General features: G+C 44.4%; 1 protein-coding gene across 1 annotated transcript; it reads right to left on the bottom strand.

Moving 5' to 3' along the window:
* Positions 1-43697: 43697 nt before the first annotated feature.
* LOC129696568 (tumor necrosis factor receptor superfamily member 6B-like) lies at positions 43698-57714 on the bottom strand. The gene is made up of 4 exons (XM_055634602.1): positions 56669-57714; positions 52158-52527; positions 48402-48584; positions 43698-46325 (listed from the first exon to the last, which is right to left on the bottom strand). The coding sequence occupies exons 1-4, from the start codon at positions 56681-56683 to the stop codon at positions 46009-46011; spliced, it is 885 nt and encodes a 294-aa protein (XP_055490577.1). The 5' UTR covers positions 56684-57714; the 3' UTR covers positions 43698-46008.
* Between the last annotated feature and the right edge of the window lie 14375 nt (positions 57715-72089).

A 72089-nucleotide genomic window follows, 5' to 3' on the forward strand; every position in this document is an offset into this window, starting at 1 on the left:
CGTAGGAGGGTCCAGTCGCCCGTTTTTCGGCGACCTGCTACAACTATGACAGTCGCCGGCAGTCACCGAAAAAATCGCCGAAGTGGGACAGGGGCATTCGGGTGAAGGGCCTGTTTCCATGGTATATGATTCTGAAAAACTATAACACAGTTATCTCACCCTTGCTTCCTGAATTCGTTGGATTGCAATTTGTTTCTTACTGGATGGTTTGAATGAACAAAGTGATTGGTAAAATCTTGGAGAATGTTTTAGTAAAAAATTTGGAAAAATTGAGCAAGTCTCAGGAACCAGGATTTAGATTTATTCTCCTTTTTGGTCATGTTTAAAATGACCATCTGATATTTGATCAAACTTCCATCATTCATGTGAGCACCTAAGGTGTGAACTTACTCCAGCACAACCTGGTGCCAAATGTGGCCATACGGTATGGGTCAAACGCAGGCAAATGGGACTAGCTTAGAAGAGCTAACTAGGTTGGCATGGACAAGTGTATTGAAGGGTCTGTTCCCATGCTATATGACTATGTGCATGACTATGAGCAAACAGGGAAATAAGATGCTGCAGTTGATTCTAAAGACTTATATCAGCTTACATGGCAGGAGTTCTAATTTATCTTATTGATAGTGAAGAATGTCTATTGGCAAAATGTATAGTTGACAGGTTTACAAACCATTAATGATTTGAGATCCAACAATAAACGTAGGAAGGAACTGCAGATGCTGGTTTAAAATGCGGATAGACACAAAATGCTGGAGTAACTCAGCGGGGCAGGCAGCATCTCTGGAGAGAAGGAATCGATGAATTTTTTGGTCGAGACCCTTCTTCAGACTAGTCTGGCGAAAGGGAAATGCAAGATATAGACGATGATGTGGAGAGATATAGAGCAAATGAATGAAAAATATCCAAAAGAGTAATGATGATTAAGGAAGCAGGCCATTGTTAGCTGTTTGCTAGGTGAGAATGGAAAACTGGTGAGACTAGGGTGGGGGAGGGATGGAGATAGAGGGAGTGCAGGGGTTTGTTGAAGTTAGAGAAATCAATGTTCATACCACTGTGTTGTAAGCTGACCAAGCGAAAGATGCAATGCTATTCCTCCCACTTGCGATTATCCTCATTGACAGTGGAGGAGACCGAGAACATAAAGGCCGGTGTGGGAATGGGAAGGGGAATTAAAGTGTTTGGCAACTGGGAGATCAGGTAAGTCCAGGCAGACTGAACGAACTTGGTGCGATATGAAGTCAAGAAATATTGGATGACCACTCTTTGACATAAAGAAAAACTGAAAACGTCACTTATCTTGGTAACCTTCCACAGATGGACCAATTCCTTTGTGACCTAAGCAGCCAGCTGGTAGCACACCTTTATATCCTTTTCACTCTTTTCCATTGGAGTCAACCTGGGTCTGACTGGGATTCTCTGTTCCAAACGAGACCCTTGTTTGCGTGAGGATTTTCAAAACTACTCCTTGTATCTACACCCTGTTTGCCATCTTTACGTGAACCTCTCATCGTACCAGTGGAAGGATATCTTTGTAACTAAGCCGATAAGGAATCATTATAGTTTTCTTTTCGAACATTCCTAAGAATCAAATCTGGAACTCTATGCATCTTAAAACAAAAGATCTGTCACAATTACTTCAGTCACACAGGCAATTTTGGTACTTTCCAAGGGAACTTCAGGTGATAGTAAAACAAAATATTGATAGTCTTTCAAATTTGGCTGGGGAATTCTGAAAATAGACATAATAATACATTGTTGCTTGAGATTTTTTTCCAATTGCCTCATACATAACAAATTTAATTTAAGTTTTGTTTTTAACCATAAATTTGTAACTCAATAACTTGGTAATCTTCCACTACCCGCTGCAACTTTCCAAATTCAGGCTGGCTTACTGGAAATGTTGGTGCCAAATTTCCTGTTGGCATTGAAAATGTTGGGAACTTAAACCCCATAGAAGCTTACACAACAGTCAACCATTGTTGTGATTTTACTGTGAAATTCCAATGATATAAAACTGCCAATCAATTATTCTGTAACCTTTAAATGATGATCAATGTTAATAATTTGCTGACATTAATAAATATTGTCTTTCACCTCCTGTAACATTACTGAAGGGAATGTACGTGCTGTGCCCTCAGTACCGTGGGCTGGTCTATTGAATCTAAAGAACAGTCAGTTTATTTTATGAGTCACTGAGCCAAGCATGTGAGGAAATTCCAAGCCTGTCCCACTTGGCCGTCATTGATGCGACAGGCTGTCGCGCGCGTCTTCATGCGTCAGCACAGCCGTCTGGAGCGCGTGACGTCATTTGAATACCCAGTGGAAAGTTGTTTAGTGCATAATACAGTATTTTCTTTCAAATTATGATGTAATTCAGAAAATTGGTCGCTTTTTGGGTTATGCTTTCATCCTCCCCCCTCTCTTTTCTCCCCATCCCCCCCCCCCCCCCCCCCCCCACCCCCCCACGGAATAAACATTTTGTCTGTGCTCAGTACAAATGGTACTGGCTCCAATTGCTGTATTGCGGTTGTATGGTACCCCGCACTGAGGAAATGGCGAAACACCTATTAATTAAGTTACTTTTGCGCGTTCCCTTGGGGGTGTGAGATGGGGGTTCGAAATGACGAGAACCTGGCACGTTGTGAGTGAAGCTGGAACAAAAAATAAATAAACAGGTAAAATAATCAGAGCCGACTCAGCGTATAAGCAAAATACCGAACATTGTTCTTTGACTCCCTGACCTGGCATTAACATTGAACCTTCCGCCGCAAACTCAGTTATCGGTGCAGCTGCCCGTTGAACAAAATGTTTTAAACTCTATAAAAGAGTGTCAAGTGTCTGAATATTCACAATTTTTAATGAATCATCATGAGCATTAAATGTCACAGATCTGCCTACCGCAATGTGTCACCTACATGTATACAGGCAAATAACTCAATAGAGATGATTTATTCTCTGGGGACTTTCTGATTTCAAACTCCATCGCAAAATGCACCTACATTCCACCATCCAAAGCATGTACAATCAAGATATTCGTGATAGTTGATTCGTATAATACAGTACTGCACGTACGAGGTCAGGATCCTACAAAATCCTGGAGCGCCGCGCGATACCGCGTGCAACTCCATTCCGCTCCACGCTTCTCCTTGCTACCGTCCCGCGCGGCCGTCGCAACGCGACGACGAGGTCGCGTAAATGCCGCGCAAATGACGGCCAAGTGGGACAGGCCCTTTACTTCTTGATCTGCACTATTCTGCCTTTGGGTGGGTAAAGAATGGCATGTTGTTTTAATAAACCTGCAGTGGATGCGAATCAATTACAGTAAACCCTCATTATAATGGACCATAGGGAGGAGGGGGGTGTCTGTTACTGCTGAATGTCCACTATAACCGAGTAATCGTTCTAAATAGTTGAAACTGAGCACTGTAGATGATCGTTGATGCACAACAGGACTCAAAGTGCTTGAGTAACTGAGCAGGTCAGGCAGCATCTCTGGAGAACATGGATAGGTGGCACCCAGCACTTTGTGTTGTTGCATTTTAAAACTAGGCGCTGATGCCGCTGGTCTGCACCAACGAGCTCGTCCCCGTCAGCTACCCTATCGTCCAGCCCAAGCAACCGCCACCTCCTGGCGTCAACTCCCTCCTCCATCCATGGCCAATAACAAGCACTGTTCAAGCAGGGAACGAGGCAGATCACAGTGGGAACAATAGGCCTGACTTCAATGGTTGGTAAGATTTGAGAGTCCATTATAAAGGATGAGGTTTCTGAGTACTGAGGTTCACGATAAAATTGGCTGCAGTGTGCCGCACGTGAGGCTGCTAAGGAAGATGAGAGCCCTTGGTGTCAAAGGGCAGATACTAGCATGAATAGCAAATTTTCTCCCTGCAACCACCACCCCCCCCCCCCCCCCCCCCCCCCCCCCCCCCCCCACCTTCCCCGCCCCCTTCTCCAAGGTGGAGGAAGGAACTGCAGATGCTGGTTTACACTGATGATAGACACAAATTGCTGGAGTAACTCAGTGAGACAGGCAGCATCTCTGGAGAGAAGGGACGGGTCAAGACCCTTTGAAGGGAGTATGCGGTGTCTCAGAGGGAGAAGTAGAAGGAGTAGTTGGGAAGGAGAGGCTGAGTGGACAGGGTGACAGGAGAAGGAGGAGGAGGCTACAGTGGAGCGGGGATTAGACAATACGACGGCCAAAAGGAGGAAGCAGCAGCCGGTAAGAGAGGGAACATGTCCTGACCGGGCATGCCCTGAGGAATGTGTTATGTCCAGGAGCGACAATGTGAGCCACAACAACAGTGGAGCTAACAGGATCATGCAATGTGTGAAGGGATCGCTGGTGCTCCTTGCCAGACAGGGGCAAGGTTGGAAGCCAGAGCTGGGGAGGCCATGGTGTGGGGCAGCTCTGCCCACTGTAACCAAAAGCCATTACAAAGTGGTCTGTTAAAATGAAAATTTACTGTATTTCCTCCTAGGGCTATGGTATGCTTGTCTTCATTGCTAGGGGCATTGAGTATAAGAGTCAGGATGTCATGATGCAGTTCTGTAGCTTTGTTTAGACTGCTTTTAGAGTATTGCCTGCAATTCTGGGCTTTCCTTTACAGGAAAGGTGTGGAAGCTTTGGAGAGGGTGCAGAAGGGGTCGACTAGAACGATACCTGGATTGCAGCAACAGGGAAAGATTGAGCAAACTTGGATTGTTTTCTCCAGAACGTCAGAGGTTGAGGGGAGACTTGATAGAATTATGTAAAATTGTGGGGACGTGAATCTGAGGAGACAGTCAGAACCTTTTCCCTGGATGGAAATTCCCAACACTAGTGCCCAGAGCTAGAAGATGAGTGGGGGAAAGTTTATTGGAGATGTGCAGGGCAATTTTTTTTTTACACAGGGTGGGTGGGGTCAGGGGTGGTGGTGGAGGCAGATATGATAATGGTCATAAGAGGTTTTTGGATAGGGATATGGAAGTGCAGGGAATAGAGAGATATGGACCATGGGCAGGAAGATGAGATCCGTTTAACTGGGCATCATGTTCAGCACAAACATTGCGGTTCGAGGGTCCGTCCCTGTCCTGTATTATTCCATCTGACCACAGATTTTGATTTGTGGCATTGGGGTTGAGGGCAGCATCAGCAGTGACCACGCTGACACCTGCAGTGGGGTGAACTCATGTAATAGATTTTATTTATAGTGGTAAGAAAGTCCAACACCACATGGGGGCGCTGTCCCTCACATCAGGGCACATGTGCCCGTGGCTCTGCTGATCTCAGGCTTGCCCTGGCAGCTCAGTCCTGCTCTTCGAAGGAGCAGACGTGGTGATCTCAGGCTTCTACCAGCAGTTCACCCTTGCCTCCAGAGTAGGCACTGGCAGTCTCAGGTTTATCCGGGCAGTTCAGTTATGGATTACCCTGGCAGCTCAGTCTTTGCCTCTGTGTGTGGGTGCAGTCCCTTATTCAGAGGCACTGACATCTCAGGCTTGCCCCAGCCACACAGTAGAGGCACTGGCTGCCTGGAGCTTCCTATTAGTCTTCCAGCATAGACTTGAACACAATGGTACTGATGTTCTTGGGTTTGTCTCAGTCTACCAGACAAACTTAAAGCACACGGCATTGGGGGTTCAGTATTGATGTGGATAGAGAACTGGCTGGCAAACAGGAAGCAAAGAGTAGGAGTAAACGGGTCCTTTTCACAATGGCAGGCAGTGACTAGTGGGGTACTGCAAGGCTCAGTACTGGGACCCCAGCTATTTACAATATATATTAATGATCTGGATGAGGGAATTGAAGGCAATATCTCCAAGTTTGCGGATGACACTAAGCTGGGGGGCAGTGTTGGCTGTGAGGAGGATGCTAGGAGACTGCAAGGTGACTTGGATAGGCTGGGTGAGTGGGCAAATGTTTGGCAGATGCAGTATAATGTGGATAAATGTGAGGTTATCCATTTTGGTGGCAAAAACGGGAAAGCAGACTATTATCTAAATGGTGGCCGATTGGGAAAGGGGGAGATGCAGCGAGACCTGGGTGTCATGGTACACCAGTCATTGAAGGTAGGCATGCAGGTGCAGCAGGCAGTAAAGAAAGCGAATGGTATGTTGGCTTTCATAGCAAGAGGATTTGAGTATAGCAGGGAGGTTCTACTGCAGTTGTACAGGGTCTTGGTGAGACCACACCTGGAGTATTGCGTGCAGTTTTGGTCTCCAAATCTGAGGAAGGACATTATTGCCATAGAGGGAGTGCAGAGAAGGTTCACCAGACTGATTCCTGGGATGTCAGGACTGTCTTATGAAGAAAGACTGGATAGACTTGGTTTATACTCTCTAGAATTTAGGAGATTGAGAGGGGATCTTATAGAAACTTACAAAATTCTTAAGGGGTTGGACAGGCTAGATGCAGGAAGATTGTTCCCGATGTTGGGGAAGTCCCAGACCAGGGGGCACACCTTAAGGATAAGGGGGAAATCCTTTAAAACCGAGATGAGGAGAACTTTTTTCACACAGAGTGGTGAATCTCTGGAACTCTCTGCCACAGAGGGTAGTTGAGGCCAGTTCATTGGCTATATTTAAGAGGGAGTTAGATGTGGCCCTTATGGCTAAGGGGATCAGGGGGTATGGAGAGAAGGCAGGTACGGGATACTGAGTTGGATGATCAGCCATGATCATATTGAATGGCGGTGCAGGCTCGAAGGGCCGAATGGCCTACTCCTACACCTAATTTCTATGTCTCTATGTTTCTACCTCAAACCTACAAAAGGAAAACACAGCTAATAGGGAAGCTCCCACTAACACCTAGAATGCCTGGGTTTTATAGTGAGCAGGCTGACAAGGTTCAGGTGACCAATATCGGTTAATGTGACCTAGCTGTTATCAATGGTCTCTCCTGGCCAGTCCGCCAGTGATAGGGATTAGAGCCTCATCCAAGGGAGGGGGCGCTGTCACAGATTCCACACCTCAACCCTGAACTAAATTCACGAAGTAGATTGTGAATACCTAGAGGGCCTGCATTGATTCCAGCACCATTTCATTAGGCAGACATGCCAACCTGAGAAAGACCATTTCACTCGCATCATGAATGAATGAATGAATGAATCTCTTTATTGTCATTGCACATGGTACAACAAAATTTAAAAGTCAATCCCACGGTGCGATTCAAAAGTGCAATTTTAAATATATAAGAAAAGGTAAAAATATATACATATTAAAAAAAAATTACAGATAAATAACAATAGCAGCTGAGGTAGAACCATTCAGTTGAATGCGAGTGTTATTTCTTATTTTGCATTGTTAAGTTCACGTATGGCTATGGGGTAGAAGCTGTCTCTGAGTCTGTTTGTGCGAGTTTTGAAAGACCTGTACCGTCTGCCAGAGGGCAGCAGGCGGAACAGGTTGTGTCCAGGGTGGGAAGGGTCCTTCAGGATGTTGGCTGCCCTGCCAAGGCAGCGAGAGCTGAAGATGTCCTTCAGGGAAGGCAGTGGGCAGCCAGTGATTTTTTGTGCGGTGTTGATGACCCTTTGAAGGGCTCTCCTGTCCGCTGCAGAGCAGCTGGCATACCATGTGGTTATACAGTACGCCAGCACACTCTCGATGGAGCAGCGGTAGAAGGACACCAGCAGCTTCTCCTCCAGGTTGTTTTTCCTGAGGATCCTCAGAAAGTAGAGTCGCTGCTGGGCCTTCTTGACTGCTGTGGTGATGTTTGTACTCCAGGAGAGATCCTCCGTAATTTGTGTGCCCAGGAATCTGAAGTCTGAGACTCTTTCCACACAGTCCCCATTGATGAATAGGGGCTTGGGGGCTGCACTGTTCTTACGGAAGTCTATGATAATTTCCTTTGTTTTTGTGGTGTTTAGGATGAGGTTGTTGTCTGAACACCATGCTGCCAGTCTTTGGACTTCCTCCCTGTAGGCTGTCTCACCTCCTCCTGAGATAGTCCAACTAGAGTCGTGTCAGTGTCGTCCGCAAACTTGACGATGGTGTTGGTGGAGTGGGCAGGGGCACAATCGTGGGTGTAGAGGGCGTAGAGGAGGGGGCTCAACACACAGCCCTGTGGGGAGCCGGTGCTGAGTGTGATGGGGGTGGAGAGGTGATGGCCCAGTCTGACGGTCTGGGGGCAGTTAGACAAAAAGTCCTTGATCCAGAGGCAGATGGGTTGGGAGAGTCCTAAATCCATGCGTTTGGTGACCAGTCTGCTGGGGATGATGGTATTGAAGGCGGAGCTAAAGTCAATGAAAAGTATCCTCACATAGCTCCCCTGGTGTTCGAGGTGGGTCAGTGCAGTGTGAAGAGCAGTGGCGATGGCATCCTCAGTGGACCTATTTGCTCTGTAGGCAAACTGGTGTGGATCGAAGGTGGGCGGGAGGCTGGCTTTGATGTGCTGCTGGACCAGCCTCTCGAAACTGAGTTCCGGTGGGCGGCGCGACTCACGTCGCAGTGGCCTCTGCAGTCCGTCTGTCTTTTTGTTATTTTTTGTCCTGTTTTAATGTAGTTTTTATTTTTTTGATGGGGTATGTGTGTGTGTGTGTGTGGGGGGGGGGGGGGGGGGGGGGGGGGGGGAAACTTTTTAAAAATTTTCCCCTGCACGGAGAACCCGACCTTTCCCTGTCGAGTCTCCGTTGTCGTTGGGGCTGCACCGTGGAGCGGCCTCCAGCAGGAACGTCCTGGGGGCTCCAGTCACGGAGCTGCGGAGCTACTCACCATCACGGAGCTGGCCGAGTCCGGAGCGGGAGGAGCGGTGGTGGCGCGCTGCTGCGACCCGACCCTCGGAGATTCGGAGGCTCCAACCGCAGGTCTGGTGGACAGTGACACCGGGAGCCCGCGGGTCCCTGCTGGGAGCTTTTTGGGGCTTCTGCAACGGCGACTTCTCCCGCCCGAGTTGCGGGGTTGAAGAGTGCCTGGAGCGGGGACTTACATCATCGCCCGGCGTGGCTTCAACGGCTGCGGGACTTTGCCAGCGCCCGCCCGGGGGCTCCAACAACAAGACCCGGAGCGCGGCCTTGCATCACCCGGCGCGGCGTTAATGGCCGCGGGACAATTGTTATCGCCCGCCGGGGGCTCTGACTCTGACTCTGACATCGGGAGGAGAGGGAAGTGCAGGCGAGAGATATGTTTTTTTTGCCTTCCATCACAGCGAGGCGGAGATGCGCTGTGATGGATGTCTGTGTAAATTGTGTTGTGTCTTGGGTCTTTTTTTCTTGTATGTATGACTGCAGAAACAACATTTCACTTGAGCCTCTATGAGGCTCAAGTGACAAATAAATTGTATTGTATTGTATTGAAACACTTCATGATGACTGGTGTGAGAGCGACCGGGCGGTAGTCGTTACGGCCGCTGATAACAGGCTTTTTTGGTAGTGGGATGATTGTGGCAGACTTCAGGCACGGTGGGATGATGGATTTGGACAGGGACAGGTTGAAGATTTTCGTGAAGACCTCGGAGAGCTGGTCTGCACATTCCTTCAGAACCCTTCCTGTCACGCCATCCGGGCCGGCAGCCTTCCTCGGGTTCACCGCCCTGAGCACCCGCCTCACTTCATGCTCCTGCACAGTGAGGGTGTAGTTGTTGTTGTTAGGGGCTGGTGGGAGAATGGTGACGAGCTCTTCTGGTTCTGCCTCGAAGCGAGCAAAGAAGCAGTTCAGCTCCTCTGCCAGTGAGGCGTCGCCGTCGGCCGTCGTGCTGTTGCTGGGCTTGTAGTTGGTGATGTGCTGGATGCCCTGCCACACCCGCCGTGGATCGTTGTTGTTAAAGTGGTCCTCTATCTTCCTCTTGTGGGCCGCTTTGGCATCCCTGATGCCTTTCTTCAGGTTGGCTCTAGCAGCGCTGTACAGGGCTCTGTCGCCAGACCTGAAGGCGGTGTTGCGGTCCTTGAGGAGAGTTTGGACCTCTTTTGTCATCCACGGCTTCTGGTTGGGGTACACCCGGATGAGTTTGTCGACGGTGACGTTGTCAACACAGTTCTGGATGTAAAAGAGTACCATGGATGTGTACTCCTCCAAGTCCTGATTTCCAAAAATGTCCCAGTTTGTCCTTTCAAAGCAGTCCTGTAGCTGTGAGGAAGCTCCTTCAGGCCAAGTTTTAACAGTCCTGGTGGTGGGTTGAGCTTTTCTCCTGAGGGGGGTGTATGCTGGTGCTAAGTGAATGGATAGGTGATCCGACTGGCCTAAGTGTGGTAGTGGTGTGGCTCTAAACGCCTTCTTGATGTTTGAGTAGGCCTTGTCTAATGTATTTTCTCCCCTGGTTGTACATTTGATGTGTTGTTCAAACTTGGGGAGAACTGATTTTAAGTCTGTGTGATTGAAATCACCAGCTATGATATGGGCTGCTTTGGGGTAGGTGTTCTCTTGTTTGCTGATAGCGCTATGGAGGTAGCCTAGGACTATGCTAGCATTAGCATCCGGTGGGATATAGACAGCTATAACTATGACCACTGTAAACTCACGTGGAAGGTAGAAAGACCTGCATCTAACTATCAGGTATTCCAAATCAGCAGAACAGTGTCTGTCTATGATTGTGGTATTTGTGCACCAGTTGTTGTGAACGTAGATGCATATACCCCCTCCTTTGCTCTTACCGGAGTCTTTGTTTCTATCCCAACGAAATGCTGTGCGGCCTGCTAGCTCAATGGCTCCGTCCGGTACAAGTGCGTGTAGCCACGTCTCTGTTATTATCAGAATGCAACAGTCCGCGATGAATTTGTTTGCGGCGACCTGTAGTCTTAGTTCGTCCATTTTGTTGGCGATAGATCTGGCGTTGGTGAGAATGCTGCTGGGTAGCGGTGGTTTATGTGGTTGTTGCCTTAGCCTAGCGAGTAGTCCGGACCGGCGACCACGCTTTTGCTTCCTGTGCCTCCTCCGTCTCCGGCGTTTGCTGGGGCCGACAACAATCCACGGAGAGCCCGGTGTCCTGGCTATCTCCTCCGGTATGTTGCGTGAATGCAGAAAAACGCTCTTAACTGCCTGTTTACACTGTAATCCGATAATCAGAAGATCCTGTCGGCTGAAGGTGAGATTCGCACGACAAAATGCAACATTGTCAAACAGACACACAAACAAAAACACACAAAAAAAGCACCGAAAGGGAGAGCTTCGAGCCGCTGCGACTGTGCGCGCCACCATCTTGGAAATGGCCATTTGCTTTTAAGTTAATAGTTGCTTCACAATCCATGTGTCTAGTATCCCATTTCAATGTATTCTAACTTTGTTGATCAAACTATGGAAAATCTTAACAAAATTCACCACATAACTAATTCACTCCAGATGTCACATCTTTAAAACTTACTTGAATATATTTTTCCCTTCATGAATCCATGTTGGCTCCTAAAATTCTTTATAATTTGTTTTATTATTTCATCTTTAATTGCAGATTGCAGTATCTTCCTTATTACTGACATTAGGCTAATAGGTCAATAGTTACCTGTTTTCTCTGGCTCTATTTACTTACATAGTGGACCACACACTCCAACCCACAAGGATAATTACCAAATCTTTAAAATTTGGCAAGATAATAGCCAGAACATCCACTACCTCTTAAGCCAACTCCTTTAAAACTGTAGAATGTGGATCCTTGAGTTTAGTTTAGTTTAGAGAACAGGCCTTTCAGCCCATCAAGTCCATGCTGACCAGTGATCCCTGTACATCAACACTGTCCTACACACACTAGGGACAATTTACACTTATACCAAGTCAATTAACCTACAAACTGGTATGTCTTTGGAGTGTGGGAGGAAACCGAAGATCTTGGAGAAAACTCATGCAGTCACAGAAGAATCTGCAAACTCCATCCAGACAGCACCCGAGGTCAGCATCGTATCCGGGTCTCTGGCGCTGCAAGCGATGTAAGACAGCAAATCTACCGCTGCGCCACAGTGCCGCCCCAAATCAGTTCACAGATTTGGTTCAGCATCAAATGGTACCATAGTTACACTTTACTCACCATTGCCACAACTGTCAATGGGGAATATGAAGTTTTAGATTTTTTATTAAGTTTTAGAGTCCGCACCGACCCCAGCGATCCCAGTCCACCAACATTCTTGAGAATTCTTGAGAATTATTTGCTTTCAAGCTCACCAACTACTTTAGCGCTTGTTATTTTACCAATACCTATTTCTGTCAGCTCCTCTTTAACCATATAACCATATAACAATTACAGCATGGAAACAGGCCATCTCGGCCCTACAAGTCCGTGCCGAACAACTTTTTTTCCCTTAGTCCCACCTGCCTGCACTCATACCATAACCCTCCATTCCCTTCTCATCCATATGCCTATCCAATTTATTTTTAAATGATACCAACGAACCTGCCTCCACCACTTCCACTCTCACTGGAAGCTCATAGTCCACAGGACCCCACAAATTTAAGTCCTCATTTTCCTCTCACATTCTTACCTATCAATCCCAGACTTCTTCAGCTGCTCATTTGCTATTAGGTCTATAAAGCCTTGGATTTAGTTTGTAAAAACCCTCTCACATTCCCGGCACCTAAATCACTTTTTCAGTATGTTTTTGTAATCACTATCAAATCTTCTTTTAATCACAGCCAATTCACCTTCTTTCTTTGTTTAGATTCTCCCATCATTTTGCTCATGCCTGCTATTATTTCTGGCAACTCTATAAAGCCTTGGATTTAATGGCAATTTGTAAAAACTTGGATATCCTTGGATTAAATCTGTAATCACTCCCGGCAGCCACCGATAAATCACTTTTTCAGTATGTTTTTGTAATCACCAAGAATATTTTGTCAGTGAATTATGTGTTTCTTAATTAATCACAGCCAATTCACCCTTTGTTTTCTTTGTTTAGATTCATAATCCTAGTTTGGATTGAATAACATCATTTTGAGATGTGTTGTAAAATTGAATTATAATATGGTTGCCCTTCACAATATAATATGATTAATGATTAATCATTTCTCATTGCATAAAACAACGTTTATAAAATGCAAAAACATCCAAAGGTCAATAACATCCAAAGAATGGGCATTCCTTAAGGAATTCACATAATATAATTCAAATGTCTATCATACATGCATACACATCTATGAGTTGATGAACTGGTTTTCCCACTCCCTCCACTTTTTGTAAATGTTCGTTCATATCAGTCATATTTATAGTACTTTTGCTGCAATTAATTGCAATGCTGGAGGTATTGTTACCATATCACAAGATTTTTGTGCATTTTTTAAACTTTTTTTAACTTAGAGATGGGGACTCCACCAGAGCCCAGCCTGTGAATGCGGAGCAGAACGACAGACAGCCAACCATGTCATCTCTGGGTGCCCACTCTACCACCCACCAAATGGAGCTCAGGGCCTGACAGACTTGAATGCAGAGACAACAACCTGGCTGCTCAACACGCGGCTTGAGATCTAACTATTCCTTTGGTTTATGTTTCATTCGCAAGAAGAAGACTTAGGGACAAAATCGACACATGGATGTCTGTGGAACTTGTTTGTTTTCTGGGACGGCCTATGGTCTTGTAGGCTGTAGGCTGATTCCTCAACATATTGATTCAGAAAACCATCTCCTCTGCATTTTCTTAATTCATCCTTCACCTTATTCCTGCTAGATTAAAGAGAGTCATAGACCTGTACAACACAGAAACAGGTCCTTGCACCCAATTCATCCTTGCCAACGAGGATGCAGACCCATGCTAATACCATTTGTTTGCATTTAGGCGTATATCTCTTCATGCCTTTCCTATCCAAGCACCTGTCCATGTATATGCTTTATTGTATATGCCTCTACTATCTCCTCCGGCAACTTGATTCATATAAACACCACCCTCTGTGTGGAAAAAAATTACGCCTTAGATCTCTTTTACATTTCTCCCCTCTCACCTTAAACTTTTGTCTTCTAGTTTTCGACTCACAAGCTCAATTCTAAATTTAACTTCGGAGTCACGTGTGTGTGTGACTACGTGAAGAACTCGCTCAGTGCGCAGGCGCGGCATTATGCCAGCAGTGCAACAGCAGCGGTAGCTGGAGTCAGGCTCTCCAGCTGCACTTTAAAAACGGACCGTTAGGTAAGTATACTGAGAGTGGAAAATCTAATGGAGAGGAGAGTCGAAGTTGTGTTTGGTTTTCACAATGAGTACACAGTGAAAAAGACTCTCGAAGAGAACTGACCCCGCTCAAACTCCACCAGAGGAGCGTTCCATTCCAGCGGGGCAGCAACCGGCGGCAGGATTGCTCATAGAGCGCTCCGCTATCCCCGAGACCGAGCCAAGCCCAGTCCCGCTAATGCCTGAACGGCGGACAGGGAGAAAATCCACCAGGAAGTCAAACCGGCCGGTCATTTCCGATTCGTCGGAGGGGGACATGTCTCCACCCAAACGGAGGAGAGACTGCCGCCTGAGCTGCATTCAACAGCTCTTGGAGCAGATGCTCCAGTGGGGTACGCAGCAAGAGCGTTCCCGGGGAGGAAGGTCAGGCACCTCCTCCACAGTGTCTTGTGCACTACCCTCTGCTCCCTCATTATTGGAGGCTAGCATTGGTGACCAGGGCTGGGCTGGTCTGCAACAGGGGCAGGTGGACGAGTTTGGGAGTATGCAAGGGGTGCAGGAGCAGGAAGAGCTGCTGGGTGTGGTGGACCGCTATGTAGCAACCCCACGGGCTGGAAGACCGCTGGAACCAAGATTGGCGGCCAGCATCAACTATCTTTCAAACAAACCCTTACAGGAAAAGGTGCTCTCTGAGGCACTAGAACTATACACAGCACCAGAAAACTCTGAGGCCCTCGGAGTGAAAAGTGTAAACAGCCAAATCTGGGGGCACGTGGGGTCACACATTCGTACCCATGAATTAAAGCTACAGCGGATCCTCAGGCTCCTGACGTCGGCCATCCCAGCCTTTGCTCGTTCTGTGGAGACCACGGAGATGGATACCTGCCAGCAGGATGTAACCATATAACCATATAACAATTACAGCACGGAAACAGGCCATCTCGACCCTTCTAGTCCGTGCCGAACACGTATTCTCCCCTAGTCCCATACACATGCGTTCAGACCATAACCCTCCATTCCTTTCCCGTCCATATAACTATCCAATTTATTTTTTAAATGATAAAAACGAAACCTGCCTCCACCACCTTCACTGGAAGCTCATTCCACACATCTACCACTCTCTGAGTAAAGAAGTTCCCCCCTCATGTTACCCCTAAACTTCAGTCCCTTAATTCTCAAGTCATGTCCCCTTGTTTGAATCTTCCCTACTCTCAGTGGGAAAAGCTATTCCACGTCAACTCTGTCTATCCCTCTCATCATTTTAAAAACCTCTATCAAGTCCCCCCTTAACCTTCTGCGCTCCAAAGAATAAAGCCCTAACTTGTTCAACCTTTCTCTGTAACTTAGTTGCTGAAACCCAGGCAACATTCTAGTAAATCTCCTCTGTACTCTCTCTATTTTGTTGACATCCTTCCTATAATTACGCGACCAAAATTGTACACCATACTCCAGAATTGGCCTCACCAATGCCTTGTACAATTTTAACATTACATCCCAACTTCTATACTCATTTATGAGCTGGCATTGCTGGATGTGCTGGCATTAATGTGCAACACGCAGTTTGAGATCAATAAACTCCGGCGGGAAATCATAAGACCTGCCCTCAATCCCAAATTTGCTGGGTTGTGTAGAGCCCCACCTGCAGAGACGGACGCTCTGCTATTTGGGAAAGACCTCAATAAGAAACTGAGGGACATGTAGGAAGCATGGAAAATGCTTCTCCCCTCAACATCGCCAGCACGTCAGAACAAATTCCTCAAGCAAATGAGAAAACGGCAATAACCAATAACCATGGAGGTAGGTGGGTCTGGTTCCTGCCAGCATATAGAGAATAAGGGTGCTTTACTAACAGGGGGGAGATTACACTTGTTTAAAGAAGCATGGGGTACGGTCACGAGTGACAAGTATATACTCAACAGCATTAGTGGATATAAAATACAGTTCATGTCAGAAAAAACGCCGCCAGTTCAACATTGGCCCCAAAGGGTATTTTCTCCCTCCGTCAAAGAGAAACGTGAGGGACAAGCTGAACTGGTGAGACTTATCACTAAGGGGGTCATAGAAAAGACCAAACATGAACCTTTGGAATTTGTATCAAATATATTCACTAAAACCAAAAAAGATGGTGGATGTCGCATCATCATTGACTTAACATCACTCAATAAGTTTGTTAAGTATATACATTTCAAAATGGAAACATTTGTTACTGCCAGACCACTGATTTCCAAAGGATACTTCATGGCAAGCATTGATCTTAAAGATGCTTACTATCTAATACCCATACACAAGGATCATTGCAGACACCTAAAATCTATCTGGTTGGGGCAGCTGTGGCAGTACAAAGCATTGCCCAATGGGCTAACTTCAGCCCCAAGATTATTCACCAAAATATTGAAGCCAGCCATGGCAATACTAAGAAAACAAAAACATATTGTCATGACATATTTATATGATATTCTGATAGTAGGAAAAACTATGGAATTGGCTGTGGCAGCAATATCAGCTACAAAACAGCTCCTCGAAACTCTGGGGTTTGTCCTACATCCAGATAAATCTAAGTTAAAGCCATCCACTATCATGGACTACCTGGGTTTCACAATTAACTCAGTCCATATGACTGTTACCTTGCCGAAGGAAAAAATGGTTGGATTAGCACAATCATGCAATAATTTAATGGTCAACAAACGACCAACTATTCGACAAGTAGCAAGAGTGATTGGCAAAATGGTAGCAGCATTTCCGGCTACACAATTCGGACCTTTGTACTATCAAAATTTACAAAGAGCAAAGGTACAGGCACTAAAACGACATAGAGGTCACTATGGTCGTGTCATGAAATTACCCACTGAAGCAATATCAGAGCTACAGTGGTGGGCAAACAATGTTTGGCATAGTTTCAGCCCTATTATCATCACTAATCCTACTTTAGTTCTTCAAACAGATGCCAGTGCTCAAGGCTGGGGAGCAACTAACTCCATATCCAGCACAGGTGGTAGATGGACTAACCCAGAGTCATCATTACTATTTACACTGGGCATTAACTATTTAGAGATGTTGGGCGCCTTTTATGGTTTAAAAGCATATGTATCCAATATGTAGCACTTGCATGTTCGGTTACAAATTGATAATACTACGTTGGTGGCTTATATTAACCATATGGGCGGCATAAAATCATTATCATGCGACAAATTGGTCAATATGATTTGGCAATGGTGTGTCGAAAGACATATTTGGCTTTCAGCTCCCTATCTACCAGGTAAGCTAAACACAGTGGCAGACACCAGGTCATGCAAATTCAATGATAACATCGAATGGATGTTAAACCCTAAAGTGTTTGCTAAAGTTATTAATCAATATGGAATGCCAGATATCGATTTATTTGCATCAAGACTAAATCACCAGTTACCTATGTACGTCGCATGGGAACCAGACCCAGAGGCAGCAACGGTAGATGCCTTCAAGCTGGATTGGGGAAAGTTCTTCTTCTATGCTTTCCCCCCCTTCTGCCTCATCAGTCGGGTACTTCGCAAAATACAGATGGACTCTGCTTCTGGTATTTTGATGGTGCCCGACTGGCCTACACAGCCATGGTTCTCAGTTCTACATGACATGGTGGTAGAATTACCAATGGTATTTCCCAGTGATCCAGGATTATTAAATCACCCAGTATCAGGCATAGGCCACCCATGCCATGAAGACATTAAACTCCTGGGTTGCAGGTTTTGAACAGACCTTACCTGGAACTGGGATTGTCCGAACAAACCATCACCACCATGTCGGCATCCCTTCGAACATCCATCAAGAGGCAGTACTTAACCAGCATCAAAAAATGGGAAAAGTACTGCCAGGAAACAGGGACAACATATGCAACAGCCACAGTCACCAACGTACTGGAGTTCCTGGCCTATCTACACCATCATGAAGGGATCAGCTACAGTGCCATTAACACAGCACAGAGTGCTCTTTCTGCTTACCTCAAACCAGCAGGACAATAGGCAATGGGATCCCATCCACTGGTGGTAAAACTGATGAGGGGCATTTATAATATCAAGCCCCCTAAGCCCAGGTATACCCATATTTGGGACATCAGTGTGGTCCTGACATACCTCAGGGAATGGCCACCAGCCAGATCCCTCGGCCTCGAGCAATCTACACTAAAGACGCTCATGTTGATGGCACTCGTATCCGCTCAGAGGGTCCAGTCACTACACAAGTTGAGGCTGGACAACATGGTGACCACCCCAGATCAGATCACATTCATCTTACAGGGTCTGGTGAAACAAAGCAAGCCAGGAACATCTAATCCACTAGTGGTATTCCGGGCCTACCCACCAGAGCCACGGTTGTGTGTCGTGACCCATCTACAACAGTACATAGACACAACCCACAACATCAGAGGGAGTGAACAAGCCTTATGGGTCAGCCACAAGAAACCTCATGGCTGGGTAACGAGCCAAACCATCTCAAGATGGCTCAAACAGGTACTGAAAGCTGCCGGGATAGATACTAATACCTTTAAATCTCATTCCACTAGGGCAGCATCTACATCAACGGCAGAGAGAATGGACGTACCAATTGACCTCATACTGAATACAGCAGGATGGTGGAGGGAAACGACATTCAGAACATTTTATAATAAGCCGTTGATGAAACCTGATTTATTTGCAGCAAAGATATTGGAAGCTGCAAATATTTAATTTAAGCCCGGGGGAGCAATTTATTTTTGTTATTGTTAATAAATACCTTTTTGTTTCTTGAAAAACAGATTCATTGGTTGATTACGATAACACTTCCTCCCTCAAGAACTTCGGCAGTGAGTGAAATAAAACTGTTACACGGTTTGAAATCACAGAGCTTTGAAGTCTTCACGTGGTCACTCACGTGACTCCGAAGTAAAATAGTAAGATTAAACGAGAACTTACCAGTTTGAAGTTTGATCTGTATTTTATGAGGAGGGATTACGTGCCCTCCGCTCCCACCCTCATCATATGGATCAAACTAATAAATTAATGTCTCCTTTTCTTTACAATGTTTACTTCAAATAACTGTGTCTATCTGTGATTCCACACCGCTGCTTGGAAGTATGATGCGCCTGCGCACTGAGCGGGTTCTTCACGCAATCCCTCATCGTAACTCCTCATAAAATACAGATCAAACTTCAAACTGGTAAGTTCTCATTTAATCTTACTATTCTACATCATAACCTGCTGAGCCAAAATAGTTATGTTCTTCTGCCAGTTGGATGGGCAATGCATCAGCAGGACTGCCATCAAGATCCACGCAATGGAACTTGCTGACATTATGAGAGAAAGTTTGTTTCAAGATGGGTAAGGATTTAAAAGATATAATTAATGTTATTGTTACAAAAGCTTCCAAATTCCTGGAAGCTTGAGTGCATAAATGGTGGTGTCCTTGCCAATTGCTGTCTATTGCTGCCGTAGGTTGTCACCACAATGACGCAACAGATACACACAGTTACCCCATATGCCCCACACCAGATTTGCACAACACACACGCCATTCCGTGCTCGGTCGTGGGAAGAAATTAACAGGTGAAGTGAGGTGAAGATCTGAAGATGTGGGGGAGGGAAGGGTGGGGATGGTTAACCAAAACCAAAGGTGGCAAAGACAAAAGGGCCGAGATGGCCTGTACTTGTAGGGCCGAGATGGCCTGTACTTGTAGGGCCGAGATGGCCTGTTTCCGTGCTGTTATATGGTTATATGGTTAAAAGGGGTCAAATGGTAAAATCTGATAATGAAGGAAGGTGAGTAGTGATGATAGAAGGTTTTACATTTCACAACCTATCTTCCCTTCAGATCAGATTCCACCCTTTGTACATTCTTGGCTTCTCCACCTCCAGCCTCAGTTACCATCTCCACCCTTCTCTCCCCCACCTCATTAATTCATCAATCAACACCTCCTCACCTGGACCCACCTATCACTAGCCGTCGCCCCATCCTTCACTTACAAAGATTCAAAGAAATGTGAATTGGCAAATATGATAGCTGTGGTACAATGACTGCACAATCTTTGTGTAGTTTTGTTTATCACCCTGTAATTATATCTATTGAGTCAAGAGATTGGGTGAAACTACCTATTTAAAAATGTAAAAGATGGATCAAAGAGTCGTTATACAGTGATGACATTTTAAGAGGGCGTCAAAGCAGGTCAGAGATCTTTGTGTCCATGGTGATGGAATGTAATCAAAGAATGTATTCAATGGAAGAAAGATGCTGGAGTAACTCAGCGGGACAGGCAGCATCTCTGGAGAGAAGGAATGGGTGATGTTTTGGGTCGAGACCCTTCTTAAGGCAGTCTGAAACGTCACCCATTCCTTCTCTGCAGAGATGCTGCCTGCCCCACTGAGTTAAGGGCCTGTCCCACTTAGGCTATTTTTTAGGCGACTGCCGGCACATGGTCGCCGGGGTGTTGCCTGTGTGTGGTCGTGAGTAGTCTCCTCAGTCGCCCAAAGGGTCATAGAGTTTTCTGGTGGCCGCTGGATTTTGAAATGTTCAAAACATTTTGGTGACAGTCGGCAACCGTGGGCTTGTCGTAGCTTGTCTTCTCCTGATGTAGTGCTGTCGTAGGTTGTCGCCAGGTGACGTAGGTTGTCGCCGGTGCTGACTTTGGTGAATTCCATTGGCGACTACAGGGCCTGTCCCACTTGGGCGTTATTTGCGCTTCATTTACGCGTCACGTGCGCGTCGTGCACGCACGTGACATGCACGTGACATGTGTCGTGCATTACTCACGTATGGCGTACGGTGAGACGTGGTGACGTAGGCAGTGACACACGGTCGCGTGCGGCACCCCAGGATTTTGGGATTCACAAAATATTTGCGCGCCACCTGCATGACAGGCCCTTAACTACGTTAACTGGCGACTGGTACCGGCGACCGAATTGTCTTCAATTGCCGACGACAGGATCGTAGCTTGTCATAGCTTGTCACGGGTGGACTTAGGTTGACCGGTTGTCGAAGGTTGTCGCCTGTGTGGTCGTAGGTTGTCGTAGATGGTCGTAGGTGGACGTCCCAATGGGCCGCCGGATATCAGTAGCATGCCATAGCTTGACATCGACTAGGTGGTAGGTTGTTGGAGCTTGTCATAGACATTGTTGTAGGGGGGTCCACTCGCCTGTTTTTTGGCAACCTGCTACGACTATGACAGTCGCTGGCAGTCGCATAAAAAATTGCCTACTGGTCCTCAGGGCCTGTGCTGCGCAGCTGACAGACGTCTGGACTGACATCTTCAACCTGTCACTTGCCCAAGCAGTTGTCCCCACGTGCCTTAAATTCAGATTCAGATTCAGATTCAGATTCAATTTTAATTGTCATTGTCAGTGTACAGTACAGAGACAACGAAATGCATTTAGCATCTCCCTTGAAGAGCGACATAGCAAACGATTTGAATAAAAAAAAATAATAATAAGTGTCCGGGGGGGGGGGGGGTGATTGGCAGTCACCGAGGTACGTTGTTTAGTAGAGTGACAGCGGCCGGAAAGAAGCTGTTCCTCGACCTGCTGGTTCGGCAACGGAGAGACCTGTAGCGCCTCCCGGATGGTAGGAGGGTAAACAGTCCATGGTTGGGGTGAGAGCAGTCCTTGGCGATGCTGAGCGCCCTCCGCAGACAGCGCTTGCTTTGGACAGGCTCAATGGAGGGGAGCGAGGAACCGGTGATGCGTTGGGCAATTTTCACCACCCTCTGCAATGCCTTCCGGTCGGAGACAGGGCAGTTCCCATACCATACTGTGATGCAGTTGGTAAGGATGCTCTCGATGGTGCAGCGGTAGAAGTTCACCAGGATCTGAGGAGACAGATGGACCTTCTTCAGTCTCCGCAGGAAGAAGAGACGCTGATGAGCCTTCTTGATCAGAGTTGAGGTATTGTGGGTCCAAGAGACGTCATCGGAGATGTTGACTCCCAGGAACCTGAAGCTAGAAACACGTTCCACCTCCGTCCCATTAATGTGGATGGGGGTGTGCGTGCCGCCTCTGGACTTCCTGAAGTCTACAATGAGCTCCTTGGTCTTCTTGGAGTTAAGGGCCAGGTTGTTGTCAGCGCACCATGCTGCTAAGTGCTGGACCTCCTCCCTGTAGGCCAGCTCATCGTTGTTGCTGATGAGGCCAATCACCGTTGTATCATCTGCATACTTGATGATGGTGTTAGTACCATGTACAGGTGTGCAGTCATAGGTGAAGAGGGAGTAGAGGAGGGGGCTCAGCACACAGCCCTGAGGAACGCCGGTGTTCAGGGTGAGGGTTGAAGAGGTGTGCTTGTCTAACCTCACAGACTGGGGTCTGTTGGTTAGAAAGTCCAGTATCCAGTTGCAGAGGGAGGGGTCGATGCCCAGGTTACCGAGTTTGGTGATCAGTTTTGATGGTATAATGGTGTTGAATGCTGAGCTGTAATCGATGAACAGCATTCTTACATAAGTGTCTCTGTTGTCAAGGTGGGAGAGGGCGGAGTGAAGTGCCGTTGAGATGGCATCCTCCGTACTCCTGTTCTTGCGGTAGGCAAACTGATAGGGATCCAGTGTGGGGGGTAGGCAGCTTTTGAGGTGTGCCAGGACCAGCCTCTCGAAGCACTTGGTGATGATGGGGGTAAGTGCAACTGGGCGGAAGTCGTTGAGGCTTGCCGCAGTGGAGTGTTTACCCTCGTACCATCTGGGAGGTGCTACAGGTCTCTCCGTTGCCGGACCAGCAAGTCCAGGAAAAGCTTCTTCCCTGCGGCTGTTACATTACTTAACTCTTTACCTTGGTGATTGCCAGTCACCCCCCCCCCGGACACTCCTTCCCCCAGAAAAATTGCACTACTACGAAAATTGTATGTACGTATATATATATTTATTGCTCATATTCTGTGTTTGCACTTCTGGGGAGATGCTAACTGCATTTCGTTGTCTCTGTACTGTACACTGCACAATGTCAATAAAGTTTGAATCTGAATCTGAATCACAACTCTATACGTTTCAAGATTGTTTTGAAAAGGGACCGGTCTGCATGTTGGGGGAAGGTGCTTAATTGGGGGTAAGGCAGATTACAATGTCATTAGGCAAGAGTTATGGAGGGTAGGTTGTGAGCAGTTGTTATTGGGAAGTACACAGATGACGTGTGAGTCTTTTGAAGGCAGCTGATCAAAGTGCAGGGCCAGCAAGTTCCAATAAGGAGGAGGGATAAGGACGGCAAGGTAAGGGAACCGTGGACAACCAAGGAAGTTGTAAACTTGGTCAGGATGAAAAAGGAAGCGTATGTCAGGTTCAAATATAAAGCGAGTAGAACAAACTCAAGCAGGCGATGATAAGGTCCAGAAGGGGCCAGGAAATGTCAATGGCAGTCACATAAGTGAAAACCCCTAGGCTTTTAATATGTCTGTTAAAAATAAGAAGGTGACCAGGTAGGTAGGATCGTTCAAAGAAATGCATACCTGGAGTTGGAGGATGTAGGTGAGGCACTAAACGAGTACCTTGCATCTGTATTCACTGAGGGGAAGGGTTTGGAGGACAGCGAGATCAGTGTCAATGCAAAGGCAGTTTGAGATCAAGGAGGTGGTGCCGACTCATGAAGAGCATTAAGGTGGATAAGTCACCAAGGCTTGTTGGAATCTGTTTATTACCAGGTTATTAAGAGAGGCAAGAGAGGAGGTTGCAGAGGCCTTGATAATGATCTTTGTTTCTTCCCTAGGAACAGGAACAGAATATAAATCAGCTGCAGAAATGGGTGGAGAATTGGCAGATGAAATTTAACCCGAGCGCAGGCGAGTTGTTGCACTTGGGGCGGTTGAATGTAAGGAGAGAGTATATAGTTAATGGCAAGACCTTTAACAGCATTGACGTGCAGAGGGATCATAACTCATCAAAAGTGGCAACAGAAGTGATTAAGAAGGCATATGATATGCTTGTGTTTATTGCTAGGGGCTTTGAATATAGGAACTATGAAGTCACGAAGCAGCCCAAAAGGACTTTAGTGAGGCTGCATTTAGAGTATCATGTGCAGGACAGATATGGAAGCTTTGGAGAGGCTGCAGAGGTTTACTGGAATTATACCTTCATTAGAGGGTACCTTCATTTCGGCTGCAGGGTGTGGTTGAATAGACTTGGATTGTGTTCTCTATAACGTCAGAGGTTGAGGGGAAACGTGATAAATTTATTAATTTATGAGGCATAGATAGGATAGACTGTCATAACCTTTTTATAAGGGTGGAAGTGTCTGACGGTAAAGGGCATAGCTATAATGTGAGAGGGTGAAAGTTTAATGGAGATGTGTGGGGCAGGTTTGTTTTACACAGAAGACTGTAGGAGCCTGGAACACACAGCCAGGTGTGGTGGTGGAGGCAAATATGATAGTGACCTTAAAACCCCTGTCCCACTTTCACAACCTCTGCCGAGTTTGCCCTCGACTCATACTCGCAGTATGTTCGCCACGAGGTTGTAGGAAGTCATGGGTGGTCTTCGTAAACTCTTCCTCATGCTCGTGATTGGTCTCCGGTTGCGCCGTTTTTTCAACCTGCTAAAAAATGTCCACGAGTTAAAAAAAGGTCCGCATAGGTCATCCAAGTGGGACAGGGGCTTTTTGGCAGCGGCAAGCAGGCCCTCTCAGAGATGAACTGAGGCCCAGGCCAAGAACAAGCAGATGTCCCTCGATTTTAGAGGCCCTCAAATCAAGATCCCATTGAAGCAGATAGGCATAAGGCCCATGCCAAATGATACTTGTTGCCCCCCCCTTTGATTGGACCTGAGGACATGTGCAGGGCATAGAGGGATCATGTCAGATGAGATCAGTTTAACTAGGTATCATGGTTAGCACAAACATTGTGGGCCATAGGGCCCATTCCTACGCTGTACTTGTAACGGGTATAGTTTGGACCCAATAGCAGCACAGAATCAGGCAGGTATAATTGGTAATGAACCTTATTGTGATACTGTAACACAGAGTAGTAACACAGGAATGGGTACACCGTACTCGCACAGAGGCTCAGGATTGAGCGAGGGTTCCGTAGAGGGGCAGGCAGGAGACATAGTCGGGGTAGCGGAAGGTCCGGTAACCAGGAGATCCAACACACGATGCAAACAAACCAGCGAGGGACAGACGAAAGGAGAGTCGAAGCCAGGCAGGTAGTCGAGGAGCCGTTGCAGGGATACACCAAACAGCCCAGGAGAGAGGCAGACAGAAACCAGGAGGTCGGGGACAGAAGGCTGAGATGCTATCCGGGAAGACGGCAGGACGGAATGGTCAGGGGAAAGCAGGTTCGAATCCGTGTAGGCAGTCGGGAAATCGCTGGAGAGTCTTGCATGAATGCTGAGAACAATCTGGCACTGTGTGAACGGTGAGGAGAGTCTATATACCGGGTTAATAGGTGATCAGAGGCAACTGAGTGCAACAGGTGAGGAGAGTTAGGCTGATGAGAGGGGAGTGGCAGACGAGGAGAAGGAGGGTCCGGTGGAAAAGCACTGGGAGGTGAAGTGGATGAAGAGAGGGCAGACTGTGACAGTACTACACTCTCTCATCACACTGTGATAATGCTGTCCCAACCCCTAATTCTGAGGGTCCCCCTGATCTGAACTGCGCTCAAACCTGCAGTCCACATGTTTTCTTGCATCTCATCACCAATGTCAGAGCAAGCTGAGGAACCATATAGGAGCATGTTATTCATGCCAGAACTGTGCTGTGGTGTACAAATGCTTCGGAACACATGAGCAATGACATTTTGTATTAAACTCACCAGACAATTCTCATTTCAAATGTCATCCAGATGCTGAAGTTTTTTTAGGTGAATGTGTCATCATTAATAAACATAGTAGAAGCATTTAGAAGCCTGAGTAAGGATAATATGCATCATTCTGCTTGTCCCGGCATGTTGACTGTGATGTCTAAGTTATGTAGTTTGTGTTCTGCACTACTCAGTTATTGGACACGATGTCCAGCAGCGATATAGGGAGCATTTACCATTTAACCCATTCTGCAGCTCCTTCGGATAGATGATTCAAAGGATTTACAAATCACAAGTGCTTCATCCCATTTTACTTATTTGGCACTTCAGATTCAGATTCAGATTCAGATTCAGATTCAATTGTAATTGTCATTGTCAGTGTACAGTACAGAGACAACGAAATGCATTTAGCATCTCCCTTGAAGAGCGACATGGCAAACGATTTGAATAAAAAATAAATAATAAGTGTCCGGGGGGGGGGGGGTGATTGGCAGTCACCGAGGTACGTTGTTTAGTAGAGTGACAGCCGCCGGAAAGAAGCTGTTCCTCGACCTGTTGGTTCGGCAACGGAGAGACCTGTATCGCCTCCTGGATGGTAGGAGGGTAAACAGTCCATGGTTGGGGTGAGAGCAGTCCTTGGCGATGCTGAGCGCCCTCCGCAGACAGCGCTTGCTTTGGACAGACCTATTTTCATGCCTATTTTCCGGGTACATGCTTGCTGTGGCAGAGAAGGGAGGCCTTTCAGCCCATCATGCCTATTTTCCGGGTACATGCTTACTGTGGCAGAGAAGGGAGGCCTTTCAGCCCATCGGGTCAATGCAGGCTGCCAGCAAAGTAATCACATCAGTCCCATCCCGGGCATCTTGACAGAAGCCTCCTTGTGGCGAGCCCCGAAAACGACGACACGATGCACTCTGTGACGTGTCGTGCGACCAATTCTGTCAACGTGTTGGACGACGACAGAAGCCAACAGCGAGCTATACATCGTCTGACACACGAGTGAGTCCCATCTCCACATCCCCACATTAATTTCCCTCAATAGCCTGTCCCACTTATGCAACTTTTTTCTCGGCTGCCGGCAGCCGTCATAGGTCGCCGAAAATTTTCAACATGTTGAAAATTCAACGGCGACCAGAAAAACGCTATGACTCTTTGGGTGACTAGGAGACTGCTCACGACCATACAGGCGACACCACGGTGACATGTCGCGGGTGAAAAAGGTCAATACCCTTTTTTACTGAAGAAGGGTCTCCACCCGAAACAGCACCTACTCCTTCTCTCCAGAGTTGCTGCCTGCCTTGCTGAGTTACTCCAGCATTTTGTGTCTATCCCCTTTGAATCATTTGGCCCTTAACTAGAGGGCAAGAGGAAATTAACTTATCAGCTCATCTGCTGGGATGTGGAAAGAAATCCATGCACCAGAAGTAGACACCTACAGTAATGGGGGAAGCATGCAAACTCCAAACAATTAGTAGCTGAGGCTGGGATCAAACCTAGGTCCCTGGAGCCATGAGGCAGCAGCACTAACTGCTGTGCTACCTTAACAAAAGAGGGTTAGGGCTCAACCTCTACTCTGTCCGAAGAAGGGTCTCGACCCGAAACATCATCCTTCCTTTCTTTACAGAGATGCTGCCTGTCCCGCTGAGTTACTCCCGGTTTTTGTGTCTCTACTCTGCTAGACGCCTTCATGTTGCAGGGTTGCATTTCGTTGTCTCTGTACTGTGCACTGACAATGACAATTAAAATTGAATCTGAATCTGAATCTGAATCTGAATCTGAACGACCCGGAGCAGGGCCGTACATCACCTGGCGTGGCCTAAAATGGCCATGGGATTTATCAACGCCCGCCTGGGGCTTCAACATCGGGAGAAAAATGGTGCAGGGGAGAGAAAAGACTTTGCCTTCCATTACAGTGAGGAGGAGATTCACTGAACTGAACTGAACTGAACTTTATTTATAGAGCACTTTAAAAACAACCACTGTTGCAACAAAGTGCTGTACATGACTAGTCATAAACATAAAACAAAACAATAACAACATTAAAAGACAGTAAAAACAATAAAAACAATAGAAACACTAAAACAGGAGCAAAGTCTGTATAGATAGAAAAGGGTTTTAAGACTAGTTTTGAAAATGGACAGTGAAGGGGCCTGTCTAATGAGCAAAGGTAGATTGTTCCACAATGTCGGAGCGGCAACAGAGAAGGCTCTATCCCCTCTGAGCTTCCGCTTAGACCTCGGTACCTCCAGGAGCAGCTGATCAGCTGACCTGAGGCGCCGAGCAGGAGTGTAGGGATGAAGCAGCTCAGAGGTCCATCTGAAGGTCCATCTGTCTCCTCAGATCCTGGTGAACTTCTACCGCTGCACCATCGAGAGCATCCTTACCAACTGCATCACAGTATGGTATGGCAACTGCTCTGTCTCCGACCAGAAGGCATTGCAGAGGGTGGTGAAAACTGCCCAACGCATCACCGGGTCCACGCTCCCCTCCATTGAGTCTGTCCAACGCAAGCGCTGTCTGCGGCGGGCGCTCAGCAACGCCAAGGACTGCTCTCACCCCAACCATGGACTGTTTACCCTCCTACCATCCGGGAGGCGCTACAGGTCTCTCCGTTGCCGAACCAGCAGGTCGAGGAACAGCTTCTTTCCGGCGGCTGTCAATCTCTACTAAACAACGTACTCGGTGACTGCCAATCAGGGACACTGATTTTTTTTTATCAAATCGTTTGCTATGTCGCTCTTCAGGGAGATGCTAAATGCATTTCGTTGTCTCTGTACTGTACACTGACAATGACATTTAAAGATTTGAAAAACAAATAATCTGAAGAATCTTCTGAAGGTAAGGCGGGGCGAGACCATTTAAAGATTTAAAAACAAATAAAAGAATCTTAAAATGAACTCTAAAGTACACCGGGAGCCAGTGGAGGGAGGCCAGAATAGGCGTTATGTGCTCCCTCTTACGTGTTCCAGTTAAAAGGCGAGCAGCAGCATTCTGAACCAACTGGAGACGTGCAAGGGAAGATTGGCTAACTCCAAAATAAAGTGCGTTACAGTAATCCAGCCGAGACGTGATGAAGGCATGGATTACTGTTTCAAAATGCTGTCGTTCAAGAATGGGCTTCACCTTTGTCAGCTGCCTTAAATGAAAGAAGCTGGACTTTACCACCGCGCCTATTTGACGATCTAATTTAAAGTCACTGTCCATCTTAAAACCCAAGTTTAAAACTGTTGGCTTCACATACAGTGCCAAGGGACCCAAGTCAACAGGGGGAGGTTCACGGGAGCCATTGGGACCAAACACTATCACTTCTGTTTTCTTTTCATTAAAATTTTAAAAGTTTAGGGCCATCCAGGATTTAATGTCATCAAGACATAACAGAAGTGATTTGACTGAGAAAGCATCTTTATTCTTCAGCGGCACATATATCTGACTATCATCAGCATAACACTGAAAAGAGATGCCATGCTTTCTAAGAATGGAACCCAGAGGAAGTAAGTACAGTGAGAAAAGCAGGGGCCCTAAAATTGAGCCCTGTGGAACCCCATATGACAGAGGAGCGGAGGAGGACTCAGAACCAGCAAGGCTTACACGCATAGTTCTGTCTGCCAGATAAGATCTGAACCATTCCAGGACACTACCACAAATGCCCACTAGGTGCTGTAACCGAGATACTAAAATATCATGATCCACTGTATCAAGGGCAGCAGATAGGTCCAGCAGGACAAGAATCACATAATCACTAGAATCATTAGCTAGGAGGATGTCATTAAAGACCCTTAGCAATGCTGACTCTGTGCTATGCATAGTTTTAAACCCAGACTGGAAAACCTCCCGAATATTAAGCTCGTCCAGGAAAAGTTTTTACTGAGCATAAACAACTTTCTCCAAGATTTTAGAGATAAAAGGCAACTTGGAGATGGGCCTAAAATTGGCCAATACAGTTTGATCCAGGACAGGTTTCTTAAGCAGGGGTTGCACTACCGCATGTTTAAAACTTATGGGGACAACTCCAGAACACAGACTGCTGTTAATAATGGCAAGAACCGACTGCCGTATACTGGGGAAAACCTCTTTAAAAAGATGAGGAGGGACAGCATCACAAGGGGAACCTGATGGCTTAATATGGCTAACCACATCCTCTAAACACGACAATGTCACAGGCACAAACTTATTAAATACCACCAAGCATGGGACAGAATCAGAGGGGTCAGAGGCAGGTGCTGAAATGAGAGCCCTTATGGTAACAACCTTATCAATGAAAAAGTGCAGGAAGTCATTGCACATTTCAGACGATGCTTCCAAACAGACAGGCTGTGGGGCATTAAGAACAGAGTCAATGGTTTTAAATAACACACGTGGGTTGTGACGATTAGACACAATAATGTTTGACAGGTATTCTCTTTTGGCCTCTTTAACAGTGTGATGGATGTTTGTGTAAATTGAATTGTTTGTATGTCTTGTAGAAATTGTTTCTGGTTGTATGGCTGTGGAAACTAAGTTTCATTTGAGCCTCACTGAGGTTCAAATGACATGTAATAAATATTCTATTCTATTCTATTCAATTCAGAATCTGATATCATTTCAATCATTTCAATTCCAAATTTTCTGATCTCCGATGTGTGGAAGTTAATCTTGCTTAATTTCTCCTAACAGCATCTTCCTTATTCCGGAAATCAATATATTGACACTCGACTTATCCACCTCCAAAGCAAATACATTTGTCTTTTGAAACAGTCAAAAGTGCAAACCAGATACCAGTTGCACCTTGCTAAATCTCACCAAGCTTTAATTACTCTTGTACTCCACTCCCTTCCAATGAAGGCCAACATACTATTTGCTTTGTAACTTGATTGTGATAACAGTGTGCTAATCTTCCATGAATTGCAAACCAACGTTTTATTTGTTAGAAGATAGGCACAAAATGCTGGAGTAACTCAGTGGGACAGGCAGCATCTCTAGAGAGAAGGAATGGGTGACGTTTCAGATCGAGATCCTTCTTCAGACTGAAAGTCAGGGGAGAGAAAGTCTAGAGATGTGGAAGGATGAGGTGTGGAAACTACAGATCAAAGCAGACGATGCTGAGAGAATGGAGCGGCTGGGCTTATACACTGGGTTGAGTTTAGGATGAGAGGGAATATTATTGAATCATATACGATTGTTAAGGGTTTGGACAGGCTAGAGGCAGGAAACATGTTCCTGATGTTGGGAGAGTCCAGAACCAGGGGCCACAGTTTAAGAATAAGTAGTAAGTCATTTAGAACGGAGATGAGGAAACACTTTTTCTCACAGAGAGTGGTGTGTCTGTGGAATTCTCTGCCTCAGAGGGCAGTGGAGGCTGGTTCTCTGGATGCTTTCAAGAGAGAGCTAGATAGAGCTCTTAAAGATAGTGGAGTCAGGGGATATGGGTAGAAGGCAGGAATGGGGTATTGATTGGGACTGGCTCAAAGGGCCGAATGGCCTACTCCTGCACCTATTGTCTATTGTCTATTATAAATAACTATTGATGTTATAACATCCCCGGGGGGAGAACAATAGAGGAGCCAGTGGGGGGGAACCGCATTGAGGGGAGGGGAGAACAAAGGGGGACCTGGTGCGGGGATACTTTGTAAGCTTGTCGCCGCCCTTTATGTGGTGACTATTTGCATACCTTAGTATGCAAGCAAAGAATTTCAGTGACTTGTCATATCTGACAATAAAGTTTTCAATTCAATTCAATACAATTCAAAAGCTAACTATTACAAATTTCCTGATGTACGGACAGTTCTTCCTACATACTAGGAAGGTTTTCTGCCTTAGCACTATTCTTCAATCTTACAAATGATCCTTTAGTGTGGTACGAAATGTTTAAGAAAGAATTGCAGATGCTGGAAAAATCAAAGATAGACAAAAATGCTGGAGAAACTCAGCGGGTGAGGCAGCATATATGGAGCGAAGGAATAGGTGACGTTTCGGATAGAGACCATTCATCAGTCTGAAGAAGGATCTCAACCCGAAACGTCACCTATTCCTTCGCTCCCTAGATGCTGCCTCACCCGTTGAGTTTCTCTAGCATTCTTGTCTTCTTTAGTGTTGTACCAGCTTTTGTGTGTTACCTTATCGAAGGATCTTTGAAAATCCATCTTATCTACAGCTGCTAGTTCCTTTCCTGCTGATTAAATGATCAAAATCTCTATTTGACATGTCGAACATAATTTATTTGCATAAAGTCATGTCTCTTTGTATTCCTATTGCGGTTTTCTTAGTAATTGTTTCCATATTTCAGTGGAAATGACAGAGAATACAGATGTCGGCAATCCAAACTGAATAAAAACTGAAAATGCTAAAAACACACGGCAGCTCAGGCTACGGGAAGAGAAATAGAATTAACTTTTCAAGTCAAAGACTCTGCATTGGAAATGGGAAAGAGAGAAAACAAGTTTAGAATCAAGCTGCTGGGATGCTGGTACAGTGATGGGTAGGACAAAGTAAATATATCTGATAAGGGGAGGCCAGAGATGGTGCGGGGATAAATTGTACATAGAACATAGATCATGCTGATAGACACAAAAAGCTGGAGTAACTCAGCGGATCAGACAGCATCTCTGGAGAAAAGGAATAGGTGATGTTTTGGGTTGAGAGAAGTCTAAAGAAGGGTCTCGACCCGAAATGTTACCTATTCCTTTTCTCCAGAGATGCTGCCTGACCCACTGAGTTCCTCCAGCTTTTTGTGTTTATCTTCGGCTTAAACCAGCATCTGCAGTTTCTTCCAACACAGAGAACATGAACATCGAATGTGAACATGAAACATAGAACTGTTCTGCACACGAACAGTACCTCAAGCCCATAGCGATAGAACAAAGGGTTGGGGCATTAAACGTAGACTGTACATATTTTAATGGTAGAAGACACAATAAAGCGAGACAGTAAAGTTGTAACACGCAGGTCTGAAAACAATGGGGGCTCTAACATCAAGAACCCGGTGTGCGACCTTGCATCACCCGGCGTGGCTTTAATGGCCGCGGGACAATCACCATCGCCAGCCGGGGGCTTTGACTTTGACTCTGACATCGGGGGGGGGGGCAGTGGAGAGATAGATAAGTTTTTTTGGCCTTCCATCACAGCAATGTGATGGATGTTTATGTAAATTATGTTGTGTCTTGGGTCTATTTGTTTGTAATGTATGGCTGCAGAAACGTCATTTCGTTTGGACCTCAAGGGGTCCAAATGACAAATAAATTGAATCTTGAATCTTGAATCTTGAACTAAAAGTGCAGCCACTACCTGTCTTATGTAATAGAGGTCATGTAAACTCACACCAACGTAAGCAATTCTTTAATTCCGCTGACACCCACGTGATCTCTGTGTCCGAGCTCCCACATGGTCCCTGCATCAAATAGTAACATTTAGTGGGGGGGGGGGGGGGGGGGGGGGGTCATGTCACAAGGGGATCCCGTCAGCCGCGCCTGCTTAGATGAGGGCCATGGGTGAGTGGTGGAATATTGCATTCGGGGCCCAGCTCTCCCGTGTGACACCACATGCCCCCACCCCCACATTGGGGGACGGGGCCCAATGGGACCCTCTTGGTTGTTAATAAAAAGATCTTACTGTTGCAATTGTGGTGACACAAAAATGGCCAACAAATTTCCAGAACCTACTTATTAACGTTCTGGGTCTCTGAAATAGAAGGTTGCAGAGATAATCATAATCATAATGATACTTTATTAGCGAGGAATTTGATTTGACATACAGTCATACCAATAAAAAGCAACAAAACATACAAAATACATTTTGTCACATGCACCAATCATCGACCACAGTGGCTCCTTCACATTCTTCACTGTGATGGAAAGCGAAAAAAAGTTAAATCTCTTCCTTTCTTTGTCCTGCCGCAGTCGGGGGCCTTGAACCTTCTGTTGACGGGTTGATCAAGCTCCCGAATCAGGGGTAGGTCAGCTCCCCGCGCTGGGCGATCGGAGCCCGGATCGGGGATGGTCGAACCACCTGTGACTTTGGAGCTTCCCGCCATCAGTCTCTACCCGAGACTGCGAGCTCCTCGAAGTTGAAATCCGCAGGCCGCGGTTGTAGCGTCGATCCCAGGTAAGGGATCGCAGGCTCCGGTGATAAGTCCACAGCCCTGCGGTGGGGCTCAAAGTCAGTCCCGAGCGAGGCCTCCAGATCCATGGGTTGGCAGATGGATGGACAAAGGCCAAAGATGAAAAGAAAAAAAAGTGAAATAAGGAGTTAGAAGAGAAGAGGCGTGAAATGTGAAGCCAGAGGAAGAAACCTAGTTATCATGGGGTGGGGTAGAAGGGGAATAAGAGAAATGGGTGCACATCCAGGTAAGGCACAGGAAAGAGAGGGAGAAAATTAGGTTGGTGGATTGTACCTACCTTGAGAGCCTCGGTCTGATTCCAGCCCTAAACCCCCTGTCGGGTTTTCACCATCCCTCCTCCCCCCCCCCCCCTCCCTCATGCGCAACCAACAGTCCTCAACAGAGACCTCACCTTTGTACCTTACACCCACAGCTCCACACGTGCTGAGCCCACCATGATGTTGAGCTCTTCTTCTGTCGCTGCCGCCTCCAGGCCCATTTCACTGGCAAGGAGTCCTCACCTCCATGTGACGACCCCCTACTCCCCCCCGTCTCCTCTTCTTTGTGGACTCCACCTGCCAGCCTTCTACTAGGAATGTTATAAAACTTACCTTCAGCGGCGTTGCAATTCTGCCACTGGCCGTGTGCGCGATTTTGGCGCGTTTGAGGGGGGGGGGGTTAAAACGGGGTTTTTTTTTCCGACCTGGTCCTGGATTATATTTGTTGGAGTGCAAGATGTTGTTAAAGAATCGTTCCTACGGCCGTTCTTTTTAAAAAATATAAATTATTTTATTAGAAGTAAGTACAATCATATGGCACCAAAGTGCCTAATATATATTTTCATAATACATTTTATGTACAGCTTCTTTTTTTTTGTTATATTAAAGAAAGATTAGAATAAGAAAAAGAAATTAGATAGTAAAGGATAGAAAGACGTGAGATATATAATGTCTGAAGAAAAAGAAAAAAAATGAATGTGAAGAAAGTTGAGAAAAAGAAAATAGAAAAAAGAGAATAAAACATAAAAAATAAAAAAAAAAATTTAAAAAGTAAGGATATCATTGTTTATAATCTTGACCAACCCTCGTCCAGTCCTGAAACAGTTATTTTTTGCAATTGTGTTGCACCATATGATTCCAAAAAGACGACAAATGGAGACCAACTCGTTATGAATTGGTCTGATTAATCCATTAGGAGGAATCGCATTTCCTCAAGATGTGCGGTGTCCAACATACTTGCAATCCACATTTTAAGCGTTGGTATTGATGTTATTTTCCAAAATTTAAGTATTAATTTTTTTGCTATTATTAAACCATAGTTAAAAAATAAATTTTGAAATAAACAGCCGTTCTGTGTGGGGTTTTTTAAAATTCACAAGTTAATTGCTGGAATGATTTTAAAATCAGCTTCTGAAGCCGCCAATGCCGACAACGGGGACGGATTTTATGGAGGACCAGGTAAAAGAAAGTAGTTTATTTTTATGTATAAAAGTGTTTCTTAAGATGTTTCTTAAGAACAGTCAACATGGATTTGTGCCTGGAAGGTCATGTTTGACTAATCTTCTTGAATTTTTTGAAGATGCTACTCGGGAAATTGATGAGGGTAAAGCAGTGGATGTTGTGTATATGGACTTCAGTAAGGCCTTTGACAAGGTTCCTCATGGAAGGTTGGTTAAGAAGGTTCAATGGTTGGGTATTAATGGTGGAGTAGCAAGATGGATTCAACAGTGGCTGAATGGGAGATGCCAGAGAGTAATGGTGGATGGTTGTTTGTCAGGTTGGAGGCCAGTGACGAGTGGGGTGCCACAGGGATCTGTGTTGGGTCCACTGTTGTTTGTCATGTACATCAATGATCTGGATGATGGTGTGGTAAATTGGATTAGTAAGTATGCAGATGATACTAAGATAGGTGGGGTTGCGGGTAATGAAGTAGAGTTTCAAAGTCTACAGAGAGATTTATGCCAGTTGGAAGATTGGGCTGAAAGATGGCAGATGGAGTTTAATGCTGATAAGTGTGAGGTGCTACACCTTGGCAGGACAAATCAAAATAGGACGTACATGGTAAATGGTAGGGAATTGAAGAATGTAGGTGAACAGAAGGATCTGGGAATAACTGTGCACAGTTCCCTGAAAGTGGAATCTCATGTAGATAGGGTGGTAAAGAAAGCTTTTGGTGTGCTGGCCTTTATAAATCAGAGCATTGAGTATAGAAGTTGGGATGTAATGTTAAAATTGTACAGGGCATTGGTGAGGCCAATTCTGGAGTATGGTGTACAATTTTGGTCGCCTAATTATAGGAAGGATGTCAACAAAATAGAGAGAGTACAGAGGAGATTTACTAGAATGTTGCTTGGGTTTCAGCAACTAAGTTACAGAGAAAGGTTGAACAAGTTAGGGTTTTATTCTTTGGAGCGCAGAAGGTTAAGGGGGGACTTGATAGAGGTTTTTAAAATGATGAGAGGGATAGACAGAGTTGACGTGGATAAGCTTTTCCCACTGAGAGTAGGGAAGATTCAAACAAGGGGACATGACTTGAGAATTAAGGGAGTGAAGTTTAGGGGTAACATGAGGGGGAACTTCTTTACTCAGAGAGTGGTGGCTGTGTAGAATGAGCTTCTAGTGAAGGTGGTGGAGGCAGGTTCGTTTTTATCATTTAAAAATAAATTGGATAGTTATATGGACGGGAAGGGAATGGAAGGTTATGGTTTGAGCACAGGTATATGGGACTAGGGGAGAATATGTGTTCGGCACGGACTAGAAGGGTCGAGATGGCCTGTTTCCGTGCTGTAATTGTTATATGGTTATATGGTTATATGTATTTAATTCACATTTTAAGTTGCAAAACGGTGATTTAGTCCCCGAACGAACTGGCAGTGTATTTGCTGCAGATATGGGGACTAAATTCACCGCAGCCTGAATGTTCCAAATGGTCCCGTTCCAGAAAATCCCACTCGCAAGCTGATTTAAATGGCCATTAATTTACAGGTATTAAACATTAAATTCCTTCCATTTGGCCTATAAACCCATGACAATGAGTTTTAAAAGTTATGTTATATTCTGAATTCTTGTGTGAATGTTATTTGGACACTTAGGCTATTTAAAAATGTTAATCTATTCTTAAGAAATGGATAGATGTTTAGATCTAGTAATTGAATTTTGTAATTCGTTACAATTAGGTAACTAACTAATTATATGCTTTAATTTCAAGTCATCTAAGTAAGATTGTTTCATATTTGTTTCGGAATGCTTCAATCTATAATAACTGAAAATTTATTTCAGTTCTCTTAAATTTTAAGAAAGTTATCGGCTTTTAAATGTTCTCGATCACAGCTTTTGTGTTAAGAATGAAAAGGCAATAGGGAACAAAATGCCAATTTCCGAGTATGAAAATGGCCATAACGTTTTTAATACTGAAGATATGAAAGTGAATTAGGTGTCAAATTAAACTTCTTTTTATGCTTTATCTGATGAGATAAATTAAAGACTTGATTTTTAAAATCCCAAAATTTTGGAACATTGCTACTTCTACCCTCTCTGGATGTTTTTCTCTCCAATTGCCAGCACAAAATCACCCGTCTTGACTTCTCCACTCCCCTTACCCATTTCAATCTCACCCCTTCTACACGCACAGCCCTCTGCTCACTCAGTAGCAATCCTAATATCGTCAGCAAACCCGCCGACAAGGGAGGTGCTGTTCGGAAGATCATAAGTGATAGGAGCAGAATCGGCACATCAAGTATACACCGCCATTCAGTCATAGCTGATCTACAGTGTTTCTCCTTCCTGAACCCATTCTCCTGCCTTCTCCCCATAACCCCTGACACTTGTACTAATCAAGAATCTATCTATGTCTGCCTTCAAAATATCAATTGACTTGGCCTCCACAGGGTCCCCAGCTATGTATGCCTTTTTATTGGGTACGTTGAACAGTCCTTGTTCCAAACATACACCGGCCACCAACCCCCAACTCTTGCTCCACTACATCAATGACAGCATTGGGGCTGCCTTCTGCACCAGTTCAGGACTCTTTGATTTCACTAATTTCACCCATAACTTCCACCCTGCCCTCAAATTCACTTGGACTATCTCTGATGCCTCTCTCCCCTTTCTTGATCTCTCTGTCCCCCATTACAGGGTACAGACTATTAACTGATGTCCACTATAAACTCCTGATTCCCGCACAACTCAAAGGGGCAAATAGAAGAGCCAAACTGGGGGATGTCATGAAATGTCATTGGCGACTCAGATTAAAGAAAAAACCCACGTTTTTATATATGTACTTTAAAAATGCAGAAATTAACCAGGGAGAAGATAAGACCATACAAGGCTAAAGAAGTGAATTTAGGCTTGGAGTCATAAAATGAAGGTGAAGTACGAAACAAATACTTTGTGTATGTATTCGCTAAGGAGAAGGACATGGGAGACAGTGAGATCCATTGGAAAAGTCTAATTAAGAAGAAATTAAGAAGAAAATGATATTGGGTCTCTGGAAGAACATTAAGTTGGATAAATCCCTAAGGCCTCATGGAATCTATCCCAGGTTATTGAGAGAGGCCAGGGAGGAGATTTCAGGCAACTTAATGAAGATCTCTGTATCATTCCTACCAGGTCTGCAGACCGGGAGGATGGAATAGTAGCCAATGTTGTTTCTTTGTACAAGAAGGGAAGTAGAGACAATCCAGGAGATTATATGACCGATGAGCCTCATGTCAGTGGTAGTGAAACTACCCGAGAGCATTTTGCGTGATAGGATTTACTCCCATTTGGAAGACTATAGGCTAAATAGGGACAGCCAGCATGAGCGTCCACAGGAGGTCATATTTTACCAACTTGATTGGGGTCTTAGTGTGCAAGCCCATTGCTCCCTAAAAACGGCAACATAAGTAGAAAAAGCAGTAAAGAAGGTAGATGGTATGCTTGCCTTCATAGGCTTGGGGAATTGAGTATAACAGGCAGCTTTATCAGTCTTTGGTCGGGCCGCATTTAAAGTATTGTGTGCAGTTCTGATCACCCCATTACAGGAAGGATATGCAAGCTTTGGAGAGGGTGTAGAAGAAGTTTACCAGAATGCTGCATGGAATAAAGAGTATTAGTTGTAAGGAGCGGCTGAACAAACTTGGATTGTTTCCTCTGGAGTGCCAGAACCAGACAGAAGTTTAGAAAATGATGACAGTCGTGGATAGAACCTTTCACCCAGGGTGGAAATGTCAAGGAGAGCATAGATTTAAAGTGTTAAGAGCAAAGTTTAAAGGATATGTGCAGGGCAAGTTTTTAACATGGTGAGTGGTGGGTGCCTGGAACGTGTTGCCAGGGGTGGTGGTGGAGTCAGATACGATTGTTGCATTTAAGGCGCATTTAGATAGGCACATGGATATGCATGAATAATAGAATATGGATCACGTGCAGGCAGATAAGATTAGTTTAAATTGGCATCATGTTTGGCACGGACATTGTGGACCAAAGGGCCTGTTCCTGTGCTGTACTGTTCTATTTAACCTGAAACTTTAATTCTTTCTGTAGGTGCTGCCTGGTCTGTTGAGTGTTTCCAGTATTTTCTCTTGGTATTTCATTTTTATTCATTGATTTTGGTATTTTTCTCACAACTGATACCAAGCTCTATGTTTCCCTTGTTTTTCCCCCTCCTTCCCGTGTTGATGAGTAGAATTCTGCTGGGGTATTTCTGGAACTTTGACACATTCTTGGATTGCCATTAATGTATTCAATATCTCAGCAACCTTTTATTTTAGAGGTCCAAAATGTTAGTAATTAGGTTCTGGAAACTTGTTGGGGCTTTTTTTTTTGTCACCACAATTTCAACAATAACATTTTGATTGACTACTTTCAGTTCTGCATTGGTCTCAGACCTGACGTGTTCAACTCCATTGTGTCTGTTCCCATGACAACAGGGCGGCATGGTGGCACAGCGGTAGAGTTGCTGCCTTACAGCGAAAGCAGTGCAGGAGACCCGGGTTCGATTCCGACTACGGGTGCTGTCTGTACGGAGTTTGTACGTTCTCCCCGTGACCTGCGTGGGTTTTCTCCGAGTTCTTCGGTTTCCTCCCACACTCCAAAGACGTACAGACATGTAGGTTAATTGGCTTGGTAAATGTAAAAAATTGTCCCTAGTGTGTGTAGGATAGTGTTCATATGCGGGGATCATTGGTCGGTGCGGACTCGGTGGGCCAAAGAGCCTGTTTTCGTGCTGAATTTCTAAACTAAACTAAACTGGTATAAAGTCTGAGTTTAATGCCTCTGCCATTAATTCATTCTCTTTATAATATGTGGACCCTTCATTTGTTCCCTTCTTCCCCTACAAAATTGTAAAACTCCTGACATTGGAAGCTTTTTGCTCTTTTCTTCCATATTCTATCTAATTTTCTATTTTTCCATCATCGATTGAAGATTTTAAAGCTCTCCCGTGCTTCAAGCTTTCAGCTCATTATAGAGGTCATTTTTAACATCTATCCTTAACTTTCAGTTGCCTCTGAATGGATCACTTTTCTCAATGCTTCTTTCTTATTAATGTCCTTTTCTGTCCTTTTTATCAAAATACTTACAGCATATAACAGCGAATACATCTTAAACAAATTGTCCCTCATAACAATGTCACTAATTTAATTTAAGTTCAATTTTCTGATTGAACCGTATTCCTCTCAAATTGAATAAAAATTTCAATTACTTAGGGGTCACTTTTCCCTTACTATGAGATTGCTGAGATTAAACCTGCTATGAGATTAAACCTGTATCATTACACCACGCTAGGCATAAAAGAACATTAGCTGAATCCTTATATATAATGTATGTGAAAGCTATTCTCAATGCATGTTTGAATGCTTCTTACAAATCACTTTTGGTAATCCAATTTGAAAGTATAAATGAACAATAAAATGTCCCATGAATATTGTATCACTCGTAATAAACTCTCCTTATTTCTTAATTGATTATCTCCCCAAATGTTCTGCTTTTATTGAGCGGTTTACATACAATTTCCATCTACGTTTGTTCTACTTCTTATATCTATCTCTCAGCAGACCATTCTCTCAGTAGACTGTAGACAGAAGAGACGGCTGATGCTATAATCTGGAGCACAAAACTAACTGCTGGAGAAACTAAAGGCGTCAAGCAGCATCTGTGGAGGCAAATGCGGGTGCCACGGTGGCGCAGCGGTAGAGTTGCTGCCTTCCAGCACTTCCAGCGCCAGAGACCCGGGTTCGATCCCGGCTACGGGTGCTGTCTGCACGGTGTTTGTACGTTCTCCCCGTGTCCATGTGGGTTTTCTCAGAGATCTCTGGTTTCCTCCTGCACTCCAAAGACGTACAGGTTTGTAGGTTTATTGGCTTGGTATTAATATAAAATTGTCCCTAGTGTGTGTAGAATAGTGTTAATGTGCGGGGATCGCTGGTCGGTGCGGACTTGGTGGGCCGAGCTGTATTTCTAAACTAAACTAAATTGATACAGTAGTTGTTGTATCAGTAACAGGACTGATAGTATAGTGGTAAGATGACCAGTGTAAAGAGGTGAGGAGCAGGGGGGAGGCTGGGACTGGCCGGCTATAGGTGGATTCAGATGAGGAAGGATATAAAGGGTGGGGGGAGAGCTGTTTGGGTCTCTGGATGACGGTAAGGGAGGTAGTAAGGATGAGTGTTGCAAATCCTATGGTTGCAGGGGAAAGTGCCAGGAGGGCAGATAGGGAATGGATGGATATCTCTGAAGATCTGGCCTGGACCATCTTGATGCAAGGATAAAGAAAGCCCATCAACACCTCTACATCCTTAGAAGATCGAGGAGATATGTTATGTGGATGAATAGTCTCTTGAAAATCTACAGGTGTACGGCAGTGAGCACATTGACTGGGTGCATCACAACCTGGTTCCAGTCTGAAGAAGGGTTTCTTTAATTTAATGCCCAGCAACATAGATTACAAAAAGTGGTGAACACTGCCCAGTCCTTCACGGGTACTAACGTCCCCACCATGGAAGGGATCTAAAAGAGGCGCTGAATCAAAAAAGGCAACCAACATTATCAAGGACCACCCTGCCCTCACTCTCATTTCAGATACAGTGTGTAAACAGGCCCTTCGGCCCAACTTGCCTACACCTGCCCACATGTCTCAGCTACACTAGTTCCACCTTCCCATGTTTGGCCCATATCCCTCCATATCTGCCCCATCCATGTACCTGTCTGTTTCTTAAATGTTGGGATAGTCCCTGCCTCAACTACCTCCTCCAGCAGTTCGTTTCTATCAGATTCAGATTCAGATTCAGATTCATTTTAATTGTCATTGTCAGTGTACAGTACAGAGACAACGAAATGCATTAGAGACAACGAAATGCATTAGAGACAACGAAATGAATTAGAGACAATCTATACACCCACCACCATTTTTTTGAGAAAAGGTTACCCCTCAGGTTCCTATTAAATCTTTTAAGTCAAAAAAGGCAGCCAACATTATCAAGGACCACCCTGCCCTCACTCTCATTTCACTCCTGTCATCGGGAAGAAGGAATAGGAGTCTAGAGGAACCAAGAATCTGTAGTCTCCTTTTGCTCTTATATTTTATTTAATTCACATGTTTAATCGATAATGTTTTGTTATAAATATTTAATGTTTTATGTCATTCGTAACTGTCACTGTATGTCATGTTGTCACTTGCGGGCAGAGCACCAAGGCAAATTCCTTGTATGTGAATACGTGGCCAATAAACTTATTCATTCATTCAAAACTGTAACACCCAGGTTCAGGAACAGCTTCTTCCCCTCGACCACCAGGCTATGGAACATACGAATTCCAACCCAACTCGGAACTGCCTGGTTTGCACGAGGGACTTTGTGCTTTGGCTTGTTTTTGCACGATGTTGTTTTTAAAAATGTATTGAATTATTTTTGTTATGTTACCTATTGAGTGCTGTGTTTACAAGCCTGTTGTGCTGCTGCTGCTGCTGCTGCACTTAAGAATTTCATTGTTCCGTTTAGGAACGTATGAGAATAAAACACTCTCGGCTCTCTTGAATCTTGAGTGTGGGGATAACTGAACCAGGGAAACACGGAGAGAGTGGTCCCTCCAGGACACAGGAAGGGGTTATAGAGGAATCAATTTCACTTCTTTGAAAACAAATGTCTGGCCTTCAGCAGTTGCATGTGCCCTAGTAATTGGCCACATAGGTCCTTGTTTGAAACCATCCTGGTACCATTCTCTACTTCTTTCTCATCGACGTCTTCATTGATGCTGCCTTCTGCACTTGTCATTACCTCAGGCAGCATCTCTGGAGATACAGTACACTAACACACTACACACTGACATGTTAGGGACTATTCACAGTGTGTAGGATAGAACTGTGGCAGTAGTTCTATCTTTCTTCCTATGTTGTAAACACACAGACATCGTGACTGCGTGGGTTTCCTCCAGAGAATACCCCTCCCGCAACGAGGTGTAGACCTGCAACTCACCCGGTCCTGGCAAACCCCCCGCGGACCGCCGGCAGAGCTGCCCCTCGCAACAGAGAGCCGGGCCCAACCCCTCCCTCAGGCACCCCAACGCACCAGCTCCACCCCACACACTAGGGACAACTCACAGTGTGGAGGACAGAACTGGAGCACCCGGAGCGCCCGGAGGAAACCCACCCGGCCACTGGGAGCACCCGGAACCAGGATCCAACACGGATCCATGGTGCCACAAAGCAGCGGCTCAACCAGCGGCCCACACAAACCAACCAAACCACAAACCCGCACGATTCAGCAATACTGTGAAAACCCAAGCAGTTGGAGGAAACCCACACTGCAACAGTGAGTATCCGAGGACAGGATCGAACTCGGGTCTCTGGTGCTGTAAGGTAGCAACTCTACAGGAATGCCAGTGTGCCGTCCCAAGGTATTGTGAGTTTCATGTCCTTTATTATGTAGTGTGTTTAGTGACTGACTCTCAATACTGTACATATTTACCCCCTTTATTTAATCAGTAATAACAGACACCATCACTGCTACTATGGTTCGTTAATAACGAGGGTTTACTTTAAATATAAAATGAATTCTTCTCAATTTAAAAAAGTTACATAAATTCATGTTCGTAATACAATGGCAGTAAAAAGATTCAGTTATATAAACAAAAAACCCCTAAATGGACCATATTTTTAAAATACCACATAAAATTGAACGAGAGAGCTAAAAAAGAAGTAATGTCAAACTCCCACAACTTCAGGATCCCCAGAGAACTTGCAGCCAAATCTTTACAGTATACTTACTGCTATAATGCAAGAAACACAGTCATCAATTTATGTCCAGTAATGAGATAATAATCAAGCAATCAGTTTTAGTGCTACATATCTGTACATCCCATGGTCATGACATACTGTTTCTTCCAATCTTAGATCTGAGCTGGTTTGTTGCTGTTCTGAGCAAACTGCCCATTTATAGAAATTATCTATTTGTTCATTTTGCACAACTATTTGAATGTAAGGATATGATCGTGGAGAAAGCGTGAGTCAAGCCTCACCTTCAATGTGACCCTGCTGAGATTTTCAATCTTAAATGGACCAAAGGAGATGCAAAATCAAGGCAGAGTAATAAATACCAAATATTAGAGTCGTAGAATGACACAGTGTGTAAACAGGCCCTTCGGCCTAACTTGCCTACACCGGGCCACATGTCTCAGCTACACTAGTTTCATCTTCCCATGTTTGGCCCGTATCCCTCCATATCTGCCCTATCCATGTACCTGTCTGTTTCTTAAATGTTGGGATAGTCCCTGCCTCAACTACCTCCTCCGGCAGTTCGTTTCTATACACCCACCACCATTTTCTTTGTGAAAAGGATACCCTCAGGTTCTTATTAAATCTTTCCCCTTCACCTTAAACCTACATTGTCGAGAGTGTTCTCAACACTTCTGCATTCTATAATGCCAGTGCAGGAATAGATTGGTCATTCACTCATTTAGCCAAGGAGGGATGAATAGTATGGAGAGACATTGGTGAAGATAGGTGGAGTTTGGAGCTGTGGGATGTATGAGTGGTGTGAATACTGAGAAGCTTTGAACGCCCTCTGACTGTGTTTGTATTTACTAATAATTTGTTTCTCTTTACTCTAAAGCAGGTGGGAAATATCAGCACCTATCTTTTTGTAGTGCACGAATGTTAGTAGATCAGGCAATTATTCTGTATTTATATCAGATGTGGCTGCCTAAATAATGTCGCTGAAGTACTAGGATTGGAAATTGCCAGACGATCACTACCGATGCTTAGTTTAGTTTAGTTATACTGTGCAAAACAGGCCCTTTGGCCCACCGTATCCACACCAACCAGCAATCCCCACACATTAACACTACCCTACACACACTCGGGACAACTTTACATTTATACCAAGTCAATTAACCTGCAAACCTGTGGGTCTTTGGATACGAACATGCCATGTGGATGATATGCTTCAGTCCTGATTGTTATCCTTGGGGTGACTGCCTGAGCAACTGGGAGCCTAATGTCTACTCAATAAAAACCTAATGTCAGATTTGTACAGAAACCAAATTTTTAAGAATCAAATGAATATTAGTAAATACTTTACATTGCCTGAAATTGATCTGGGCATTTGCCATTGCTATTTATATGGTCACTTTATTTCAGATCAGATCAATGGTTTACAATAATGGTCTTCAAATTTGATGAAAATCTATTGTGTAACATTCTTCTATTCAACCCTCGAAAAATGTAATTTTCTATATCCTAACTGATACTGTTTAAAAGTAAGACTGTAAAAAATAAAGATGCTCTGTCCAATAGAATTGGACGTCATATATTATTCTATTTGGTGGTTTCCTGGACTGAACAGCCAATTGCACTGTAGTGATATTTTTGCCCTCTGCTTAAGTTAATTAAATGGGCTCGGGGATCAGCGACGAGAGCACAAAGGAGGGGAAAGGAGCAGGGTGACTGGGGTGTTACTTAAAATTGGAGAACTCAATGTTAATACTGTTGGCTTGTGAGGTATGGAAGTGGAATATGACACGCTGTTCCTCCCGTTTTGGTGTGGCCTCACTCTGATAATGGAGGAGGCCAAGGAAAGAAAGGTCAATATGGGAATAGGAAGGGGAGTTAAAATGGCGAGCAACCAGGAGTTTCAGCATGACTTGGCAGATGGAGCACAAGTGTTCGATGAAATGGTCGCCTAGTCTAAGGTGTTGGGGAAAGTAAAACAAGGACGACTTTGAAAGATATCGACATTTTTAAACAATTCATTCTCTATTTCCCTTCTACTACTATCCTGTCATTTTTTTGCCTCACCACACCTGTCCGTGAGTTCATCGGTTTTTTTGAGGAACTTATGAATCACTTTTTTTGCAATTTTTTTTAGCTTAACTTCTCTCAGAGCTTTCACGAAGTCTTCTGCAGTAATGCTCACATCCCTCTTCATCTTCCCGACGTTAAGTAGCAGCCTAGTCTGTTGCTTGCCATTCTTTATTTGTACCACATCATCTTCAGTCAAGATGGTTAATGCTTTTCCAAGTTGCAACATTTTCTTTTGCCTGATATTTTGTCGATCGACAAAATTAAACAGGGCTTCTTCGCACTCTGAAATACCCTCTGAAACACAGAATCAAAATAGTATGAACAAGTTTTGTCCAGATTTTATTTTCAAACAAAAAGATATCTTACCTCACCAATAGAGAAACATCTGTCACAACATTACAAACCAATCTTGTCCTATCATCACAGAAATACACAAAATGGTGGAGTAACTCAGTGGGACAGGCAGCATCTCTGGAGAGAAGGAATGGGTAACGTTTCGTGTCGAGACCCTTCTTCAGACTGAGAGTTGGGGGAGAGGGAGACACAGAGTTAAGGAAGGGGAAAGTGTGAAAACAAGACATCAAAGGAGATGGAGTGTCTCGAACCAAAACGTCACTTATTCCTTTTCTCCAGAGATGCTGTATGACCCGCTGAGTTACACCAGCTTGTTATCTCTATCTTTGTTTTTAACCCACATCTGCAATTCCTTCCTTAACATAATATGGACTTGGCATTAATTCAATATTTTTTATTATTTGCTGTGGGGGGTGTTTGAAGGAAAGGAGAAAAAGGGCATCTTCCTTCAGAAGGAAAACAAATTGGTGATTTGATGCAAAAGTCACAATTTCAGTAGCAGGAAATGAATTCCCATGGAGTCATGCTTAGACACTGGAGCACCTGGGGAATCCAACACTGTCATAGGGAGCAATCAAGGGATATGGGGAAAAAGCCAGAACGGGTAGTGATTTTGGATAATCAGTCATGATCACATTGAACGGCGGTGCTGGCTCAAAGAGCCAAATGGCCTACTCCTGCACCTATTTTCTATGTTTCTATGAAATGCAGGTAGGACCAGACTTCAGAATCAAACTCGGATCACCGGAGCTGCGAGGCAACTGCTCTACTAGATCTGTCACTGAACAAGTTGTTTGGTTTTATCTGCACTCAAAAAGCATGTGCATTCTGCCAATAATGAATGAGATTAGAAATTAAAAAGAGTGCGAGATCTCTTCCTGCTTCAAACATGTTTGGCAAAATATTTCAATTAAATTCCCGCTGCTTTAGTTCAGTTTAGAGATACAGCGCGGAAACAGGCCCTTCGGCCCATCAAGTCTGCACCGACCAGCGATCCCCTAGCACTTACACTACCCTACATATACTTAGGACAATTTACCAAGCCTATTAACCTACAAGCGTCCTTGGAGTGTGGGGGGGAAACCGGAGCACCCGGAGAAAACCCACGCTCTGTATGGTAACTCAAATCTCACTGTACCAATTGGTGCATGTGACAATAAATGTGAACTTGAATGGACTTGAACTTGAATGGTCACAGGAAGAACATAAAAACTCCATACAGACAGCACCTATGGTCAGGATGGAACCCGGGTCTCTGGCGCTGTAAGGCAGCGACTCTACCGCTGTGCCACCGTGCTGCCATGCTGCTAAGGTGCTCTCACTTAATTATCACATCACAATTAAACATCACAATCTGGTTTGGGATCTGCTCTGCCCAGGAGAAGCAGGCTCTGCAGAGAGTAGTGCGTTCGGCCGAACGCACTATGGGAACTACACTCGCCCCCCTGCAGGAATTATATATCAGAAGGTGCAGATCCAAAGCCAGCAACATTATGGGAGACCCCTTCCACCCCAGCAACAGACTGTTCCAGCTGCTACGGTCAGGCAAACGTCTCCATTGCCATGCTGTGAAAACAGAGGATGAAAAGGAGTTTCTTCCCAGTGGCCATAAGGACTGTAAACTCCTATCTCACCAGGGACTAACTTACTATACCAATTCACTGTTGTGTGGTGTATTTTTAAAATAGCTGTTTTTATCTTTTTTCCCCAGAAATATGTAATTACTGATTCTGTTCCATTCTGTTTTGTAGTTTTTTTGCACAATCCACAAGCATTGCTACTTTTCATTTCACTGCACATCTCGTATGTGACAAATAAACTTGACTTGACTTGACTTGACTTATCATCTTGAGAAACTGCCTAAACTCACACTGTTGTGTGAAACCACCCCAGGGAATAGTTAGCTTAGAATTTTCTCTGACGTAAAATATAAAGAGCATTTCCAGAGTTTGTGGATCAACCCAGTAAGTGCTCCATCCAGGCCGACAGATAGGAGGAAGAAATATTTGGCATTACCTTTAGTGCTAGAGGGCTGGCAGGGGCTGCACAAGTTGTCGTGCCACGTGGTGCCAACTATATCCAGTTCCAAGCCCAGCTTGGTGCAGTTGGTGTGCCTCTTACATTGCATCGTGGCAGAACTCACGGAGGAGAAGAAACCAGGACGACACTTTGTACAAACTGTATCTTCTTGTGGAGTACCTGGACAATGGAAGAAAGTGATCACATTATACGCACAGGAATTTAAAGTTCACATCAAATAATGAAATAAAAAAACTTTCTGTTAGAGTGAAACTAATACTGAATGTCCAATAAATCATTTTGGAGGAAGAATTGGCTTAAAGAATGATCCGTTTAGAAATGGCAATACATGGGATGTCCAGTAAACACTATGATTTTATCTGAAGATAGACACAAAGAGCTGGAGAATCTCAGCGGGTCAGATAGCATCTCTGAAGAAAAGAAATGGGTGACGTTTCAGATCGAGACCCTTCTTCGGATATCTTCATTTGCTATAGCTCAGAATTTGTGGCATGAGCTGAAAACAATAATGTAGAAGGGTCTCGTCCTGAAACGTCAGCCATTCCTTCTCTCCAGAGATGCTGTCTGACCTGCTGAGTTACTTCAGCAATTTGTTTTTTTTTCAGGAATAAGAAAACTAAAGGATGTTATTAAAGTTAAGTAATGGTTTGATAGGTTAACCTGCCCTTGCTCTTTATACACCCACACGATTCGCTTACATACTTCCCTGGTGATATCATGTAAACACTCTCACTTTCAATATGTTTGCTGATGATTCACAGTTTTACCTTGTCAGTGCCTCTTTCAACTCCTCCACACGCTAACTAGCACACTGTTTTCCCAGGATCTAATACTGAATGAACAGAACTAACATTGCTGTTTCAGGAGGAACTGCAGATGTTGGTTTAAACCGAAGATAGACACAAAAAGCTGGAGTAACTCAGCGGGTCAGACAGCATCTCTGGAGAGAAGGAATGGGTGACGTTTCGGGTCGAGACTCTTCTACATTATTATTTACAGCTCATGTCACAATTCTGTTACCCAGTCACTGACTCCGTCCCTATCTAGACAACATACTGAACCTGCACTCAACAATTATTGTACTTGGTCTCATATTTGACCCTAAATGTGAGGTTATCCACTTTGGTGGCAAGAACAGGAAGGCAGATTGTTATCTGAATGGTGTCAGATTAGAAAAAGGGGAGTGCAACGTGACCTAGGTGTGCTTGTACATCAGTCACTGAAAGTAAGCATGCAGGTACAGCAGGCAGTGAAGAAAGCTAATGGCATGTTGGCCTTCATTGTGAGAGGATTTGAGTTTTTGAGCAGGGAGGTCTTACTGTAGTTGTACAGGGCCCTGGTGAGACCGCACCTGGAGTATTGTGTGCAATGTCGGTCTCCTAATTTGAGGAAGGACATTATTGCTATTGAGGGAGTGCAGCGTGGGTTCACCAGGTTAATTGCCGGGATGGTGTGACTGTCATATGATGAAAGAATGTGTCGACTGGGCGTATCACTGGAATTTAGAAGGATGAAGAGGATCTTATAAAATCATATAAAATTCTTACGGGATTGGACAGGCCAGATGCAGGAAAAATGTTCCCAATGTTGGGCGCGTCCGTGGGTGACAGTTTAAGAATAAGCGGTAGGCCATTTAGGACTAAGATGAGGAAAAACTTTTTCACCCATAGTTGTGAATCTGTGGAATTCTCTGCCACAGAAGGCAGTCAAGGCCAATTCACTGGATGTTTTCAAGAGGGAGTTAGATTTAGTTCTTAGGGCTAACGGAATCAATGGATATGGGGAAAATGCAGGAACGGGGTTCTGATTTTAGATGATCAGCCATGATCATATTGAATGGCCAAATGGCCTACTCCTGCACCTATTTTTCTATGTTTCTATGTTTTCTACCTAGATTCTTACATTTCTACAACATTGCCCAATCCCGCCCCCCTGTTTTTTTAAGCTTCTTCACTGCTTAACCTGTTCAGTGCCACCCCCAAGTATACTCAGGTCCTGGCCAATGGTGCAAAAAAAAACCTTGCCCGTTAACAGGATATACCCTCATCTACATTCACTACACCATTGCATACCTGGCTGGCTTCCCAATTCTACCATCCATACATTTGAGATCATTTTCTGTTGTACCACTGATATAAAGCATCATGCCCCATTTACCCACTGCCCCGGAACTTACTGACTTACAGTTTAAACAGCACCTGTACTGATAAGAATCTTGACCCAAAACATTGTCATACACTTTCTGCCTTTCACTTGACTTGCCGAGTTCTTTCAGTATTCTGCTTTATGTTACTTTATCATCCCTGTTTTTCAATCTTTCCTTATCCATCTTCAGCTGAATAACTTGCATCAAATCTTATAGAAACTTACAAAATTCTTAAGGGGTTGGACAGGCTAGATGCAGGAAGATTGTTCCCGATGTTGGGGAAGTCCAGGACAAGGGGTCACAGCTTAAGGATGAGGGGGAAATCCTTTAAAACCGAGATGAGGAGAACGTTTTTCACACAGATAGTGGTGAATCTCTGGAACTCTCTGCCGCAGAGGGTAGTTGAGGCCAGTTCATTGGCTATATTTAAGAGGGAGTTAGATGTGGCCCTTGTGGCCAAGGGGATCAGAGGGTATGGAGAGAAGGCAGGTACGGGATACTGAGTTGGATGATCAGCCATGATCATATTGAATGGCGGTGCAGGCACGAAGGGCCGAATGGCCTACTCCTGCACCTAATTTCTGTTTCTATGTTTCTATGTTTCTAAATGCATCACATTACCCCCACTCCTCCATTTCTTCCCTCAGTGGGAGCACTAAAAATGTTTTTGCTCCTTCTTTAGCATCTGCACCTTCAGCCCAAGGCCCCTACTTTCCTCATCCCCTTTGTTCCGATATTGCTCTTTTCTCCATTAAAAAAGCAACCTTTGACACTCTCCCACATCAAATATTAGTAAAAGAACCAGTGAAGAAATGAAGTGTAGGAAGGAACTGCAGAGGCTGATTAACACCGAAGAGAGACACAAAATGCTGGAGTAACTCTGCGGGTCAGGCAGCATCTCAGGGGAGAAGAAATGGGTAACATTTCAGGTCGAGACCCTTCATCAGACTGAGATAAACAGACTGAGTAAAGATATGTTATTCTGTTTTGAGTAAATGGTACTTCTTTGATCGATTTTAGAGACAGCTGATGAATGAATGAATAATTTTATTAGCCAAGTATTCACCTACAAGGAATTTGCCTTGGTGCTCCACCCGCAAGTGACAACATGACATATAGCTACAGTTACGAATGACACATAAAACATTAAACATTAATTATAAAACATTTTCCTTGCTTTAAAAATTATTGAAAATATCTGCTGTGAAATATTTGGGGCTGTTTTGCTGTATTAAGCACATACTATGAATACAAGTTGTTGTATGATAATAGTTATGATAATAGATTAAAACTAGATAGCCACCAATATATTCAGTAACTACTGTACTTCAGCAGTAATGTCTTTACACAATATGAGCTTAAAATGTGGAACGAGTAAATGAAAATAGCATAGCTTTTAGTGAGAAGCTGAGTAGGTAGAAAGGAGAGAAAGAAGGAATGAATGGAAAGTATAAATTTAGACCGGGGGGGGGGGGTGGAATCACCTGGTTCTGTGTCCTAAATGTAAGGTCCAATATAGTTATAGTTTGTAAATGGAAGCAAAGATGCACGTTTGTAGACAGTTGACAAAGATTGACAGATTTTACCTGGAGCTGTAACTCCGAATCCCTGGGGACATTCTTTATGCTTCATACAAAATTCATATTTCCAGAAGTATCCGTCCTTACATTCGCACACTCTGTTGTGGAATTGGTTGCATTCAGACTTAACGTATTGATTTTCTTGGCAGAAATTATTGCAATATTGGCACTTCTGTACATAGTTCCAGTACTGCGTATAATGGTTTGCTGAGCATGGTGCACAAATTGTATCGTGGCTTCTCGTGCAACGTGTCTTCATGTACAACCCTGGAGGACAGCGGCGACAGATTCGACCTTCATGTTGATAGGTATATTCAGATGCACTGGCCTCTGCACTTGCATAAACGAAAGGGGCAATAGCCAAGCTGAAGAACCACTGAGGGGAGAGAAAAAGGGGAGAGAAAAATTCTGTTATGGGGCTGTCCCACTTGGGCGACTTAATTGGCGAGTTTAAAAGAGTTTGAAAAAAAATGACATGTTGAAGACCTCCTTCGACTATGTAGAAAACCTTCTTCGACCTCCTTCGACTATGTTGAAGACCAGCTTCGACTAGCTACGACTAACTTTGGGAAAATTGGCCACCGAATAGTGGAGAGTGAAGACGACCTCCTTCGACCTCCCTTCGACTATGATGAAGATTATCTACGACTACCTTCGACTACCCTCGATTACCTACGACTAACATGCCGACCTACTGCGACTAAACCTACGAGTAAAAAAAGTATCGATTTTTTCCATGGCAACCTTTTTTTACTCGCGGGCATTTTTTAACATATTGAAAAAAACGCCGCGACCTAGCTGAGGCCTCAAGTACGTGGAGACCACTCCCGAGCATGAAGGAGAGTTACGAAGACCTCCTACAACCTCGTGGCGACCATGCTGCGAGTATGAGTTGAGGGCAAACTCGCCAGAACTCGCAAATTAGATCGCCCAAGTGGGACAGGCCCTTTAGTTTTAGAGAGTACGTCTGTTTGCATTGTAAATGGAGCCCTGCATATAAAACTATTTATGTGTAAGAAAGAATTGCAGATGCTGGTTTAAATCGAAGGTAGACACAAACTGCTGGAGTAACTCAGCGGGTCAGGCAGCATCTCTGGAGAGAAGGAATGGGTGATGTTCCGGGTCGAGACCCTTTTTCAGAAACTATGTAAAACTATCTAAGAATGTATTTTCTTGCTCAGCAAGACTGGGGTATGTGCCTGACTTGGAAGGTGGGTCAGTATATAAAGGTGGAAAGGACATTGCTCCACAAAGGATAGAAACAAGGAATTGCAGATGTTGATTTGCACAAAGAAATACACAAAGTGCTGGAGTAACTTAGCAGATCAGGCAGCATCTCCAGAGAACATGAAGAAGGAACCCGACTCAAACATCAACCGTCCATGTTCTCCGGAGATGCTGCTTGACCCACTGAATTCTTCCACAAAGGGTTGACTCCATTGTGAATTGGTTGTGTCACTGACACCCAATGACAATAGGTCACAGATATCACTCGTCTGCAAAACATGTCACTACATTACATCGCAATTGGAACACTATAGGTTCCATTTTTTATTCGATAAAAACTTTTTTTACATTTCCCTTCCCCATTATAATTAGTTTAGCTTAGTTTAGTTTAGTTTAGAGATACAGCGTGGTAGCAGGCCCCTCAGCCCACTGAGTCCACACCGACCAGCGATCCCCGCACACTAACACTATCCTACATTCACTAGGGACAACTCACATTTATACCGAGCCAATTGACCTACAAACCTATACATCTTTGGAGTGTGGGAGGAAACGCGAAGATCTCAGCAAAAACCCACGCAGGTTATGGGGAAAAACATACAAACTCCCTACAGACAAGCACCAGTCCGGATCGAACCTGGGTCTTTGGATCTGTGAGGCAGTAGCTCTACTGCTACGCCACATGCAGTCCCTAATAACAGATTGTTTTTCATTCACATTCAGAAATAAATCACGTCAGCAGGGTTTATTTTACTGAATATTAATGATGTCAACAAAAAGGATCAGCAGAAAACTGAATTCACAGTGGAGTGACGTATCTAACATTTCAAATGAAATTAAGAGAAACACCTTTTACATTCTATTACTCAACTGACAAGGAATACCAGTAAAAGAATCAGTAAAGACATGTTGACAAAAATGCTGGAGAAACTCAGAGGGTGAGGCAGCGTCTATGAGGCAGTGTCACTTGCACCTCCTCCAACCTCATCTACTGTATCCGCTGTTCCAGGTGTGGACTCCTATATATCGGCGAGACCAAGTGCAGGCTCGGCAATCGTTTCGCTGAACACCTCTGCTCTGTCTGCCTAAACCTACCTGATCTCCCGGTTGCCAAACACTTTAACTCCCCCTCCCATTCCCACACTGACCTTTCTGTCCTGGGCATCCTCCACTGTCCGAGTGAGCCCCAATGCAAATTGGAGGAACGCGACATCATATTTTGCTTGGGCAGCTTACAATGCAGCGGTATGAATATTGACTTCTCTAGCTTCAAGTAACCCTTGCTTTCCCTCTCTCTCCATCCCTCCCCCATCCTAGTTCTCCGACCAGTCTGGCTGTCCTCCCGATCTATTCTACATTTTCCTCGAACTTTGTCCCCTTTGATGACCTACTTTCACGCCTTACCATTCCATATCTCTGTGCCTCCCCCTCCCCTGACTCTCAGCCTGAAGAAAGGTCTTGACCAGAAAAGTCACCCATTCCTTCTCTCCGGGGATGCTGCCTGTCCTGCTGAGTTACTCCAGCATTTTGTGTCTGCCTGCAGCATTGATGGAAGTTGCTCGTCCTGTCAAGTTCATGCAGGGGCAATGAAATGGAAACTGCTGGTGACACTCAGCAGGTCAGGCAGCATCTGTGCAAAGAGAAAGAGGGTTAATGTTTCAGGAAGAAGACCCTTTGTCAGAAATGATAAGGATCTTCAATGTGAAATGTTAAACCTGTTTCTCTTTCCACAACTGCTGCATGATATGCCCAGGTGTTCCACCATTTTTATTTCACATTTTTAACTTTATAGATTTTTTAAAAATTTTCAAAAGGAGTGATACATCAAATCGCACCCTGTCCTGTTTGCACAGCCCTGCAAATTATTTCCTTTCAGGTACCTATACACTGGAGCAGATGGGGCCCGTCAGCCTTGGCAGTCTATCTAGGTGAGGGAAAACTCTGATTTAAAACCTCCACTCCCTTGTGGCCATATCCAGTCATGGAAAAGGCTCCAGGAGTAAACCTCAAGAAAATCCTGAGTCGGAGCCCCTAAGGCAGTTCGTCGTTGTCTACAACCTCGCTCTGGCAGCTCCTGCGACAGCGCTGGTGCCAAACTGTAACGGCCCTGCTGTTCCTTTGGATCGACCAGCGACGTGGAGAGGGGGGACGTGCACCATGGGCAACAGCCTGTCCTCCATATGACATCACCCAGGCTTGTATCCGACCAGGATGCATCACCCATGGTCAGTCATGACCGAGGGGGGCCTACTACCTATACACTGCCCCTGAGTCTGTCTCCACTGCAACCCCTGGTTGTACATTTTAGATTCTAACCACTAGCCTGTAAGCAAAATGTCCACTCATTTTGTTTTCCTATCCACTTCCCTTTTGATTCCACACCTCCCTTCCCCATCCTCCACCAACAAGCATGGTTTCTCTCTATCTACTCTCTCCACCCCTTTCCATGATTTTCACTCACTCCCATCTGTTCCAAAGAGGAAAAAGAAAAGCCATCTTTTCCTGACCACCCCCCTTCCATCCTCAGCTCCAGGTTACAGGTACATAGACACAAAATGCTGGGGTAACTCAGCAGGTTAGGCAGAATCTCTGTAGAGAAGGAATGGGTGATGTTTCGGATCAAGACCCTTCTTCAGACTGAGACAGCAGAGAGGGAGACTAGAGGGTGCACAAAAATTCAGGAGAAACTCAGTGGGTGCAGCAGCATCTATGGAGCGAAGGAAATAGGCAAGGTTTCAGCCCGAAACGTTGCCAATTTCCTTCGCTCCATAGATGCTAATGCACCCGCTGAGTTTCTCCTGCATTTTTGTGTACCTTCGAATTTCCAGCATCTGCAGTTCCTTCTTAAACAGGGAAACTAGAGGTATAGAAGGGTAAGGTGTGAAAATGACAGATCAAAGGCGACATGGCTCAAGTAAAATATTACTGATTGCATGCTTTGTTGTCACCTTCTCCTCAGCTAGCAATTAAAAAAATCTACATTTTCCTTGCCCTTTGAAATCTTTCGTTTTCACACCTAACCCTTCCTTATCTCCGTGTCTCCCTCTCCTCTGAAGAAGGGTCCAGACCCGAACCGTCACACATTCCTTCTCTGTGTAGGAAGGACCTGCAGATTTACACCGAAGATAGACACAACAAGCTGGAGTAACTCAGCGGGTCAGACAGCATCTCTGGGTGATGTCTATCTGTCAGGGTAGAGTGTGTGTGGTGTCGCTCCACGCCACACATCCCCCCGACCCAGACCACTGGGCTCGCCGCTGGTGCTTCCACTCGCCCGCTGATAAACTCACCCTCACGAAGGTCATCTCGGCGGCGCTGCGGTGAGCTGGTCCCGGGACAGGCTGGAGTCGAGAGCTCGCTGCATCTGTTCGCGGAAACGCAGCGGGTTTAAACCCTGGCAGAGGAAAGCGGGAAAGCCCCTCGGAGCGCGGAGGCGTTGGTCCCACCTCTGGCGCCCAAAGATCTTAGAGCAAAGCTAAGAACTTTGCCCACGCCTTGAGAGAGAAAAAAGACCTTAATTGCTCAGTGCGCGCATTTCACACAGCCACACGCTCCTTCAATTTTCTTCCTAGTGGTTTGTGAACTTACTGAATGTCGCAAAACCCGCGCAGACCAAAGTCCAATCTCCATACAGACAGCACCCATAATCGGGATCGAACCCGGGTCTAATTTACCGGGTAAATTACCGGGTTCGGTAAATTACCGGGTTCTAATTTACAATTTTACCAAGCTAATTAGCATGTACGTCTTTGGAGTGTGGGGGGGGGACTGGAGATCCCGGAGAAAACCCACACAGGTCACGGGGAAAATATACAAACTCCATACATCAGTGCCCGTAGTCAGGATCGAACCCGGGTCTCTGGAGCTGGAAGGCAGCAACTCTACCGCTACGCAATCGTCCTGCCACCGTGTGCTCCCTGCGAATGCTGATAACGCTCCACATTCCAAAGACATGCAGGTTACTAATTGGCCACAGAAAATTGCATTGAATATGTGGGTGAGGTAGAATATGTGGAGAATAGATGAGAATGTGGTAAGATTTGAAGTGGGATTAATGGAGGATCAGCAGGAATAGTTGGTTGATGGATGGCTCAGACTCAGTGGGCTAAAAGGTCTGTTTCCATGTTGTTTATCTCTATCACTCTATAGGTACACTTCAATTCTTCTGAACTCCAGGCCCAGTCTTGCCAACCTCTCCCGTTATGACAATTCTGTTATCCTACGATTCAGCCTGGTGATTCTTCACCATCTTCAAGGACATTGAGTATAGAAGATGGGATGCTATCTTCCTATCTTTAAAAACAAAACTAGAAGCAGAACCAATCCACAACTGATAATATTAACAATGTATGACTGATATACATGAAATGTTTGTAATATGGGTTTGCTTCTAATAAAAGTAATTAAAAAAATTTAAAAAAGAAGATCGATGCTATGTTGCAGTTGTCAAGACATAGGCTGCACTTAAAGTAATGAGTTTACTTTTGGTCACCCTACCACAGACAAAATGCCATTTAGCTGGAAAGATGACTATAGGATTTGTAGGGATGTTGCCAGGATTGGGCGGACTGCATTATAATTTAGTTTAGCTTTGTTTAGAGATACAGCACGGAAACAGGCCCTTCGGCCCACCAAGTCCACACCGACCAGCCATCCCCGCACATTAACACTATTCTACACATTCTAGGGCCAATTTACACTTATACCAAGCCAATTAACCTACAATCCTGCACGTCTTTGGAGTGTGGGAGGAAACCGAAGATCTCGGAGAAAACCCACATGGTCATGGGGAGAACGTACAAATTCCATACAGACAGCACCCGTAGTCAGGATCGAACCCGGGTCTTCAGCACTGTAAGAGCTGTAAGGCAGCGACTCCACCACTGCGCCACCATGCTGCCCTACAGTAGAGGTTGCGCAGACTAGGACATTATTCTTTAGATGGGAAAAGGAAATATTTAAGAACAACCCAATGGACATCTTTTTCTCATAAAGGAGATTGTTTGCTCGTGTGTCAGATGACACAGAGCTCGCTGTTGGCTTCTGTCGTTGTCCAACATGTTGACCGAATTGGTCGCCCAGAGTGCATCGTGTCATCGTTTCTGGGGATCGCCACGAGTAGATTTCTGTCATGATCCCCATAAAGGAGATGAGTATATAGAACAAGCTACCAGAGAAAGGTGGTTGAGACTGGTACAATGACAAATTGAAAAAAACACTCGGATAGGTACACAGAGAGGAAAGGCTTAGAAGGATAAGGGCAAAGTGCGGGTCGATAGGACTAGAGAGATGGGGCATCTTGGCAAGCATGGACGGGTTGGGCCAAAGGGCCTGATTCTATGCTGTATGACTCTGTGTCTCTTTACAATGGGAATTACCCTATGGAAAGCATAATCTTGACTTCTGACTACATCCTGATCAAATCGTAACACTTCCTCCTGCTGAAAATACATTGAGATGACATGTTTTATGGCAACCTAGCCAAAAACACAATGATGCTCCACTTTAGTAATGAATCTGTAAACAAACTAATGTTATGTAATTGTAGCGCAGATTTTTATATTGTGCATATTTTATATCGTTACATTTTTATATTATCCCTCTAGCCGCTAAATGGACTGCATGGTTAAGGAGAATGTCTTCATACGCATGCGAGCTCACTGTCAGAGACCTTCAGAGCTTCTTCACAGGCAAATCTTCCAAACACAGTCTTTTGATTGATAAATTCTTTATTGTTGATGAAAAACAATAAGGTACATCCAAACTTCTTCCGACTCATTACTATAATCCTCATCGAACTCCAGCTTATCGCTTTGAAGGTTAGAAAACTCCTCGTGTTTCCGTTATGCTTCGCATGGTCAAAGGGTAAACCTTCTCCATGCTGGTCCCAAACTAAAACTAAAAACTACGCTTCTGCGCAAGAAACCTAGCCCCAAAAATGCCCAAAATACGTCATAAATCCCACCCACAATATAATGGGCCATATAAAATTTAAAGACATATGCCATCATTAATGACATGCAAAACAAGCCAAATGGCCACTACAGTAATTGAGATCTTCTATTGAAAGTAATTTTATTGTATTGGGTTTCTTCTGAAATAAATGTGACTTTGCCAGTATATCTTTGAGTGATCATGCTGGAGTCAGGACTCACCCATTGATCTCATCCATTGAAGCTTCAGAAATCCCGACCTGCACAATTTTGGAGAATTTGCTTCTCTGATCCCTCAGAAATTGGAACCATTAGAGGATTGGAAACCTTGGTAATTTTAGTCACAGAATTCCAAATGTGCAGATTAGAAGGCAAGAGTGACGGCAAGTGTCTTGTTTTTTCAGTTCTATTCACTTTATTTAATTATTTGTTTTCCTTTGAGATTTTAATTCATGATGTCATCTCAACTTTTCAATAACTGACCAAGTTTAATTTAGCGGGAAGACTTTGAAATAATGAATGGTTAAAGAGGCATCCTAGATTCAAGAAACTACACGAAGACATTTACAATTTCCGCCTGCAATGTACTTTACTCCCATTGAAACAAATAATAATATAACAGTTGGCTTTACAGCTTATAAATTGGCAACATTTCAAACGTCCAGCAAGATGTGTAAATTTCAGTGGTGAACAAGAAAGCATCAATATTAGAATGCAATGTGTAGGAAAGTACTGCAGATGTTGGTTTACACTGAAGATAAACACAAAATGCTTGAGTAACTCATCACTCCAGTGTTGTTACCTATCCCGCTGAGTTGCTCCAGCATTTTGCGTCTATCTTTAATATTAGAATGCAACTTGTGGGGAAATGATTGCAATTCCATCGTGTTTATTCTTGCTTCTTCCCTCTCCCATAAGGCAAAAGGTATAAAAGTGTGGAATAGCTCACCCATCCTCCAACAGCCAGCGAGCAGTCCTGAACTACTATCTACCTCTTGGGTGACTATAGTTGATCATCTTTGTTTGCTTTACCTTGCACTTAACGTCATTCCCTTATCATGTTTCTATGCACTGTAAATGGCTCGATTGTAATCATGTATTGTCTTTCCGCTGACTCGTTAGCACGCATCTAAAGCTTTTCACTAGAACATCGATACACGTGCCAATAAACTAAACTGAAACTGAACTTCAAGGTTAGGTGTCAGGTGAATGTGGATACCCGCCCACATATGATGAGTGAACACTACTATTCAAGTCCTAGATCACAGTGATTTTCCGCCCACTGTCTGTTGTATCTGTGCCAGGTTACGCATTGCTAGAATGGCATGTCCTTTTATTTGAATGGATGAGTATGGTTCTGAGGGCAAGGAGAAGTATTGGCACATTCTTTTGCTTTAACCTTTACAATTATTTCCATGGAAGAAATTAATTTAGAGGGTAATTAATGGGAAATGAAAAGTGGAGACTTTAATGATTTGCCTCCTGGTTTATTGCATGATATCATGGAGAGTTGGCTGCAGTAAAACCGCTCACCAATTCTCTGACTTCACAGCAGAATTAGCCGACAGTTATACTGTGCAATAAACAACTTTAGTTTACTTTTGTTAGATACTATTCTACGAAAATATTCTATCATCTGCATGGGTACCAATTATTTCATTAAGTTCGTTCAAGAGTTCAAGAGAGTTTATTGTCATGTGTCCCTGATAGGACAATGACATTTTTGCTTTGCTTCAGCACAACAGAATATATAAGGCATGAGTACAGAACAGATCAGTGTGTCCATATTCCATTGTATAAATATATATACACATGAATAAATAATCTGATTAAGCGCAAATAAACAGATTATGGGCTATTAATGTTCAGAGTTTTGTCCGAGCCGAGTTTAATAACCTGATGGCTGTGGGGAAGTAGCTATTCCTGAACCTGGCCATTGCAGTTTTCAGGCTCCTGTACCTTCTACCTGAAAGTATTGGGGAGATGTGTGTATGTCCCGGATGGTGTGGGTCCTTGATGCTGCTGCCAGCCTTTTTTGACGCAGCGACTGTGATAGATCCCCTTGATGTACTGGAGGTCAGAGCCGATTATGTGTTTTCTACTTTTTGTAGTCTTTTCTGCTCCAGGGTGCTCAAGTTTCAGAACCAAGCCACGATGCAACCAGTCAGCATGGTCTCTACTGTGCACCTGTAGAAGTTAGATAGAGCCGTCCTTGACATACCAACTCTCCGTAATCTTCTCAGGAAGTAGAGGTGCTGATGAGCTTTCTTTATGATTGCATCAGTGTTCTCGGACCAGGAAAGATCTTCAATGATATGCACACCCAGGAATTTGAAGCTCTTGACCCTTTCCACCATCGACCCGTTGATACAAATGGGATTGTGGGTCCCCATCCTGCCCGTTCCAAAGTCCACAATCAGTTCCTTGGTTTTGCTGGTGTTGAGGGCCAGGTTATTGAGCTGGCACCATTTGGTCAAGTGACATATCTTATTCAACAACAGATGGTTAATACAAGTCAAACACAATACAATGGCATCTTGACATTATTCTATCTCAATATTCAGGGAACCCATCCCAAACCAATCAGAAGTCCCTCATTTACCGCAACATATTGACGTGGTGGTGGTGGGGGGGGGGGGGGGGGGGGTTGGGTGTTGGAGATCTACTGTAACTCCTCACAGAAAAGTAAACAAGCTTCGTTATCTGCTGTACTATTTAATGTTTAATTTTACCATCCACCCTTCAACACATTACCAGATAGGAAGTAATAGGTCTAATCTTACTTTGCCGATTCCCACGAATTTCTTCTGCACCTGGTCAATGAGAGATTTCCAATTGTCACCTCCAATACATCCTTTTGTTATCTTGTTCAATTCCAATCACAATTAACTAAGGAAGGATATTCATTTTTCTTCCAGTTCCCTCCTTGTTAATCTTTATGATCAACACTTATGGTAAGAATGGATATTAATATTACTCTCATATATTGAGAGTAATATTAATCAGTTGCAAAAGTGGAGCCATATATGTCTGATTATAATTTTGGTTGGAATGCGTCCATGAGCAAGCCAAGAGATGCGTCCTTGTGCATGAGAAGAGATATGGGCACAAACCCAACATTCAAATCAGATAAGGAAGCTTGTTTACTAACAGCAGAGAGTTCACTGGGTTCTGTGTGGAAGTTGTTCATTGGATTTCAACTTCTACCCCCTGTTTCTTATAACTATCTAGATGCCTCACTACACCCTCATATCCTCTCTGATCCCACACAATGTTAGTATATTCATAAGTATTTAATACTACAATTTGCCGTGGCAATTGAATAGCATCCAATAAATTTAAGCCCAGTTCATCATGCTTAATAGTCTTTCCTGTTGATGTGATGAATCCTCTATTTTTCCATAACTGCCCAAAGTCATGTACAACACCAAACGCATAGCGGAAATCGGTGTAGATATTAGCACTTTTATCTTTTGCCAATATGCAGGTTTGAGTCAGGGCATACAGCTCAGCTGCCTGGGTGGACGTTCCCAATGGTTAAGCATATGCCTCCCGCACTTGGTGTGGTGTGACCACTGCATATCTTGCTAATAATCCGTCATCGCTAGGTCGGTGTGAAGAGCCATCAGTAAATAAGACCAGGCCAGGATTATCAATGGGATGATTCTGTAAATCCAGCCGGGGAGTGGCAGTGGCATCTACAAACAACAGCCAATCATGATCACAATCTTCTTCTGGCAGTGGTGCAAAGGTAGCTGGGTTTATAGCAGGTGATTGCTGAAAAGTATAGTTCGGAAATGATAAAAGGATAATGTCATATTCTGTTCTTTTACTGGTTGTGAAATGCTGTGAAGCTGCAGAGTTCAATAATAACATCCTGGCATGGAACAATCACTACACACGGGTGATCAAGAACGATGGGGATTGATTTTTCTATCATTGTAGCCGTCACCATTACAGCTTGTAAGCAGGCTGGCATGCCATTTAATACAACTGGTAAAGCCTCGGAATAATAGGCTACCCCTCTCCATGTTATTGAGCCAGGACCCAGTCACAAACCCCTTTGATTCATTTACATAAAGTTGAAAGGGCTTTATATAATTTGGCAATCGCAGTGCCGGAGCAATAACCATCATGTTCTTTAGATTTCTAAACGCCTGGTCTCTTTCTGCAGTCCATACTACTCTGGAGGGTTCAGTCTGCAAGGTGGCTGAGTGCCATGCTGCATCTAGTTCCCTGTAGTCATAGATCCATTGTCTGCAGTAACCCACCATGCCTAAGAAGGGTAGAATGTCCCTCTTTGTCTTCGAAACCGGGACGTTCTCTATTGTTTTTATTCTGTCTCTTCCAAGTCTCCTTCCGCCTTCCTGCAGCTGGAATCCCAGATACTGTACACAAGGTTGGCAGAACTGTAATTTTCCCAGGGATACTTTATGCCCTTTTCCTGCCAAATGTTGCAGCAATTGAGTCCTCTTTACAATCAGGACCTGTCAGCGAGGCTACCAAAAGGTCATCGACAAATTGGATCAGAATAGACCTCTCTGATAATTGACAATCCTCTCGATCATTTTTCACTGCAGCTGCATATACGGCCGGGCTTTCACTTGGGGTAGCCTAGTCCAGGTGTATTGTTGATCCTTGTAGGTAAAGGCAAACAGGAACTGGCTGTCTTTATGCAGGGGTATGGAGAAAAAGGCTGAACATAGGTTAGTTACTGTAAAGGTGTCGGCTTCTGCCGGTATAGATGACAGAATAATATTGGTGTCAGGTACTAAAGGAGCAATAGGGATCACTATTTTGCTAATAGCTCTCAGGTCTTGGACGAAACGCCATTCATTACGTCTTCCCATTTTTGGGATTGGCAGAATAGGAGTATTAGACGGACTTCGCATTTTCACTAATGCTCCTTGTTGTAATAAAGATACTATGACCATAACTATCCATTCTTCAACCTCCGGAGTCAGCCGATACCATTTTAAACATGGCAAGATAGCACACTTTTTTAAAGTAACTTTATGTTCAGGGGCTGACTGCACTCGCCCTGCATGACTCTTATGCTTTGCCCATAGTTCAGGGGGTACTTGGACCAGAGCCATTGGTAACCTTGGCAGATCCTCAGTAGGTGGCTGTTGCTTTTCAAAAATAACGTTCCATTCCTTTCTGACACATATGATCTTTCCTTCTGTCATCAAATAAGTCAATCTGGGTCTCTCCTTTTGCCATTGGCAACTTTAAAACATGAATTGACAGTTTGTCCTTCAGTTTTTTTTATCATCTCCCCTATTTCGCTTGCTGTTGCTGGAGGTCTAGTAGCTATGGTCAGATGTGACTCAGAATTGTTTCCCATCTCAAATCCTGATCCCTTTAGTTTGGAGAGAGGTGGATCATTATTCCTAATCCCGGGACCCCAAAAAACAAATAAGGTGTCACTATTAATTGTTCGAGTTTATTCAACCAGGGGGAGACTCTTTCCTGGTATCTGGAATTAGAGAGGCACGTTTATAATGCAGTGCAATGCGTTCACTTATGTTCTTGGCTGGTTACAACAAGATACTGTAAATACTGGCCTTTTGAATCCTCCACTCTTTGCAGAACACAATGGATTTGATTAACCAATTGACTACAGATTGCTACTTAATTGTCACCAGTATAGGATGGTGACAATTTTTTCCTCCTTAATTAAATTTAGCAATCGATGTGAATGGATTTGAGGGAGTTCCATAAACATACCGTCTGCAGTACAATTTAAGAGTGCTCCCAGTTTGCACAGAGCCTGTCTTCCTACTAACAGGAGTGGGGCTGTTCTAGAGATTATAAAAGCATCAGTAAGTGACTTGCCATTTATCTTAATATGAGTGGGTTCTGATGAAGGTTCTATCATGGGGACACCGATAGTATTAATATTTGACTGACTGACAGGGATGTTCACTTAGGGTGGCACAGATGACATAGTGTCTCCGGTATCGACCAGAAGGTCTAAATGGCAGTCACCTATCTTGACTGCAGCCATGGGTTCTTCTTCCATTGATTTAGACAATCTGATCACAGCCTCCTGTACCACCTTACCATTTGCGGCATCTCTATGCTGATGAATTAGGATTACAGGATAGGAAGGGGTTACTGAATGCGAAGAGGACACGGTAGAGATCATATTGAATGTTTGTATCGTTCAGCAACTTGAAAGTCCAGGAGCGAAAAAAACTACAAAAAGTTGTGACCACTGCCCAGGCCATCACCGGCTCTGACTTCCCCACCATCGAAGGGATCTGTTAAGATTTGTTTTTAGTTCAAACAGTCCAGGGTTTCAACACGGGGACTTCTCCTATCATAATACGGGGGACTGTATCAGTGACTAGGACTTAGACTCTTCCTCAACATCCATCCTCTGGAGCTTTGCTTGCTCATCCTTCTTCTTGGTATCTTTTAGTTGTCTTTTAGATTGTGTATCATGTCCCTTCTCAGTGCTACTGTCTGCTTGTACCAAACCTACCGGAGGAGCTGTAGCTCCTTTACTGGTAGATGGATCCATCCGTTCCGCAAGAGGTGGATATAGAACTGTGAATGTTCACGCGGCGAATGCCACCATCCGCATTCCCTTCCAATCATAAGCCTCCCATTTACTGCAACGTATCTATGCTACTAGCGGCGGGGGGCAAGGGTGATCTACTGTAACTCCTCACAGAAGAGTAAACAAGCTTTGTTATCTGCAGTACTATTTCATGTTTACATTTACCATCCACCCTTCAACACATTCCCAGACAGGAGGTTTAAACGTCTAATCTTAATCCCACTTTCACGACCTAATTCACGACCTTTTTTACTCGTGGACATTTTTCATCAGGCTAGAAAAAACGCCCCGACCTACTTGATGCCACGAGTACCTACGACTAGCATCGAGGCCTGCTACGACCTACCTATGAGCTCCTGCGACATCCTACGACCTCCCACAACTTTGTGACGACCATGCTGCGAGTATGAGTTAAGGGTAAACTCGGCAGAGGTCGTGAATTAGTTCCTGAAAGTGGGACAGGCCCTTTACTTTGCCGATTCCCATGAATTTCATCTGCACCTGGACAAGCGAGAGGTTTCCAATTGTCATCTCCAGTACATGGTTTCGTTACCTTGTTCAATTCCAATCACAATTAACTAAGGAAGGAATTTAATATTTCTTCCACAATTTCAAAACATATTTAATTTATTTGGGTGCTTTTAATTTTATTATCATTTTTCAGATCTTTTAACTGTTTAATTTATTTTTAATCATTTTTGAATAATATTGAAATTCAGACATTCAGATGTCATAAGGTCATAAGGTCAAAAGTAATAGGAGCAGAATTTGGTCATTCAGCCCATCAAGTCCTCTCTGCCATTCAATCATGGCTAATCTATCTCTCCCTCCTAACCCCATTCTCCTGCCTTCTCCCCATAACCCCATGCATACTAAATCAAGAATCTATCAATCACTGCCATCAAATTATCCACTGACTGTCTCCACAGCTCTCTGTGGCAAAGAATTCCACAGATTCACCACCCTCTAAAAAAATTCCCCCTCACCTCCTTCCTAAAGGAATGTCCTTTAATACTGATGCTATGACCTTTAGTCCTAGACTCTCCCATTAGTGGAAACATCCTCGGCACGGACTTGTAGGGCCACATCCTCTCCACATCCACTCTATCCAGGCCTTTCACCATTTCATTGAGGTCCCCCCCTCATCCTTCTAAACTCCAGCGAGTACAGGCCCAGTACCATTAAACGCTCATCATATGTTAAATATCTTGTACTTAAACAGTTTAAATATTTATGTTTTAAATATGTATGTAAATATGTTGACGATCTTGACAGGTAAGAAAGCTAGGAGTATGGCTTTGCTGGCTGTCAACTTCTTTCAGCTGGTTTGTGGGTAGGACATGTTCTGACATACCCATAGAGCCATAATAATTCCTGCAATGCATATTGTGGGCTTTTGGAACAGGCCTGTTCTTGTGCTACACTGTGCTAGGTTCCAATCTTCTGCCATTGTGCTGCCCTCACTGTTTAGGAGCAGGTTGTCATCACTGGCATTGTAAAAGGTAGCTGGAAATTTTTTTGATATCAGCATTTCCTTCCTACACATTGTTGGAGATATTGGAGAGGAGAGTCAATCAACCCTGACAACAACCTGTTATTTTCCCCAGACACTTTAATCTGTTTTTAGCTGCTCCTTTCAGCTGTCACTGATGAAGCTCTCAGCAGAATACATAGAGAGGGATCAAATGGCGGATACACGGATTTAAAGTGAAAGGTAAAGGAACTGAGATAATTCAAGGGAATTAACCTTTATGCAGTGGGTGGAATTTTCTGCTGGAGTAGTAGGTTAGGTGGATTCAAATGTGGTGTTTAAGAGGAGCTGAGAAAGTGTCTGAAAGTAAAGATTTTTCTGGACTGTGGGTGAATGGTACTCTGACTGGATTGCTGTTGGAACCAGCATGGAGTTGATGGGCCAAATGGCGGTGGTTCTATGATTCTGTTCTTCCACTGCAACTGTTTGAACCACGGGATGAGGAAGATGCTGATGGAGATGAAGAGAAAAATGAGGACACAAAGGTGAAGCTCCCATGATATAGGGCAGGGGCAAATCTCTTTTATCCACCGTGCCAATGTAAGATGGGATCACACTGATAGGAAAACGTTGCAGGATTTCAGCCAGCAATGCCTTTGCAATAGAAACCAGCCGCAATGTGACAATGACCATGATGATTTATGTTTATGAAAATCGACAATAGGTGCAGGAGAAGCCCATTCAGCCCTTTGAGACAGCACCGCCGGTCAATGTGATCATGGTTGATCATCCCCAATCAGTACCCCGTCCCTGCCTTCTCCCCATATCCTCTGACTCAGCTATCTTTAAGAGCCCTATCTAGCTCTCTCGTGAAAGTATCCAGAGAACCTGCCTCCACCGCCCTCTGAGGCAGAGAATTTGACAGACTCACAACTCTCTGTGTGAAAAAGTGTTTCCTCGTCTCCGTCCTAAATGGCTTACCCCTTATTCTTAAACTGTGCTCTCTGGTTCTGGACTCCCCCAACATCGGGAACATGTTTCCTGCCTCTAGCATGTCCAAACCCTTAATAATCTTACATGTTTCAATAAGATATCCTCTCATCCTTCTAAATTCCAGTGTATATAAGGCCAGCCGCTCCATTTTCTCAGCATATGACAGTCCTGCCATCCCGGGAATTAACCTTGTGAACCTACGCTGCACTCCCTCAATAACAAGAATGTCCTTCCTCACGTTAGGGGACCAAAACTGAGCACAATACTCCAGGTGTGGTCTCACTAGGGCCCAGTAAAACTGCAGAATAACCTCTTTGCTCACATACTCAACTCCTCTTATTATGAAGGCCAACATGCCATTCGCTTTCTTCACTGCATGCTTACTTTCATTAACTGATAAACAAGGACCCCCAGATCCCGTTGCACTTCCCTTTTCCCAACTTGACATCATTTAGATAATAATCTGCCTTCCTGTTTTTGCTATCAAAGTGGATAACCTCACATTTATCCACATTAAACTGCATCTGCCATGCATCTGCCCACTCACCTAACCTGTCCAAGTCACCCTGCATTCTCATAGCATCCACCTCACAGTTCACGCAGCCACCCAGCTGTCATCTGAAAATTTGCTAATGTTACGTTAAATCCCTTCATCTAAATCATTGTATTGTATATAATATATTGTAAATAGTTATGGTTCCAGCACCGATCCTTGCGGTACCTCACTAGGCACTGCATGCCATTCTGAAAGGGACCCGTTAATCCCTACTCTTTGCTTCCTGTCTGCCAACCAATTTTCTATCCATGTCAGCACTACCCCCAATACCACGTGCCCTAATTTTGCCCACTAATCTCCTATGTAGGACCTTATCAAATGCTTTCTAAAAGTACAGGTATATTACATCCACTGGCTCTCCTTTGTCCATTTTCCTAGTTACATCCTCAAAAAATTCCAGATTAGTCAAGCATGATTTCCCCTTTGTAAATCCATGCTGACTCGGACCGATCCTGTTACTGCTAACCAAATGTGCCGCTATTTCATCAATTGACTCCAACATCTTCCCCACCACTGATGTCAGGCTAACAGGTCTATAATTCCCTGTTTTCACGCTCTCGTCTTTCTTAAAAAGTGGGACAACATTAGCTGCCCTCTAATCCACATGAACTGATCCTGAATCTATAGAACATTGGAGAATGAACACCAATGCATCCACAATTTCTGGAGCCACTTCCTTAATTACCCTGGGACGCAGACCGTCAGGCCCTGGGGATTTATCAGCCTTCAGTCCCATCAGTCTACCCAACACCATTTCCTGCCTAATGTGGATTTCCTTCAGTTGTTCTGTCACCCTGATCATCTGGCCACTACTATATCAGGAAGATTGTTTGTGTCCTCCTTAGTGAAGATGGATCCAAAGTACGTTCAACTCATCTGCCATTTCCTTGTTCCCCATAATAAGTTCAACTTTTTCAGTCTTCAAGGGTCCAACTTTGGTCTTAACTAAATTTTCCCTCTTCACATACCTAAAGACGTTTTTACTATCCTCCTTTATATTCTTGGCTAGTTTACCTTGGTACCTCATCTTTTTCCTCTGTATTGCCTTTTTAGTTATCTTCTGTTGTTCTTTGAACATTACACAATCCTCTTGCTTCCTGCTTATCTTTGCTATGTTGTACTTCTTCTCTTTTATTTTTATACTGTCCCTGACTTCCCTTGTCAGCCACGATCGTCCCTTACTCCCCTTGGAATCTTTCCTCCTCTTTGGAATGAACTGATCCTGCACCTTCTGCATTATTCCCAGAAATAGCTGCCATTGTTGTTCCACTGTCATCCCTGCTAGGTTCTCTTTCCAGTCAACTTTGGCCAGCTCCTCCCTCATGGCTCCATAGTCCCCTTTGTTCAACTATAACATGGACACCTCCGGTCTACCCTTCTCCCTCACCAATTGTAGATTAAAACTTACCATATTTTGGTCACTACCTCCTAATGGCTCCTTAACCTCAAGTTCCCTTATCAAATCCGATTCATTACACAACACTAAATCCAGAATTGCCTTCTCCCTGGTAGGCTCCAGTACAAGGTGATCTAAGAATCCATCATGGAGGCACTCTACAAACTCCCTTTCTTGGGGTCCAGTACCAACCTGATTTTCCCAGTTTACCTGCATGTTGAAATCTCCCAGAACAACCACAGCATTACCTTTGCTACATGCCAATTTTAACTCCTGATTCAACTTGCACCCTATATCCAGGCTACTGTTTGGGGGCCTGTAGATAAGTCCCATTAGGGTATTTTTACCCTTAGAATTCCATAGCTCTATCGATACTGACTCCACATCTCCTGTTTCAATGTCACCCCTTGCAAGGGACTGAATTTAATTCCTCACCAACAGAGCTACCCTACCCCCTCTGCCCACCTGCCTGGTTTCAACAGGTTATATAGTTCAGTTCCCAGCCCTGGCCCTCTTGCAGCCATGTCTCTGTAATTCCCATAACATCATGCTTGCCAATTTCTAACTTAGCCTCAAGCTTGTCCACTTTATTTCTAATACTTTGCGCATTCATATACAACACTTTGACCTCGGTATTCACCTCCCCTCTCACAATGGCTTCAGTAAAACTGTCTCTAGCTTGTAGGATAGAACTATTGTATGGGTGATCATTGGTCAGCATGGTGGGCAAAACGGCCTGTTTACATGCTGTATCTCTAAAAGCTACATAAAAGAACTGTACTGTAAGGAAATGTGAATTTATTATCTCTGTTAGGAAGCATTGACAAAAGGATAACCTGGAAATTCTATCACATAAAGAAAACTTACAGGTGTTTAGTTTAGGTTCATTTAGTTTAGAAATACAGTGCGGAAACAGGCCCTTAGGGCCACCGTGTCTGCACCGACAAACAATCACCACACATTAACACTGTCCTACACACATTAGGGACAATTTTACATTTACACCCACTACGCCACTGTGCCACCACCTTCTTGTGAAACGCATCAACGCAGGCAGCCTTTCTGCTCTCTCTAAGCAGTAAGTGCATTGGCAACAGTAAGATCCTGGAGGTTGATATCCTGTCAAACAGCATGGAAACAGGCCCTTCAGCCCAACTAGCCCATGGTGACCAAGAGGCCCAATCTCCACCAATCTCACCTGGCCACGTTTGGCCCATGCTCCTCTAAACCTTCCCCATCCATCCACTTGCCCAGATGTTTTTTAAAAGCTGTTACAGTATCTGCCTATACTACTTTCTCTGACAACTCGTTCCATATACCCACCGGCGTCTGCATGAATAAGATATTCCAAGCCTGAATTTTGGACCAGCATGTGCGTCTAGAATTAGAATTCCTGCTCTAGTATCAAATTGTCTTTTTCACCACTGAGTGGGTTTGAGTATTAGTAATGGCAATCATTGCAGAGAAGTTCACTGGAATTTTGGCCTGGATCATTGTGGTAATTTCCTTGGAATGGAACTTGTACAGACAAGCCTTCAGAAAGCTAGGATCATACATCAATGCAACTGGAGAGATGTCCGTGCACTGTGGGAAAGAATGGAAATCCAATTACATAAGAAAGTGTCAATGTTAATGAAATTGTGGAACTGTAACTAAAGGTCTAACAATGGTCCCACGTTTGTGGTGAGGAGGAAGGGGGAAGAGCTGATATACAAAACCTGCAGCATAAAAAATCCAGAAAAACATGTGGGATGATGCCAAAGTGTATTGTTACACAAGCATGTGTCATCATAT

The sequence above is a fragment of the Leucoraja erinacea genome, chromosome 4, assembly GCF_028641065.1.
Source record: "Leucoraja erinacea ecotype New England chromosome 4, Leri_hhj_1, whole genome shotgun sequence".
Taxonomy (NCBI): domain Eukaryota; kingdom Metazoa; phylum Chordata; class Chondrichthyes; order Rajiformes; family Rajidae; genus Leucoraja; species Leucoraja erinaceus.

Bases quoted from the DNA above. Each gene is read 5' to 3' on its own strand.
- LOC129696568 (XM_055634602.1), bottom strand. The intron at 48,585-52,157 runs GTAAAATCTGTC...TCCATTGTCCAG, and splicing joins ATTCGGAGTTACAGCTCCAG to GTACTCCACAAGAAGATACA. The intron at 46,326-48,401 runs GTAATGCCAAAT...TCTGTGTTTCAG, and splicing joins CCAGCCCTCTAGCACTAAAG to AGGGTATTTCAGAGTGCGAA.